General features: G+C 38.8%; 1 protein-coding gene across 7 annotated transcripts; it reads left to right on the top strand.

The window, feature by feature from the left end:
* The first annotated feature begins 2224 nt into the window (after positions 1 to 2224).
* On the top strand, positions 2225 to 39343 carry LOC106668883 (nose resistant to fluoxetine protein 6-like). Of its 7 annotated transcripts, none has more exons than XM_024229145.1 (13): positions 2225 to 3279; positions 19842 to 20036; positions 23615 to 23853; positions 24985 to 25202; positions 25271 to 25359; positions 25584 to 25765; positions 25920 to 26080; positions 29125 to 29293; positions 30543 to 30736; positions 30813 to 30954; positions 36239 to 36428; positions 36488 to 36630; positions 39081 to 39343. In XM_024229145.1, exons 2-13 carry the CDS (start codon positions 19847 to 19849, stop codon positions 39204 to 39206), a joined length of 2043 nt encoding a protein of 680 aa, XP_024084913.1. In that variant the 5' UTR covers positions 2225 to 3279; positions 19842 to 19846; the 3' UTR covers positions 39207 to 39343. The 7 variants fall into 7 exon arrangements, with proteins under 7 accessions (XP_024084913.1, XP_024084912.1, XP_024084909.1 ...); XM_024229144.1 differs by lacking the exon at positions 2225 to 3279 and adding an exon at positions 13508 to 14277; XM_024229141.1 differs by lacking the exon at positions 2225 to 3279 and adding an exon at positions 14322 to 15912.
* The last annotated feature ends 11211 nt before the right edge of the window (positions 39344 to 50554 follow it).

Genomic DNA, 50554 nt, shown 5'->3' with positions numbered 1-50554 from the left:
AAACAACGTATGTTTTGTAATTTACCCATGCCCAGATGATCGTCCTCACGACTTCAACAAATTAATAAAGATAAATTTAATACGTTTACATTTCATTTGATAGAAACGTTTAAACCAAAAGACGACAACCCCTACGAAAAAACAGAATAAGTTATTAAACATTTTACCCCGAAGTAAATACCCAAAGAAATAAAAACTAATATAAATTCTAAGAAAGCTCCAGGAATCGACCTGATAACCGGAGAAATTTTTGAAAAACTTATTAATTTTAAATGTGTGGTGATTAGTGACCGTTAATCGATAACTATTCAGAAATCGTGAGATGCCGTCTGGTGTGTTTTTATGTGTTGTCTGCATTTCAGCAAAAAAGTTCTCTGGTTGATAGCCGATGCGAGTTTCTTCTCATTGTTGGCGATGTCCTTCAGAATACTTTTAGCTGCGTGTCCATATGTAGTTGAAATTTGTTCATAGAATCCCACCCATGTCCTTCGTTCTTCTCGTGTAGAAATGTGTGGTGATTAGTAACCGTTAATCGATAACTATTCAGATATCGTGAGATGCGGCCGGGTGTGATGTAGGTTTCAGAAAAACATTTTCTTTATCGTGCCAACGTTTCGATCTTTATTGAGATTATCTTCAGGGCCTTGTGTTGTCTGCATTTCAGCAAAAAGGTTCTCTGGTTGATAGCCGATGCGAGTTTCTTCTCATTGTTGGCGATGTCCTTCAGAATACTTTTAGCTGCTGTCCATATGTAGTTGAAATTTGTTCATAGAATCCCACCCATGTTCTTCGTTCTTCTCGTGTAGAAATGCGTGGTGATTAGTGACCGTTAATCGATAATTATTCAGAAATTGTGAGATCACACCAGACCGCATCTCACGATTTCTGAATAATTATCGATTAACGGTCACTAATCACCACACATTTCTACACGAGAAGAACGAAGAACATGGGATTCTATGAACAAATTTCAACTACATATGGACCCGCTGCTAAAAGTATTCTGAAGGACATCGCCAACAATGAGAAGAAACTCGCATCGGCTATCAACCAGAGAACGTTTTTGCTGAAATGCAGACAACACATAAAAAAACCACACCAGACCGCATCTCACGATTTCTGAATAATTATTAATTTTAAAACTGAACTTTTTTTAGGGCCAACAAACTACATTGGTCAACGCCAGCCCTCGTACTTAGCAATTTATTTTTCAGATTTTCCAGCAGAGTTACGATATTTTATGGTACAACTCACTTTTCTTTTTCATATTACTAGCCTCTCTGTACCTCAGGGCCTCTTATGTGAATAAAATAAGACAAATATCAAACACAAACACACAGAAACAAGATAAAAACATGATCATCTGGTTAGCAATCACACTACCTAAAAGTGCTCGATATTGCTCGGAGTAATTGGGGATACACCCTCCACGCTAATTGTTACGGCCAATACCGTGGAAAGAAAAAAAAAATGAAAAAGGTAATGAAAAGTTAATCAAATAAATTTATGGAAAAATCCAAAATTTAAATAAATGACGGGAGAGATTTATAAGGGACTTACCACCTACCCTCAAATGACGGCTGCACGAAGATTAGGGGCTCGGGCCCGATTCCCCTGACCCCGCCGCAGAATATCAGATGATTTCAGGTGGAAGAGAAAGATGTTGAAGAACAGAGGGTTTTCGGAGAGTCGCGTGATTTTAGATCTTTTTAATTAATAAGGGACAGAAAAATACGAGATTAAACAGAGACGTAAGGGCACTTTCTGTCAAAGGAGCAGGACTGGGACTGTAAGGAACGTGGTAATTGGATTACAGATTGCAGAAATCCAAAACAAAGCATATTTCTACAATAAGATGGCTGGCGCCAATACTAATTAATTACTGATTATTTAAGTTGGGCGCACACTAGGTCGGTGAAGCGGCGCGGCACGGAACGGCGCGGCGCTGGTCGGAATTGTGAAGGTCCTCACACTATGTAGAAACAATTAATTAAGGTTTTTAGTTGAGATAAAAGAGTCAATGGCACGAGCGGGATTCGAACCCACGATCTTCGGCTAGATAAGCCGCTGCTCTACCACTTGAGCTATCGTGACCTCGATCCACTCGGACGCCAACTTCCCATCTCAACCCCACCTTTTGAATTTTCCCTCCTTTAGAACTATGTAGAAAGTAGGAACCGCTCTTGATCGCGTTGGTCGAATTTTCCCCCTCCCTCTGACTAGCGCTGCGGTTTAGTGTTGATTTTGCATTTGCAGCAGTCCCCACGTTACAATAATTGTATTCGTAATAAATAGTAGTAATGAGGAAATTATTTTTCTGGTCGCGGTCGCAGAGTTGGAAAAGGAGGAAGAAAGGCAGAAACGAAAACGAAAAGCTGGGTACATACATGAAATAAACATCAAAACGGTAGAGTTGCTGCCGGAGTTCTGATACTGTGCACTTCGTGTCTGCAAAACATTAATGAATTTATATATTTTAACTGTAAATTAAAAACTGAAATTTGGTATGGTGTACATTTGAAGTGATTGCGATATATCTGTGAAGTTTCGGTCATTTCTGTCGAACAGATTTGGAGTGATTTGAAAAATTGTTTCGGCGACGGAAAGAATTGATTAGGAAGATTTGGCAGGTGTCTTGCCGACCTGGAGTGTGAGAACTCATGCACACGCTAGGCATACTGTTTACTTGTTTTTGAATGGAATCGACGGAACAACACAGTTCTCTTCCTTTGGACATCTGTTTACGTTTTGTTCTTCTTTAAATAACAGATTACAGGTATTTCGCGTTTTTTGTTGTATAACCCATCTGTTTTTTTCGATTATATGAACAGTAAAGAAAGGAAACTGGAAGATTCTTTTACATCAAGGGTAAAGAGAGTGAGAAGCTAGTCGTCACCGGAAGGGCTAGAGGAAAATACTGTTAAAAAAAGAAGGACAATTGTGAAAATATGGGTGATAAATCAACAAACAAAGTCAAAATATGAGATTTGAAAGCAAGTTGAATTCACTCGCAACCAAGGAAGATATTGAAAGTATTAATAATAATTTTGGCGAAATCCGGAAAGAAATTATATCTGTTAAGGAAAAAGTAAAGTCCCTAAAAAAGGAGAAAAATGAGCTGAGAGAGAAGATCATTGAAATAGTAAAGAGAAGCAGATTTAAGAACTTAAAATTTAAAGGAATGCCTACGGGATTGTCAGGAGAAGACAGTGAAGGAGCTGTGTAACAAAGTTTTAGAGATAGGGGAACCTATTCTCATTAGCAAGGCCTTCAACATCGGTAAGCAGAATGGTCCACAAGCAGCACTATTAGTTGAGTTCGCACTGGCTAACAAACAAGAAGTTGTCAGTTCAGAATACAAAGACCTTTTTTTTTAAAATGTGTTTATTTCTTTTGAAACGTACAAGAGTAGATTAAAAAGTTTGAAAGTGTTGAGACTCGAGTAGTACGGCGGAAGATAGAGCGAGGTGGACGAAACACACGGATTTATATAGGGTGCTGATGCTGAGGCAGATAAAGGCAATTCTTTCAATTCTTAACTCCTCCACCCCAAGTTCAAGCTCACCTATGATGTTTCGGTAACGTTTAACGATATGTTGGAGCTGCTGATGTCGTTCGCTACTTCTTTATGAGATAAGATACTGAAATGAATAATATTGTACTTGCAGTACTCTAGACTTGTTAAGTCAACAACTTTATTTAAAAGCAAAATAAGCTCTTGAGATTGCTGATTAAGTTCTAACATTTTGACTCGTACGTAAGATGATAAATAAGTAAAAAATAAAATGATTGCTGACCTTTAAATTATTAAAACGAATGAGTTGGATATCTTTATTAAAGTTTTTTGTTAATTGGTTATTAACTGACAGTTGATTTTCTACACCATTCATTGGCTTGAACTTTTTCCAATTTTTTGTCATATTTTACCTTGTCATTTACGTCCATATTTCCAGTAAGACAAGAAATAGCAGTGCCTAGACCGTTAATAAGTTCTATGTTTTTTAACGAACAGATAGTCGAGTTTTGTTTCTGTCTGACTTTTTAACAGTTATAACATACTTACATGACATTACTTATCTCTTCTTGATGATTCTTCTCTTCTGATTTTTTGTAGTTAATTATTGAAACAAATTTTTGATATTAACCTGTTCGATTTGTGAAATTTTTGTATTAACGTTATGCATGTATCATTACAACAAATGAGTCTTTCGAGGATTGGAAAAAGCAGGAGAAACATTTTGTCCTGAAATCAATTTTAGTTTAGGTATTTTTTGGAGCCTTTTGGTACGGTTTGGGTGTATTTTCATATTTCGTTTCTAAAAAAAAGTGATTGATCGTTCCTAGTTTCTACACTTATATTACGTATTTCACTTTAAAATATTTGAGTTTGTGTTTTTTTATGATTGAAGTTGTTTTCAGATAGGATTCTTCAAGGATTTATATTTCTTTTTCACGAGTAACGTTTAACCTTTCTGTGCGTGATTGTTTTTCTGATTATATTTGAGTTTTTACTTTATGTATAACTTTAATTAAAATTGGTACACCAAAAATATTTGTGCAATGTCTAAATAACGATTTATGCTAATATCATTTTGACTAAAGCTAGATTTTTTAAAAAGCTTCATTAACCCGATTAAGCCGATTTATTAAAAATTTCAAGTTTATTTATAATGAACACGTTGTTATTGAAAAGGAGGGGGTATTTATGGAGCATAAATCGTTATTTAGGGATTTAAAATAGGTATTATTTTTAGTGGTTTAATTTCATTGTTGGCTAACATGAAAACAAAAATGTTCTACGATGCAGAGTATTTTAATTTGGTACGATTTAAAAAGATAAATCAACAAAATACTGCTTTATGCATATTTTAAAAAACGTTTTGTAAGCAAGATAGGTCAGAAAATTATCAAAACTTTGATGATTTGATGTCGTGTTTCTAGCCTTATTCAAAAAAAAAAAAAATCGGTTTAAATTAAATTTTTGACTGATAATTTCGACGACCTTTCTACCTGACATTCCTAGGGCAAACTACTAACCTCGAGAATGACTAACGAGAAACTCAGCTCAAAGCAAAATTAAAATATAAAAGGCCTAAGAAGGTAGATAAATATTTCGGTTTCAGGTCTTAAACCACCTTCCATGCTTTAACTCTCCGACACACCTCTCCGAGAAAAGCCCTTATATTACTTAAATCTAAGCCAATACTGCAGATCTTCACTCCAATCTATACCTACCGTCTGTGCCTTCGGTGCCGCTCCTAAGCCATATCTGGCTCCTTGCAGCTTAAAAATATTTGGCCGTAGGTTCAATTAGATCTCAGGTTCCACGGCTGGGAGTCAGCGACTCCATCCACACTGCCACCGAGGACTGATATAAAAAAAAATCTATACCTACCAACATGTCGGTGTTAGTCGGAAAGAAACGCATCAAATATGTGTTGCATAACCCAGTGTATAAAATAAAAAATAAAAAAGACCATCCCTAAGAAAGGGTAGTCACTTCAGTGTAGGACAGTCGTTTGTCTTGTTTGGTTGAGTATTAAGAAGCTCGTCTACACCCCAAGGTACCGATGTTGCAACATCCATTCCAAAATTAATGTTAATTGTGCTCAATCATTTTTGTATAACATTTTGTAAACACTATGTACTAAAGGATGTCATTGCGTATTTAGTTGTTTAATCTTAATCATTGTGATCTTGAATCTAGAACTACTTAATAAACAGACGTAATACCCGCTTTTTCAAACTCGCCGTTGGCAATGCACCCATTACTTTTGAGCGCTTGCAACCCACACCCACTGCCACTTGCCTAGAAGGAATTCATCTATTTCTTTCCAAATTCTATCTTTCCTTAGAACCCTCTACCTGATCTTTGTCGATTAACCTGAATTCCCTTCGAATTTCGTGACAAAGCTTAGCTTTCCAGATCCTCATATCTGCCAGTAGTACGCCCGCCATTACAAGCAGAACTACTGTCGATACAGTATTGTACGTCCCCAGTACGGACATCAGAATTTTCCGCTGACAAGCCAACAACCTGCGTCTACTTATCGCCTCCATGTTTTCTAAACGAACACTTGGCAATGCATCCCTCACGCGGCGTCCGTGCGGGCTTGTTTCCCAAACTCTTTGCCACCTATCTTGAAGGAATTGGTCGATTTCATTCCCAACTCCTCTAGTCCCTAAAATTTGTTTCGTCTTCGTCGTTTAACCTATCTCCTTTGCCCTCTCTTCTGACCTCGTGCCTAAGTTTGGCCTTCAAGATCCTCAGATCAACGGGCAAGACCACTGCTATCACTGGCAGGGCTACTGTGGACACCGTACTATATGCCCCCAGAATGGACATGAGGATTTTCCTCTGAAACGAGAGAAGGCGACGCTTGCTTATCGCCTCCATTTTTTCCAGATGAAGGGCGCCGCAAAACACCATACCGACTCGACGAGGGCCTTGTACAGCGTTATCAGCTCTTTAAAGCCGTAGCCCCCCCATCTGGTCCTAAGCCTTTTAACCTTCGACCAAACGGTTTCAACTTTCTTACAAACCGTATCAATGTGTTTCTTAACACACATTCTTTCACCTAACACAACACCTAAATATTTATATTCGCGAACGGATTTAATTTTTTCTCCGTGGACTATTACTAAAGGAAGTCTTTCCGCATTGAGCTTCCCTTTAAGGAGAAGCAAAGCTGATTTTTCCTTTGAGACTTCCAATTTGATTCTCTTACACCATTCACTAACTGCCATAACAACTTGTTTGGCCTTATCCTCTAATTGTTTTCTGGAAGAGCCTTTAACCAAGCAACAGAGGTCATCCATAAAGGCCCTTCCCCTAAAGCCTATCGATCTTAGGTGTCCTAGCAGCTGGTTGAAAACGAGACACCACAGATTGGGACCAAGAACAGAACCTTGAGGGCGCCCCTCGCCGCATTCCTGGCCATTTTCGCTTGACCTATTGTGATGTTCATTACTCTATTGGATAGATAACTATTCAGCACTTTGTACCATGTGCCTTTTATTCCTAAATCTAACATTCTACGTTTGACATAAGGCCACCAGAGACTGTCAAAAGCGCCCTTAATGTCGAAAAATACCGCTGAGGAGTATTTATCCCTAGTATCGTCTACTTCCTTATTCATACCCATCAGGGCGTCGTCTACCGAGCAGCCTTTCCTGCAGCCATGCCATACTGGTCGGGATCTTCGCTTAATTTTATCATTTCAGCGACCCTTCCAAGTATCACTTTTTCAAAGATTTTCCCTAACACCGGGAGAAGGCACACGGGTCTATAAGATCTGACCTCCTTAGGATCCTTATTGGCCTTCGGGATCATGACCACTTCCCCGATTTTCCATGAAGCAGGGAAAACGCCTTTACGGCTTGATTCATTGAATATCCAAAGGATATCCTCTTTGACCGTGTTCCAGCCTTCCCTTACCATTTCTATGGTAATCCTATCATGACCTGGGGCTTTCTTTTTATGAAAATTCATAAATACCGCTTCCCAGGCCTTCATCTTCTCCTATATCTGTGATGTATTCGGAGTCGAGCTCTGCTTCTTCGACCCTGACACCATCGCGTATCGACTTTTGAAAAGTAGATTCATTCTCAATTTCGTCCTTAAGAACGAATTCGCGCAACTATAACTCCATATTTTCTATTATGGAGCTGGTCCTATCATTATTATCCCTCAATTCGTTTACTACCGTATCGCGCCTAATTCTACCTGTCTCTACTTTATAACCTAATCCCCAGATATTTTTAGTTTTTTCAGTCTGGAGGAATTCACCCCAGCTCTTATTCTTTGCCGCAATGATTCCCTTTTTGAAAGCATTGACGGCATTCCTATACACCCTGGCATCGAAGGCGTCCCGGGTACGCTGACTAGTCTTCCTAAGCCGATGGACGAGCTTCTTTGTTTTTTCCAGCTCCTTTGTCCACCATTTTTGCTTCCTATTTTTCCTATTTGCCGGTTTAATTTCCGACCCTACTATAGCCTGCTTGAACCTATTTTCTAACTTAGCAACCTCTTCATCTAGTTGCTCTCTCGGGGAGTCCGACCTGGTATTTTCCAGGCAAGTTCGGAATTTCTCCCAGTCTACCCTAACTCTGCCTTTTTGTGACTTTCCTCCAGGGTTTGCAGAGTTCCCTCGGAGTTCAAACACAATGAGCCCGTGATCACTGGTTATGTCCGTATCCAGGACGTCCCAATTTGCGATCCAGTTAACAAGCTCCCTACCGGCTAATGTGACGTCAATGTTTGTCTCCCTCCGTGAGTTGGCGAAGGTAGCCAAACATCCTTCCCTATTGACGACATGAAGGTTATGGGAGGATATAAATTCCTCCACACACTCCCCCCTGGTGTCGTCTCGCCTACTTCTACTATGCCACCATTGGGAATGTGCATTGACATCTGCCCCAATAATGTCCCTACCTTCTCTATTTCCTATCCCTATAATAACTCTTTCTAGCCGTTCCACATACTCAGTGGTGGGCTGCCTATACTGGAAGTACGCGCTGACTAAAACGCACTGACGCACTCCCGGACCACTTATCTCTGCGCCCACACAATACTGATCGGACTAGTGGTCGAACTTCAATACGTCGATGTCTTTATTTAGAACTACAATGGCCGCCATGGGGTTACCGCGGTCGTCGTAGTCTCCTATAACGATTCTATCCTTTATCCCAAAACCCGGGATATTCTTAAAGTACGCGTATGGTTCCTGGACCAATAGAATATCTATCTACCTTTCTAAGGCCTCTCTTGTCAACAGGCCCGTTGTCATCCGGCAGCGCGCGAGGTTGATTTGTGCAATCCGGAGATCACACATAACCAAACCTATCCGCCCACCTACTAAGTTCCCTAACATAGACCCTACATACCTTACTACTGCTCATTTTTCCTTCTTGGCCACACTTGATACATCTAACTTGAGCACGGCACTCTCGTGCCTTATGCCCAAAGGCGAAACACCTATAACACTGCCTTAGGGTGACACATTTTGTCACCCAGCAAGCATTGTGCCCTATCTTGAATTTCCTCCTCTTAAGGAGGGCATTTTTCGCGTCGGAATGTACTTCAATAATTACATCCCTTTTTCCTTCGGTTGGCCTTTTCCAGGCTTTGATCACGCATCTATCTGGAACACCAATGTGTTCCACTATCCTTTCTATTACTGAATTCTTTCCTACCCTCTCTCATACCCCGTGGACGACTAGCCACTGTTTCTTGCAGGAGGGCACTTTTTTATTTTCCATACTTATCTTCTTCGAACTTTTATTCTTATTTTTTCTCCTTACAACCGTCCAGCCAATTTCGTCTTCAGCCGGCGGTGGATTGCCTACAGATTCAGCGGGCCCCGCAATTTCGCTCCGTCGGATGAATTACTTGGCGACCGCCTCTTCGATCGCCTTATCTAGAGATTCAGAGATTCCCGTCGACCCTACTTTTGTAAAAGGGTCGACTTCGTCATTATTCTTGATCCTAAAAACTACATCTTCTATTTCTTTGTCAAGATCGTCAGGGATTCCAGCGGACCCGATTAGAACGAACAGGTCCGCTTCCTCCGTCACTACATCGAACCTATCCACTTTGTTAGCCTCCAGGTTCTCTATTCTGTCTTCCAACTCCGACTTGATTTTTCTTACATACTTCTTCGGCTGTTTTCTAATCGAATCCATTTTCTTGTATATCCTACTCTCCCTTTTTTCCATTTTCTCTAACAATTTACTTATTTCCCTTTGGCATTCATTACTGCCAGATTCATTTCTAGCTACTTCCGCGAAGACTTTTCCTAAACCTTCTAACTCGGACATTATGAATGTCCTATAGGTTTGCCTGATATGTTTTTTATGCGAATCTAAATACCCCCCAATTTTGCTAATAGTTTTCCCTAATTCTATTTTATACATGTTTCGGGCCATTTTATAATTCAGAATAAATATATAATGTTAGTTAATTAATTAGTAAGGGAAACAAGAAGCTATTAACTGACCTGATTAAACAAGAGAAGCCAAGTCAAAGTGTTGCCGACAGCGATTTTAACAGCCATTTCATACCTGCGATGTAACCCCATTTTGGAGGGATTTGGGAGACAGGTATAAAATCTTGCAAATCACGTGTAAAAAGTTTTGGGAAATACACATTTAAATTTTACCGATTTGTATACACTAGTGATCGAAGTGGAAGGTGTTCTGAACTTCCGCCCACTTACACCTACTTCTTCAAATTCACCTGACCTTTCTGCACTCACTCCCTCGCATTTCCAGATCGGAAGATGAATTACAAGTTTACCAGAAGAAGACCTGCTGAAAACGTCCAGACCAACTCATTTCTATAGAATGGAAAAAAACAAACAGCACTTTTGGTTTCGTTGGTGCAAGGAGTTCAGAAAAAGTTAACATTTGCCTTAATTGACATTAAAACTTAATATCTCTTATCCTAATAAAATATCTTATTTAGGTGAGAAATTGAATAAATACATCTTTATTTTAGATGCTGTAGGGAACACATTCTCGGGATTAAAAAGGGTCCAGTGCCATGACCTTTGCCATTTTGTGTCTTATCAGTAAAATCTTTAAATTTGGTAATGGTAGGAGAGACTAAAGAGGGGTTTATAAAAAGTTTTGTGATCCGTTATCTACAAGCCATTTTCTATTTTTCCAGTCGACAAAATTTGGTAGTGATTTACTTATAGTTTTTAGTTCTAATTGGCTGGGAAATTGTATTAAATTTGGGGCTTGGCTCTAAGAAATGATCAGAAAAATTACTGACAGCTTTTTCTAATGTATCAATTTGTTTTTTTATCTTTTGTATTTGTTCTGACGGGATTTTTTCTAGTTTTTTAAATGAGTTCATTCATACCCGGAAAGACATTTTTTGAAAATTTTTAAAATTTGATCTTGATGAGACAGTACTCCTTATTTTGAACCGTAATTGGTATTTCAAACAGTATTTGGGAAATACATTTTGGAGTACGAAAATGCGGTTTAAACGGTTGCTGCTGGTATGGTTTACTGTAGTTTTGTTTGCCTGAATGTCCTGTTTTCATAATGAGGTATTTTATAAGGTATTTTTTAATATCAATTTTGATAATGGCATGTAATGTTATGTATATTTGAGCTGTTGGAAGACAATACTGCTATCACTTACTTGCGGTTGCAATGGCCAAGGGTTGTCTCCGCGTGCGATACCATGTGAAGATTCCATAAGCTGAGGCTATGATCAATAAACAGTAGACTGGCATGGTCCATATGCTCATGGACGTTGAAATGTAGGAAGTCCTGATGATTGGCGAGTGGTACAATTCTCTGTTCCTGTAGACCACTTTATTGCCGTTGATGTTCAGTAAAAATACTCCTTTTAGTCGTTTTGCTGTAGTACCATCCTGGCGGCTTATACTAATAGGTTCTTCAATAGGAAATACTGCCAAATACTGGTTGAGCTCAGGTATCCAAGTCAGATGATTGTCGGTTACTACGAGTTCTGTGTATGTACAGTTCCATGGATCACCAGAAAGAAGTATGGCCTTGTCGCACAGGTTGTCCTTATAGTTGATTTGTTCGTATAAACATAGTTACAATTTAGTTTGTTTACAATTATTATTTAAACTTATTATATCTATTTTATTAATATGGGTTTTGGGTTTAAGAAAATAGTTAACATCTTTAAAATAGATCTTACACCATTAAATAAACGTCTTTTTATTCTAGCATAATTCTTAATTTCTACAAAAACTATTTCTAGCTTTTCTGCAATTATATTTTTAGTATGATTAATTAATTTTAAAGTATTTACAATATGTCTTGTTTTACTACTATTATCAGTCACGCAATCTACATTTTTACTATTTAACAAAATTGATTAGAGTAGACATTAGAGTAGATACATGGTTATAAAATTCTTCTAAATAGTCTAATTGACTAAACAACTTTCTTAAACTAAAATAATGAATAAAAGAATGTTCTGAAATTTCCAACTTTGCCAAACCAAGGTTTACATGAATTATGCCAATGCCGTTTGTAATGCAAACTATGTTGATTCCTCTGGTTGTGGTCCAGAAGAGGAGTGGGAAGAACCTGGAATGTCGCGAGAATTTGTTAGTTTTCTTGGTCTTTTAATGTTTGATATGTGTATTTAATCTATTGTGTTGTGATGACTTGGGATGATTTCGGCAGTTTTTAGATTCTTATTTATGGATTTTATTTTCGCCTTTTTGTATTTATTCCTTGTTTTGCTTTGTTTTTGCTTGACTTTCACAAAAACTTCGTTCAGTATATTTACTTCTGGTATTTCTATTCTGTTTTCATTTCGTTTTTCGATAATATGTTCTTTATGCGCTAAAGAAGTTTCATTGATCGTTTTATATAACAAATCTATTTTCCTTTTATGATTACTGACATAGTTACTTAAAATTTGTTGTTCTAAATTGATTTTAAAAATAGATTCGTTCTGTAAATGCCCACTGATAATTTCAATGGTTTTAATTTTGTTACTGAATGAATCGAGTGATTATATGCCAAAATACTATAATTTACTTTGTTTTCGATATCTTCGTGCATGAATTCTTGTTGATTATTAAAAGGTCGGATATGCTCGATGAGGGTGGAATGAAATCTTTCTATAGAGCCGTTTGATTCTGGGTGTTGAGAAAATGTGAAATCAACTCGACTCTATGTAGCGATAGTAATTCCCTGACTAGACTATTGTTAAATTCCAGCCCGTTATCTGACACAATAGTCTTTGAAATATTGTAAGATGCAAAAATTTTTATTAATTTATTCACTATTTCGATTGCTTGATTCGACTCTATTTTGTAGGCTTGAGCAAATTTAGAAAAAGTGTCTATTATTGTTAAAAACTTTTTATTCTCTAGCGTAATTGTGTCAATGTGAACAATCTCAAAAGGTCTGCTTGGTGTCGGAGTCAAATTGTACTTTAAATTCGGGGGTTGTCTATCGTATTTCGTTAAAAGACATACTTCACATTTATTAATAAATTCCTGTACAGACTAGGCTGCTCGTCCATTGTAACCGAACTACGACGGCCGTTCAACAGCCGAACTATTTGACCAAACGGACGACTGGCAATATAGCCGAACGCCGTCGTCCACTGTAGCCGATTTTCGTCAGTTCACGACACAGCCCAAGTGGATGTAGAAGATTTGTTGCTGCTCGAAAATTCTTAGTTTACTTACAAATGGAATGAAAGAAATAAACAAAAATATTGGAAGTTCCATTTCTAAAGCTATCCTTGACCACAGCTTTCGCTGGACATCTCTCCGATGTCACTCAGTGGATCACGCATGTCCCAAGAGCCTGCTCCTCAATCGCACTTATCAATTTTTCGCAATCCATCGAAATGAAAACGAAACGAAAAGGTAAGCAAAAAGCAAAGAACGGCATTAAACAATGGTGAGCGTTTGATGTCACGTGGTTGACAGTTGAAGTCGAAGTACGCCTCATCCCCGATCTACCTTTTGGAAAGAAAAAAATATAGTCGAAGTAACCATTCAGCCGAATAGGACCGGAAAATCCAACTTTATTTGGATCGGAAAGTGATTCGGCCGTACACGGCCCAACACGACCAAACGAATTGGTTCTAATGGACGCGTGCTCATTCGTTTCTTCGCTTTTGGATCATCCGGTGCACGGCCGTGCAAGTTCGGCCAAAAACGGCTCCAGTGGACGGCCTACCTTAGGCCAATAATATAGACGTTTAATTCCACTTTCCGTTTCCGTGATGCCCCTATGATTTGTTTTTGAAATACGACACTTCTCTATAATTTCACTGATATCGGATTCCTCTAAAACATCGATACGTTCTTCTGTACATTTAAAAAATTTTAGTTCTGAATAAGTGAATACCTCCATTATTACTTTCACAAATTTTTCGTATAGTCTGACTCAAAATACAAGTGATATGCTGTTTTAGGCACGATGAATTCTTTTATAAATTTAATAACGTCATTAGTAAAATCGTTCTTTGAAAATTGGACGCTTACTAGACCCCTCTTTGTCAGATCCACTAGCGACTCCGAACTGTATAGACACTTTAAAATAGAATCCTTGTGTAAAGTTATAGTTTACGTTCAATAAACGTTTTTTTGACAAAGTTAGTTTCTTACATCGAAACCATAACTGCCGCAGTCGGTAGGACACCTGCGGAGAAAATTAGGGAATATAATTTTCTTCAATTTAATTGTTTACCGCAAGGACCAATCAATCAAAGAGGCTCTTCACAGGAATTAACATGGAAGCGTGTCACCTAGTACTGTGAGTTGATTAAAAAAACTTTTATAAATTTTGCGTGCCAACAAAATAGGTCTTATAAAAGATTTAAGAGAACAGTTTTCACATAAATTTGAAGTTAAAAAAGGGGTTGAAAAATCTTGTAAAATTAAACATAAGGCACAAACAATTAATACAGAATTTCATAAAATCATGACACCCCCGTTTCCAGAAACGGTTAAAAAGAAGAGGTTAAAAAGCGAGTATCTCAACCTGATACCAACTGTTAAGGGCGAGCCTGAAGTGTTAGCAAGGTTCATTGGTATTTGTCAAAAATCAAAAATTACATAGTGATGAATCTGGGCGATTTTCAAAATGAGTATTTATTAGCAAGTTTCAATTCGAAAATTGAGGGACCGGCGGCGGAAATAGACTTCAACTCAGGCGCAAGTAGTTGGCCTGAAATAAAAAATGCATTGTTAACCAGTTACTCAGACAAGAGGGACATTTACACCCTAGTCCTTGAACTTTCGGAATTAAAACAAACTAACGAGAGTCCTTTTCAATTTCTTGAAAAGATTCAAAAACTTTTAAATCTACAAATTAGTTAGGTGATGAGACACGCTGGACGAATGACGACGAACGTCCGCGGCCGGAAATTTTGGAGGCAGAAGAGAGCGCGAGGTGGACGAAACACACGTTTTGATATATGGCGCTGATACAGAGTCAGCTGGAGGCAGTTCTTTAAGTATTAACTCTTGACAGTCAACTCAATTCGAGTCCAAGACTTTGGCTAAATGACTGAGCCCGGTTGACTGAACCTTTTCGTTATTACCAATTATCCCTTTTGGTTTTCCAATAAGAGGAGCGGGAAGGAAGAGCAAAATCCGTTGGGCCTGCAAGGGTTGATCCTGATGACCTGGCCGCCCGCGCGACATCTCGTAATTCGAGGGAGCTGCCATTATGCATCCCCTGATTTTGTCGATGGCGTTCCGGGAAAGGTGTTCAAAGCCCATCCCATTTTAAAGGGACCCTCTACAAGATGAGCCCGGTCCGCGATGAACGGCTATCCTCAGTAATAAATCGTTGCCTTTTTTGTTATTTATTCGGGCTATTCGCTTCTCACGTTTCTACAAAATTGTTCCCTACTTGGTTGGCGAGCTGTTAGTTTTACATCCTCATAAAAAAAGAACAATATTGTCTATAATCCTTACATTAACAAGTATTGCTAACTTACTTGTTCTAACGGGGACCGACTTACAACACAGCAATAAAATACAAAATTGGAAATAAACCAATTTGGGATCTTGGATCTTTACGGGAGCCAGTAGTAGATTGGATTCTTTATTGAATACCACAGTATAACAAAATGTGAGTTATTTTCCTCTTCGGTTTATGCAAAAGAGATTTATTCCATTTACGTTGAGGGTTGTAACAAAATTGGGTGCATTATCGGTCTTCATGCAGTCAATCAATATTGGAAAAATGTTTTTATTAATATAAAAAATCGCGTTTTTCCGAGCTTCATTCGCTAAGGACCCCAAATCTTTGTAACGATGGAATAATATGTACAAGTAGGTCGAGTGGTGGGGACTTAGTTTATAAAATACGGTTCGCAAATCCCCTCGTAAGTACCAAACAAAATGTTCGGCGTTTTCGACGTTACATCCTTCACGACAAGTAGGTTGAATTTTGCAAAAAAAAAAAGCCCGAATTTCAGGCTTTCACCTATTTTAAAATATAACAAGCTTTATACTTTCAAAGCCTTTGAATTTTCGATATTGAACTAAAATAATAATTTTAGTTTGACTGTCAAGGTTCAATATTGCTTATCACGGTAATAAGTTATAATTACTACACTTTTACATTCGTCTTTATTTGTGAAAAGTCCAGTTCACACTTTATTTTTTGAGTTTTTAAGGTTGTATTTGTAAATATGGCACAAACCTAAACTCGTCAAGATTTAAAAATCACGCAAACAGCAGATTTATAAGTAGAGATTTGACAATATGAAAACTAAACCACGATTTTTTTTACACAAATAAAATAAAAACTTATTAAAAGCAATATTTGGTATTACTTGTTTGATTTTCTACACATATTTTTGTAAATCATTAATTTATAACATTTTGTCTTACAAAGGATGACAAGGTTCGTGGGTCACGGATTTTGATCAAGCTTTTTTTGGTGATTCTACACTCCAAAATATCAGACATCAGACACAGCCTTGTGAATAAAATTTGTAATTCGCCGTACTACTTGCTCAAATCAACTATATAAATATATCATTTTACAGCATTTTTTATGTACACTGCAATACAACTATATTATAAGCTATCAAATATCTTTAAAAGATAGTTCTTAATCACAGTTTGAACATCTTATTCACTCCACCTTTATCATTTCTATTAATTTGCCAGTCAAAGCATTTAACTTATAACAAACTGTGAGTAAGAACTATCTTTCAAAGATATTAGCAACATACTCACCCCACCTTTATCATTTCTAAAATACTATCAAAGTTGATCAATAACCAAAAAATGTCCAAAAATTAAATGTTTTTCAAGTAAACTAGGTCATAATTTTTATTCTCGTAAAACTACAAGAAATTATGTGCGTTTTATAAATATATCAAACATTAATATCGGACTGTTATTTCCATTTAAAAACACGAGGTCAATTGTTTATAAATAATTTTACGATTTTGTGTATTTTCTTACAGAAATATTTTATATATTTAAATGGTAAATATTTTCAAATGATGTGTTTTACGTTAAAATTATTTCAGCCGTTTTTGAATTATAGTCGTTTCAATAAGATATTCCGATAACGACTTTTCAAAAATCGGAAAACTTTTAGGGGCTAAAAAATCGATAAATTTAAATTCAAACAAAAATTTATGTTTAGGGGTCTCTAGAGGTGCTAAAACGAAATTTCATATTAGTTTAAAGGAACAAACTCTATGATTTAGTTTACTCGAAACATATTTGGTTTTTAGAATTTTTTTGGTTATTGATAAACTTTGATAGCTTTTACTATATTGGTATTGCAATCTACATAAACAATGCCTATAGTTGATTTGAGCAATTAGAACGGCGAAATAAAAATATTTAAAACGGAAAATTTCAACCATTTTTTTTGGTGGGGGGGGACGAAATCAGGGCCTATTCACAAGAAGTGGCGGATACGTGTTTTTGGAGTGTCGAATCACCAAAAAAAGTTTGGTAGAAAACCGGGACCCACCAATCTGGTCGTCCCCTTGTTAGTTTATATTGTTGTTCTCCGCCGTAACTATTGGTGTCTATTTTAAACTTTTGCTTTTTAAAAAATCTCAACGCAATTTCAATTAATTCCAGTTTAATTATCGGTTAATTTTTCGCCTATGTACATATCAGTGAGATTGTTATTTTCCTCTCAAGATGTATTCCAGTGCTTTTGAGTAAGTTTAGTCGACGGTTTGTTTTAAACTTTTTTCCTGCAGTATTTGTTGTTTCTACTGCGATTTAGACTCGATTGGCTATGTTTATTGATTAATTTGTGATCCATCTGAGGTTCCATCTTCTTATAAAAGGACACAGCTGAGAGAATGGACACAGTGCTGAATGAGGAAACGCATAAACGATTCTGACAGACTAAATAAACATGGGAAAGCTGCTCTTGATGGACGGAAAAGGCCAAACTGCAGATTAGAAATTTACCAATTTAACGGCACAATATCATATATTTGATGAGTAAAACTGGAAAAGGCCTTTATATAGATGTTTTTCAACCCTCAGGGTGCCGTTGTTTGCAAGTATGTCGGGTTCGAATGCAGGGCCACTGCATTCGAACCTGGGACCTTACCTTACAGTGATGAGCGCCGTCCCAACGCCTAAAGTGTTGCGGCTATCAAAGTTCTTTATAGACATAGATTGGAGAGATGGGAGGGTACTCGATATTCCGCCCCGACCTGGCTTAGCGGAGCTTTGAAATATGCTGCACCGCCGACCAGCATACTCCTATTCTAACATAAACTAAATCTAAACTTTAACCTATGAAATAAATACTCCACTATATACAACCCATTATCCCAATATCTCTTAAAAACCTAAAAAGTTTTTCCTTAAACTCGCTGCCATGCTCGAGCATTCTCGTATAATCCGACGGTATTCCATTTCGGTCCCTATACGGGGCCAAGCTGCGACACCCCTCCAACACGTGCGACACCTTGAGTCGGTCATCTTGGCGTGCTGGGCACCTAGGTCGACTCGCGCCAACCATTAGGTACCCATGAGTCGCACATGTGTGACCGATCCGCAGGCGGGTCAGGACAACGCTTTCCCTTCGAAATATCCCCTCCGGGCTCCACCGGTTGACCGTCGGCTTGACGGACACTAGCGCGTCGTCGACTCGGCCCAACGACGCTTCCACTTGTCTAATATCATATTTTTCACTATTCTCTTAGCGTCGTCAGGCCGAATCGGGGTGGTCTCAACATCATCACTGTGAGGAACGAGAGTACCCCTTTCGCAGCCAGGTCCGCTCTCTCGTTCCCCTCCAGTACGACGTGTCCTGGAATCCAGGCTAAAACCACCCTTTTCCCGGCGCGCCCAATGTCCGCATATTTTAATTGGTAAATGAATACAAAGTACATTTTTCCTAATTCAGTCTTGCCCTAGACTTTTTGCACCATCCTTTGATAAGTCCAAATCGTTCTTGGATGTTGGAATTGCTTGGACAGGATTAGGGTTACTGATTATTGATTTATATAAGCCCAACTTTGCACTCGGATAAACTTACACACACACACACGGATGAAGAGGTGCTGCCAAAACAAAGACTGAATTATTCCCAAGTAACGAAATGCTATTGAAGTAAACAAACATTTTTGTTTGGAAGAAGGTTAAAAAGTGTTGACATTCGTACAAAAGAATAATCCATCACTCGTAAACAGTTTACTATATAGAGGGGTAATTAAAAGAAAACATGAAAATCTGCATTACTTTCCAGACATCCCAATATTACGTACCTTGAGGAAAGTTTCGAAGTATGGACGTAATTAGATTTTGTCTTGGGGATTTGTGTATGTAGCTCTTCAGGAGGATGGAAAGGCTTGAGATTGAAGAGAAAATGGTATACTAAGGTCATTTATTACTTGTGCATGAGATCATCATCTGGGGAGAGTTGGGGTGGATTCTAAATAGGTTTGATTTATCTTTATCGCTTTTTTTGTCTTTCCCACAAGATAAGAATTGGATTAATTCCGAAGGACAATTCCTCAAATGCTTTACATTTCAAAACTGTTTTATGGCTTGCCCTTAAAAGGGGAACTACTTTGCGTTAACGCTATTATCCATTACGGCCTTGCGCTTCCTTTAAAGAAAGCAACACTTAACTTCCATTAGACCGAACCGATCATCTAATTTTAACACATCACTGCGATTAAAACAATAGTATCGCGTTAGTTTTAATAGGAAACACTAAAAGAAAACTCAATGGGAATCAACGGCACACAAAAGTCTCAACGGGAAACATTTAAGCCTTGCGACGGCTGGTTAAAAGAAGTTACAATTTTTTGCCCGCTGTCTGTTTCCCTCAAATCTATAGTAACCCTGCTCTATTTATTTCAGTTCTTATGTGTGTATCTACTATGTCGTCAGTAGAGCCAAGAGAAATGGCAAAGGGAGACATTAAATGGATAATGACTGTTATTCCAGATGCTCTCAAGAATTTAGCAGTCGTAACAAATAGCAATGCGGAGTGTAACAAACATGGAGAACTTTACAAAAATTGCCTCTCGAACAACTCATTCTGGGCAGTGAAAAGTGAGTAGTTTTGTAGTGAGTTGATTTTGAACTTTAAATGTAAATTAAACATGCATATGAAACACCATACTTTTTGTTTTTTAGACAGATATTTAATATTTGACCAACTCGTAAACATACACTGACGGCAACAAATTCCACCCGATAGATTTCTGTTTCATTTTCTCAATAAAAGAAAATTCTGCCATTAATTTATCTCATTGTTTTTACCAATAAATATTTGTTTTTGCTATGTTTTAAATTGGGAATATCGATTAGAGGTAAACACACAATCCTTAATCTAAACCAAGGATAACGAATTTTCAGTGTTTAATTTTTACAGAATTTAAAATGTTTATTCAGACTCATTTGAATTCTGAAGCAATAACTAACTAAGTTTTCAACGTTGTTTTCTTAATTTCAGTTTTTAAGCTTAAAAATGCCGCTTAAAGGTGAGGATGTTGCGCGTGGTGTGGCACTTATTGATGATGGAAGTTCCATCAGGTATGCGGCACGCCGGTCGACGTTTTCGAGAAACTGGGTCCTATCGTAGAAGGGTCGGTTCTGCACGCCTAGGGGAACAGAACCACAGGATGACCATTTTTTGACTTTGAGAATTTTGCGAAACCGGCCGTTACTGTTGTTCGAACGATTCATCAGCTCCAGGAAGTTCGAGGTGTTCAAATTTCTGAACGCACTGTTCGAAGAAGATTAAATCAGACTGATGCTTTTCGGCACGTAAGAGGGCCAGAATTTACCAGAACCACAGAGTTGCATGGCTCGTATTTGCTCGAGAGCACAGCCGTTGGTCTGCTGTACTATTTACAGATGAGTGTAGATTTGCTCTACGATCTCCAGATGGGCGTGAAAGAGTGTGGAGAAGGCGAAATAAAAGGTACGAAGCCCGTAATTTTCCCCCAGAGCCAACCTTTTCAACGCAGCCCAGTGATGGTGTGGGCGGGAATTTCAATGGAGAGTCGCGCAGAGTTGGTTGTGTTCGTGGATGGTCTTTGCCTATCCTCGATGAAATCAGCGACAATCCTATTCTAATGCACGATAAATCCCGTCCACATGTCGCTCGCATAGTACAAACGTACCTTCAACAGCATAACATCAAGGCCTGGCTAGCCCGTTCCCCCGACTCTAGGCATTTCCAGACTGGTAGAAAGTACGTGCCGAGGGTCTTCGAGATGTAATTAAGGGAAGAGGGAGAAATATGCGATATTGAAATGTTAATTAAAAATCTAAAACAAATTTTAGCTGTCCGTCTTTTTTTTTCATTTTCCTTAGCAATTTACATTTTTTCTAGACAAAGACTCAATTATTAAACCTTAAAAACGTGAAACTTTTATTAATATATAAAAATATATACAAATCAAGTTATATTACAAGGGGGTGGAATTTTTTGCCTAACAGTGTATATATTTATTTTCCTAGCAGTGCTTTCAAAGCTCTGACTGGATTCCTCTTCAGCATTCTGTTGTAATCTTAATTGCAGTTTGACATAGAGCTTCAGTTTATACTGCTAGTTGGTCTTCTAATTTTCTGACCGACGCCTAGACGCGACTCCATTGATGGCAATGATATGTACGCCGTCACTAAAAATATATGCACACATGATTGGGGGGAGAATTAGGGGCCGACAAACAGATGAGGTCATCGCTGGCGCTCTACGCGTATTTACTTCTTTTGGTGTCTTCACGCGTATTTTTCAAATGTAATTTCAAAGAGCATTTTGTTCTCGTTACTGATTCTCTGCTTTCATATGAAAAGTTAAGTCACCCTACCTTTCGTTTGTACCTTACGACAATTGCAAAATAGGCACAAAATATATTTATGTATACAAATAGTTGTGTGCATCCGAAGACCCAAGGAAGCACCGCGACCTACAGGAACCGAGTGGCCCACCACGGCAAGGCGACATCCAGCTGTCCACCGGACTTCTCTTACAGTCCAGACGCCACCCACACCCATCACCACCGATACAAACACATAAGTCTGGTTACTAACATTCACTCCTCCTAATAGAGCTAATAATTTGCATTTACTCCCCGGACGTCATACACTCGCCACAGAGTACTCGATTTCTTCGGGACGGGGTTAAACAACCCCCTTTCTTTTGCGCTAATAAATTTCGTTCATTCGAATAAATTAACATAAACACAACACAAACAGTGTACATATATTTTAAACTCCCTTTAGTACTAAGGTACCCGAACTGCAAATCGTGCCTGCAGCCGTGCTTCAAGACTACACGTAGGTACGACGATCTGCCAAAATATTGCCTATAAAGGGTGTCCTTTTTAGATGGCCTGGCTGAATTTCTTTGGAGCCAATGTCTCTACCAAAAAACATAAATATGTGTTTTTTATTTTAAATTTTTACCTTTTTTTAGAGAAAAATTATTCAGGATACCTCAGGCCCAGTTCAACTTCAAAATTTCAAATAAATTCAACGTATACCTCCTGACACATCATTTAAAAGTTTTTTTACTCTGAAAACGATGGTGAAATCGAATTTTAAATTTGTCAAAAAATGACAAAGTTATGACAAAAAGAAATCGGCACCGTAATTTCGACGAGGAGCTGAATATTTTATTGTATGTTCCCGAAAATCCGAATTGCTCTCTCCGCATTTTTGGAAGGGTTTTAGGTTTTTCAAAAACTAAAATTAGAGATGTACTCCGCACTTACAATTAATTTTAAGCCGTATCGTCCTCATTTTGTGCAGGGACTTCGGGTCTGATTTTGACAGGGATCTATTATCGTTCTTTGCATAAATGCGTTTTTTAAAACTTTTTGCCATAACTTAGTTATTTTTTTGACCAATTTAAAATCCAATTGCACTCTTGTTTTCAGCGTAAAGAATTCTTTAAAATATGTGTCAGGATGTATAGGGTCGTAGTTGAAATTTTGAAGTTGAACTGGGCCTGAGCTACCCTGTATAATTTTTCAAATCAATTTGCCAAAAAATGGTGAAAATTTGTAAGTAGTCTAAAAAATATTAAAGTCGTGTTTTTCTTTTTTTATAGCGTCATTGGTTGAAGAGAAATTAAGCCGGGACATATACAAATTACACCCTATATAATCAAGCATTCTACAATTAAAAATGTGCTGGACTGTTACTTTATGCTTGCAAGACGCGGTCGCTCGTGCGTTATTCTTGTATGAACTATGTGAAGTTTCGTCGGTATGGCCTTTTCCTTCTTCTCCGAGGGCCAGGAACCGACGTCGTTCTTAACCTGGCACAGTTTGGCAGTTCTATTTCTATTTTTTTGAGCTCGGCGTGTGAACTGTGGTGTATCATATGTATTTTTTATACATTTGTTACATATTGGAGATCCATTAAAGTCTCAGGTTATGGCTATGGACTACACGTTATCTTTCATAACCTTTAGATCTTAATGAAAAAAAATTAAACTATGTCACGATAATTTTATAATAATCGGACGCTGAGAATGAAGCCGGCGAGAGCTATGAAAGCGATACTACGAAAATTAAGTTACATATCGTATAATTTACAACCCTATGCTGAGGAAATAACCAACAGAGAAAATGCATAAATAAGAATAGTATATTTTTTATGACGTCCTGTTTTAGTGTACGATTCGACAGCATCTTCTCCAACAGGATTTCTTACAAGCAGCAGCTATAATTTTGGCGCGTACGATCAATGTCTAAGCATTGAAGTTCCTAGTTACAATTTGAATGGCCAATACTGCTTGGTGTCTTTGAGTTTTCAACCTGACGCTCTGGTCTACCCAGAATATCATAAAATCCGAAATGATGCCGTATACACGGATGTAGGAGCTTTTGAATCTGCCTGGCTTAAATTAAAGGTACATGTATTATACATTTTTCTTTGGTGCCTATAAATAATTTTTTAAGTTTTTGTTTTAATTTTAGCTTATACATATTATTAATGTAATCACAATATGATTTTTAACACCGTGTAAGTGATTAATAAGGGGTGAGAGGTCTTGAGGCCATCGTCGATTAAGGCGAAGTAGCGGGTTCTCGGCATGGGTAATGACGACTCGAGCAGTAGGGCTAGAATGGATCGAGAGGTTGGAGTGAAACATGACAGAATCACACAGTTCCATCAACACAAACGATCCGTAAACGTTTGTGAGAAGTTGGCCTCACATTGTATGCCCCTTTGAGTCGACTTGCAGCAACAACCCACCACCAGCAACTTAGGAGAATGTGGTGCAACGAGCGCCTAGAAGGCAACACTAATAGTAATGCTGTTATGTTTACTGTTGAGTCGCGTACCAAGAACAGGGGTTCCTGTTCGTGTTCCCTTCAGAGCAGTTTGGATGAGGCCGTGTAAAGGTCTGGATGGGATTTACACTGGAGAACGACCTGGACTCCATACTGTTGAAGGCAACCTCACTGCATTCCGTTATGTACAAGAAATTATCGAAGATTTCATCCCTCAAACCAGGGATCTCATTGGCAGGGATTTTCGATTTCTGAATGACAATGCCAGACCTATAGAGGAAGAGTTGTTCATCAATATTTAGAAAACCTGGGAATTTCCCATCTGCCCCTTCCCCAATTTTCTCCAGACCTCAATCTCATTGAGTACATGTGGGAAGCATTGCAGAGAAGGCTTTTTGAGCACCATCCGCAGCCTGTTGACTTGCAACAAATGAGTGCAGTGTTGCAACATCTATGGATGAAATTCCTTATAAAATTAGTGACAACCTTATTAGCAGTTTGCCTAGCATGTGCACAAAAGTTTTAGTTAACAAAGGACATCTTACAATCAAAATTCCTTAATTAAATTTTCCTTCAGTAAAAAATATAATAACTTCTAATAAATTTTAGTGCAATTTATAATAAAAATAAAATAAAAATCCTACGAAAAGTAAATTGTTATACCCAATTTATTAATGCTCGATCCTAATCTACTCTAAATGCTAAACTTCCACTGCTACTAAATTTGTAAATATTTCCAATTTAAGAGATCCAAGGACCCAAGGATAAAATACAGAGATACAATACATTTGGCTGTTTGCGTCCCTTCGTCTTGCTCGCCTCAAGATGTTCAGCTGGCCCTCCAAAAACTGCTCAATCCAATTTTAAAGCAAGGTGGAATTGCTGGCAACATAACTGTAGATCCGAAATACTGTCAGACCCTAGAAGAACGCTTGAAGCTGGACATACACGGATCAATTTTCCTGTGAGTTTCCAAGTGTCAATTGAAATACTTAAATTAAAAACATGAAAAAGATTGAGATTTTTTTAAAGACTGATCTTGGCCACCCTTACAACTTTGGTTGTAACAGCAACGCTTGTCCACATATTTGTTTTTAACGATGAACAGCTAAGCAAACTGAGTAAGCATAACACTTGTTATTTTTTAATGTTTTTCTCTAATTTAATATTGGTTTGATGATCCCAGTATTCTGTTAACATCAGCAGAGGAAGTGTCAGTGTTAAACAATAGACTTTCTTCCTTTGTAGATTATTGTCTGATAAAAACGACAGTCTAACTTACAGGACTTAAACCAATATTGTTTTTATAAAATGAGTTTATCTATGTTGTGTTTTATTTGCCTAGGCAATTGGTTTTTCAAGTTTTCACTAGTGACCAATCTCAAAAAGCTCACAAAATCAGAAGGTCCCAAAGAGCTACAGTTTCTCTCCGGAATGAAAGTTTGGTCAATGATAATAATTATTTATGGCCATCGACTACTGTCAAATTTGTACAAAAATGTACTTAATCCAGAGGATCAGGAAAAAGTAAGTGTTTAAATTCAAAATACCATTAGTTAGACTCAAAATTTGACTTGTCTCCACACAACTTGCTGTATTACTTATGTAGTTTGCTGAATTTCGAACTATTAAAATAATAATTGCTTAAAAAAGTATCAAAAAGCAAATAATTTTTTTCCAGAAATATGGACAGTTTCTGCAAACAGTTAACTTCAATGGTGCAATTGTTGTAAACACGTTTCTTCTCATCAGTGGATTTCTCTCTTACCATAAATACCTCTTACAAGTGGAAGATAAAAGAAGAATAAATCCTTTCTTGTTTATTCTCTTCAGGTGGTTGAGGTAATGTCAGTTCACCCAAGTAAGTACTATTAGATGGTTTGATTGACACTAGGCCTGGAACTGACCCCTGGCATTTCAATAGACATGTATGATTATTAGGGATAGGTCTTAGATCTTTTTTAGGTTGACGGGCAAGACTCTCTGTGGTGATTATTCGGAGATCGTGAGATGCGGTCTGGTGTGATGTAGGTTTTAGAAAAACATTTTCTTTATATCATGATCTCTGAATAATCATTGACTAATGGTCACTAAACATCTTTTATCCATACAAGGGACAGTAGTTGAACTGAGCTGACAGATTAGTTAGGCTGTGTTTGTTGTTTTATTTTTTTCAATTTGTTAGACATGTATCGATGCACTGCAGATTTAGGAGGTTTAGATCTGTACGCAATCTTGATAAAAGGATTACTCTTTGTAAGCACAAGTAAATGGGATTGTGTTAAGGAAGAGAGTAATGACAGCAAAATATTGGTGAAGGAGAGATCCAAATTTGCTCCCTTTTAATTGTTAAAAATACATTGTTTTTCTATGAACACACAATGTATATGTCGATAGGAAGAAAGGGGACCCTACTTACATGGAGATACTTAAATCTCTGAGCGATTACTTAGCAACCAAAGAACCGCAATGTGGAATTAGGTGGTGTCACTCAGACCGGTGTCTTCAGTAATGGCAAGTCGCCGCCACGTGGATATTAAGAGACCTGATGTGTTAGTTTCCAAGTCTTAAAGTCTCTCATTTGCATTATTACCATTGAGGTGCTCAATTTCAAGTGTTCAATGTACAATTTCTGTTTGAATTCGAAAAGGACATGACAGAGAGATGATGGCACGAAAGATACACCCACAACTTTCTTGCTTTTCTCTTTCTGCACTGGCGCTAATAAATACCATCTTCACTAGTAGAATCACTAGATATTGCATAGAGAGTTGATTACACAATGAAGTGCACTTTGCCAACAGCCATATGAAACTGATCAATTTTCAATTCAAGCCACAAGCAACTTGGTAATAGGGGCTACTCGAGTCTTTCATTCACCCAGTCTCCTGGTTATCAGGCAGCGGGTCACCAGATCTGCTTATCCTCATGTGAATAGGCCAAGAACGCCGAGGGGATGAGCCCGTGCATCACTGTATTACACTCATACTCTTTAGTCGTATAATTTTCATTTGATATCAAAATTTACATTGAAATTGTCTATATTATATTGGTGCAGACCAATACTTGGCTTGCACATCATTTCATCAGTACTTTCGGACCAAAGAGTAATTGATCATGTAATGAAATTTTATTGACATTGGAGTCGAAGTTAGAAAAAGAGGACTGATAGCTGTTCTGGCAGGTTAAGACACTTCTCCCTTTTATCTTCTACCTGACCCTAAAACCCTACCTAACCAACAGATATGTTCAAGTCATCATGCTGTCATAAAGGTACTGACAACCAGATAACTGCAAATCCATGTCACACTGTTGAGCAGTGGTTCACATGGTAGATGACAATAAATATAAAAAACTGTGAGCATGACACATTTGCCCTTCGGAGAATTGTTACATTCGTAAGATAGTATGGGTGTATTGTTGTTGTTTGGCCGGGGATGCCTCCTGAATTGTAATGCCACCTAAACTAAAATTGGCGATGAGTCAATCAAAATTAAGACGGCCTAGGATAGGCTTATGAGAGAGTGGAGAGGAGTGAGTCGGGGAGAGAAGAGTGCGTCGAGACGGCTACCCCTACGGCATGGCCGGATCATAGAAAATCATCAATTCCTTGATCAACGAAGGCAATCGCGGACGCACTCAACTTCAGAGAAGGTGCTCCACATTCCTAGAAGCGGGGATTTTCAATCGCCTGGAAAAAGAAGCATATCTGGACACTGGTTCCCAGGAATGTTTATTTATATTTTAAGATAATTTAGGTTCATTTAGTGTGTAAGTTTGTTAAAATGTTACCCGTAGAGAAATAAGATTAATCTATGTTTAATATTTTAGTTTCCGTTGGAATAAATGTGTTTTTTTGTTTCCTTATGTAAATATTGTGTTCTTTTTTTCTTAGTTAATTTTACTGTTATTGAATTTTCTTTGTTTTCTTTATTTTTTTTCTTTACGGTTTGCTGTTTCCGTGAATATAAACAGCGCGTGGTGCCCATTTTTTTAAAAATTTAATATTAAGTTCATTATTCTTAATTCATTAAGTAACCCCGCCCATCTCCACGGAGCAAAGCTGGCGAATTCTCGGCGTAATATTTTGGCGCCCAACGTCAGGCCCCACATTGGGCACCAACTGTTGTCGGCCGAAGTTTCGACCGTAACAGAATAACCACTGTTCCTATCTACTCTAGGAGTATCCCTCTCCCACCAGCTAATGTAGTCTTGGATTATACATTGACAAACAACTTACATCAAACCCACTCACACAACACAGAAGACAAGAACTAAACAGATGCTTCAGACTTCATAAAAGTTCCCTGGATAAACTAGCAAAAATCTACAAAACAAAAGAGTAATTTATATTACTATTTTGAGACCCACGTGGACATATGGCATTGGACTTTGAGGTTGCAACAAAATGTTCGAACCTCCAACATATGCACTCCCTACAATCCAACATTCTCTGAACTATCGTCCATTCTCCTTTCTGTGTATCCAATCTTACCATTCACTTTGACCTTAATATCCAATATGTCCTTGAAATAGCGACAAGAAGAAGATTCACAATTACCCAGTCACACAAACACTCATGTCAGAAAATATTCATCCCACACCCTCCCAAGTAATCCTTCCTGATGACTGAAGTATCACTAGCTTCACAACCTCCAAGTAACAGTGAAAGTGATTAACTTATTAATCCAAGAAGTGACTATTAATGGGTAGTTCCTCGTTTTTCTTATTAATGAATATTTGTTGTGTTCATTTTGTTTTGTTTTGGGTTCTAAAATCATAGGCATAAATTTATACTACATAGTTGGTAACTCGGGGGGTGGTTGTCATTTTTCCACTGGGCATTATTACACAATCATATAATAACATGGATATTTTTGTGTTAGAGTGACACCAGTATACATGGTAGTCATCGGCTTTTGTGCACTCATCTTGCCCATAAGTGAAGGAGGCCCATTTTGGAAGAGTGAAGGGCTTACACGCTACTCTAATTGCAGAAGAAACTGGTGGACATATATATTATTCATCAACAATTATTATAAAACTGAGGAAGAGGTATAACATTATTTTTTATTAAACCATAAGTAATAGTATTTAACATATCCTCAAAAATCATCTAGTTGTTACATTTATATGATTTTAGCATTGTTACCTTTAAAAATTAATCAAAGCTTGTAATATTTCTTGAATTTGAACTTTCGTCAACAGTCAGACATTGGGGAAAACAACAAAATTAACTTTGCCTGGGTTCCAGGGCACACAGGGCAAAGGGGCGAGGAAGAGGCTGATAAATTGGCCTAGGAAGTTTGATGAGACCTATTGGTCCTGAACCCTTTTGTAGCCAACCAAACTGCCAAAATTGTGGCTCAATCAGACAATTGATTAAAAATTAAATTAATTTTTAAAAAAGTCCTTCATTTAACAGGGGAAGAGAAGCCAAGGGGCAGAGGTTTGTGAAAAAGTTCACCAAAAGACCATTGCAGAAACTAACGGCAGAATTTCTAAATCTAGGACCTGTTAGGTCTAGAATGATTGTTGGACTGTGTGAAGTGTTAACTGGACACTTCAGAATAATAAGACATACATATAGACTCAGAGGACGGAAAGAAGGCTGTGCGGAAACAAGAAGAGAACAGAACATAACCTATACGCTGTAGGCTGAGATTCCTACTCTAGGGAGAGGAATAGCTTGGGCCTGAAGGATAGACATGGGTGTCCTTGAAAAGGTTTGGAATCTTGTAAAAAGCCTTAAGCTTAATAAGAAGCTCTGGACAGCAATAGAGATGCACAATATACTATTGCTGGTCGCAGTACGCAGGTCTGAGAGGCCGACTCGTTCTCTAATCTAATCTAATCCTTCAGCAGCTGTTTAGTGGCGATACTTTTTGAAATTATTGGGGGAGGGGTGGGATCAGAAATTCGATGGGCGATGGTGGGAATCGAACCCATGACCGTGATGTCTACAAACCAGAAATCTGTAGTTTTGTTGTTTCTGTCTAGCCTTGCATGCAAACTACAGGTTCACCACCCAACACATCCCATGGAGAAATTGAACAGTGTTGACACACAGCAATGGCATATCACCAAACTTAATACAGAGAATCTTGACTGATAAATAATTGCTCTTATATACATGCCATAGGTGATATTGTTCTGAAATATCATCCTCCTCCGTTTTACTCTTGGGCGATCCAATTGAGGTCTTCAATGATCACCAGTCTCCCTAAATCCAAGAAGGATGTCTTTCAGCCAACCTTAATTAATATTTAATATTTTGCACCTCACATTATGTTTTACTTTTTAGTGTTTGATTCCTAGCTGGTATCTAGCTGTGGACATGCAATTATTTGTGATTTGTACAGTTGTTGGTTACGTAACGCTAAAAAATAGAAAAATTGTATCAGCTATTATTTCCATTTTATTACTAGCATCAATTGCCCTGCCAGCCTATGTTTTTTACCAAGGAAAATACAACGCTGTCATTAAGTTTTATTTGAAGTAACGTAACCTTCTTTTGGAAATTTGCTGGACAATACTTTTCAGTCGTTTTACTCATTTTATGTATTATTTGCAGCTACTTACCAAACTATTTCCATGAAGAAGATTACATAAACACATACACAAGGACGCATATGAGAGCAAGCCCTTATTTTGCAGGAATGGCAACAGCACTTTTGTACATACATCTCCAAAAAAATAATTTCAAATTTAACAAGGTATGACTTACTGATTCTCAATTACAGAATTTACCGACGTAAATTTAGTAATGTAAAGAAAATTATAAATACAATTATTGTTTTTATGCATTAAGATTTCTGTTTTAAAAAATCAATGATAAAACAGGTCAACTGCTCAAGATTGTCTTTGATATAAATAAATAGAAAGACATTCCTGATTAAAGAGCCTAAAGAAAACATTAATTAAATATTATAATATAATAATATACCTTCTGGATGCCTGCCTGAAGGCTGCCCCCGGACCATCTTTAATTTGGTCTCGAGTTATTTCAATGAAAGACAAGCTGAAATGAACACAATTGTGACTGAAAATATTTCAAAGGGATGCCCTCAGGGATCTATGTTGGAACCACTTTTTTGAAATGTGGTCTTTAACACTCTTCCAGAGAAACGCAATGAGATGGGAGTCAACTTTGTAGCCTATGTAAATGACCTCGTCCAGGCCATTCCTGTTTTTAAAATTCTAGAAAAAAGAATATTTATCTTTTCTAAGGTCAAAGGATAGCGAAAGCAAACTGGAGATTGAGGACAAAGGATTTCTCTATCATGTACAAGGCATCTATTTCCAATTACCCTGTACGGAGGTACAGCTTGGTTGCAAAAGCTAAAACGTAATGGGAAATCCATTTTGGAACAAGACCCTTTTAAGAATATCAAAGGCATATAAAACGATCCCTACACACTCCCTACAGGTCCTCGCTTCCACTCCACCAATTGCTCCTGTCCTCCAGGAAAAATTGCCCTTTGACAACTGAAGGAAGGAAAGGAATAGTTTTTTGTTGAATCTGAGTGCATCTAACATAGAGTGGCTTCGAGGAGCATCAAGAAATCAGTTTCGGGACCTCATTGAATCATTGGATCAAAGACACATGGCAGGAGTGCAGGACTACTTTGAACAATAATACAAAAGGCAGAGTAACCCATGAATTCTTCCCCAGCATTAAGTTGTGAAGGAGAGTGACATAGTTCCAGCCAGACTTCTGGGTATCACAAAAAACGACAGGACATGAGAACTCCTACTTCCACCAATTCCTTATTAAAAACAGTTCAAGAATGTTCAAATGGGGGGATAAGGGCGATGGCACATAAAGGCTTCTGAATTGTCCTCTTTACAAATATGCGAGAGAACCTTTGAAGATCCTCATCCATCTCAACTGGCCACTGAATTTAAAAATTTTGGTTCAAGATAGGAGTTCTTTTAAGGTACTAAAGAATCTGAGCCCACTGGCAGCAATGTAGATGTAGATGTAATATTTCAGGGTATGGTATACTGCGCCCTTTAAGAGCTATTGTATCCCCTGTGCTCTGCCTAAAGCACATCGGTGAGTCCTATTTCATCAAGAAACTTGATTAATAGGCCCAGTTTCAGTGGTTGTAGTTCTTCTATGGTCACATTGTACATCCCAAAATACTTCCTCCTGCGGGCCAATGTAGCTCCGCAGTTTGTTAGTAAGTGTGTTGGTGTCTCTTCTGCTTCCTTGCAGAATCTACATGTGCCTTCTTGGATTATTCCAATTTTCTTTAGATGTCCATTTAATCTACAGTGTCCTGTCAGGAATCCTGTTAGGATTCGCAGTCTATTCCTGCTTCCTTTTACACATTCTGTGATTTCTTTCTTGCCAAAATTGGTTAGAAGATTCTTGGATTGTCTATGTCCAATAAGTGAATTCCAAAGTTCGCTCATTTTCTTTTTGTCCTTCTGTCTGAGATATTCGTTAATAGTGTGGATTCCTATGCCACAGAAGGGTTCGGGTCCTATCAGCGGTGTGGCAACCCCTTTCCTTGCAAGGGTGCATTGGCAGCAATTCAATTGTGAAATTTATTTTAGATAATAGAGAAAGAGGTAAAGGCGTAGGTCTGTGTGCGGCATAAAGATGGTGGATAGGTGCTGGGTGAAGAGGTAGGATTTTTCTTCGTCGGACTTGAAGAACTATTATCTTTGCAAAAGGGATGGTTCTTAAGTTATTTGACGAAGAAAAATCCTATCTCTTTGCCCAGCACCTATTCCCAACTTCATGCCACACAGTGATATTCATGATCCTGAACAGACAAATGAAATTGAACAAGGCTTAAATACTCACTCCTTTTCCTCTTTCTCTTCCTCCCAAAGCTTTTTCACCTTCCTACATTAAACACGCAATCACATAAAAATCCTTCAGTATCTACCGAGGAGCCCTTATTTTCTTTACTTACAACTTTATTCCCATCCTGCGAACAACATACATCCTGCTATTTGGCAATTTTCCAATATAATTCTTATCCATAAATCAACCAAGCCTATCGATCTTCCTTCATCCTACCACCCTATCAGTCTCCTTCCTGTAATGAGTAAAATTCTCGAGAAACTCCTACTTAAACGCTTATACTCTATGATTGAATCCCAAGAAACTATTCCGAGTCACCAATTTGGATTTAGGTCCCTACACTCTACAATCCATCAATGTCATCACCTTGTGGATGTTATTTCATTCTCCCTTGAGCAGAAGCAGTATGGTCCGGGTGTGTTCCTTGAAATTGCTTAAGCCTTTGGCAGGAACCCGGGCCTCCTGTGGAAGCTAAAGGGCATCCCACCCAATACCCACTACCCTTTCCTAAAGTCGTACCTTTCTGACCATTACTTCAGAGTTAGGGCACGTGATATCCTCTATCTATCCTATCCAAGCTGGCATCCCCACAAGGGAGCATTCTTGGACTTATTCTTTACACGATATATACTACTTACATTCCTGTCCTTCCACAAACAATTATTTACACTTTTGCAGACATACAGCAATCCTTTTCCAGCATAAAGATCCGGTCAACGCATACAGAAAACTTGAAAACCATTTGCAGTGCCTCGACGTTTGGTCCAAAAAATAGAGAAAATAAATACAACGAAGAGCCAATACATTAACTTCTCTCTCAGACATAGAACACTACCACCTGCTTACTTTAACAGGATTTAACTACCACCCTGCCGAACATATATGTTACTGGGACTTCATCTGGATAAACAACTTACTTGGAATCCGCACACAAGACTAAATCGAAACCAACTAAACAGATGTTACAAACGTCCACTTAATCATGGTTCTCAAACTTATGCAGACTTATGGTATCAAATTCTATGGGTCAATTAAGGATTAAAACTTGTTACCCTTATTATGAATCAAACCACACCCTACACCGAGACCTTAATATTCCCGAGTTTACTTCTTATTTATACACTAACTTTATATTGTAATAATAAAACTAATTGCATACATAGTATAAAAGAATAAACAACAACGAGAGCCCTATTGAATACACTAAATTTTAATTTAAAAAAATCCCTTTTCTGAACCTCTCTTTTTACCTTAAAGCCTAGTCCAGGGAAAGTATTAAGATCATCTAGATTCATCCATTTTGATAATTAATAAGTATAGTTAAATGGTAGTGGTCCGCTGGTATGAGGTCTTCTTATGCAGGGAGATTGATAGGCAAAAAAGCTAAAAAAAAACTTTAACTTCTGCCATGTGAGGGCAGTAAGCTCCATTTGGAATAAAATTCATAGGTGATCATCTAGAAAGCAACCTGCATAATCCTTGAAAATTGCTTGAGAAGCCAACAAATGGTTTCAGACATATAGCTGTGTACATTATTTTACGTTTGTACTTGCACATGCCCATATGTTAACTCAATGGGGATGAAATTCATAGAGAACCATCTTGAAACCAACCCGCACAATCTTGAAAATTTCAAAATTGGTCTCATTCCAGAAAGATCTGAAACGCAAATGCGAGTGGAAATTTTGATTTTGGAGGACAAAATTTTCTAGATTTCCCACATGAATACAAGGCTTCCCTGCCTTCGGTAGTTGGGAAGTAAAAGTACCTTCTGGGTGCATTTCCTGCAATATTGTATGTCAGGTTATTTTTACATTTTATCTTTTCAACCAACATTCAAATACGCTACTAATTGTAGCCTCCCATATTTAACTGCATGCCTGTAATTTTAACATAACAATTAAATTTGTACTGCTTTGAACTTGCTTGCTTTGTAACTAGTGATTTATTATAATTCATTGAGAGTACTTTGGGATTCGAACCTGGGACTCTTTCAATGATGATTTGCCCTGTCAATGGCTTAACATTTTCACCCATTTGTTAGCCCTTTAAAAACCCGGTTTTGAAATGTTTTCGCATTGATGAAAATAGTTGAGTGTTGTATGTTGTCTAATGTTTTTTCATGGTTCTTAATTTTTATTTTAATGATTTCTGATAACTTACTAATAAACGATCAAGCACACGGATGTACATGCATACTCACATGTGCAGAGTTAAGCCTTTCACTTCTCGCAGCCCACCGCCAATTCCAGCTTTTGAGTAATTTACAATAACTTGCCCACAGGCCTTGAGAATCACTCATCCCAGGTGTTGGCAGTCCGGGGTCGTACCTTGGTCTTATCTGACAGCCACTGTTGTTGGGCTCCAGAGGCTATCTAGGTTAATTTAGCACCCAATGTAATCAGTTCCTAAATCCAAACTGAATTCACTCTTATTCACTTTTAAATACTTTCCTCCTCACTCAGTAGGGTGGTGGAGTACTTGATATTCCTCCTTCACCCTCCACTTCATGGTAATAAATGCATTCAGTCTCAACACATGCTAAGGGCACAAAACTATCATTACTATATAAAGAAAAGAACCCTGTTTCCCCAATGAATCGATACAATGGATGCAAATACTCGCTGCCGTGCTCATGCACAATTCTCATATTAGGTGGCATTCCTATAGAAATTGCACCCTTCAATTACCTAAGAGGGACCATCGAGCAACCTGTCTACAATGTACATGCTGGACCCAGACCCAGGCTTTGGCCAAAATGTATGGCTCTATGAGTTAGATCCTCCAAAGGACCTATTATACCTATTTATACATACATTTTAGTGCCTTTTACATTATTATAAATTCTTAACTGTATTGTGTCTAATGTACTTTTAGCGGAATGTAATTGAATTATTGTCAGTATTTTTGGCACAATTATTATTTTTTTAGCATATTAAATATTATTATTTATTATGGCATATGGCATTTTATTTTTGTTTTAGTTGATTTATGGTTTTTTGTCAATGACTCTTTAAAATTATTATTTGTGTGCATTGTTCCTTTTTAGTGTTGTCCTTGTTACTGTGTATGATTATTTTATGTGTGTTAATTAAAAATTGTAAGTTAGACAAAAAATTTGAAATTTATATACTTTTTTGTGAAATTTGGATGTGGAAAATTTTTAAATTGTCCTCCAGTGGCAGATGGGTACTGGGACGGTTCTAGCAGTACTTTTTACCATCGGCACACTCCTATCTGCCTGGATTTTCTTCATTCCAGGACATGAAACAAGTCTGATACTAAACGTACTTTATGGAAGTTTAAACAGACTTTTATGGGCGCTGGCACTGGCATGGGTGATACTGGCAGAATCTACAACCGGATTTGGTAACATTAAAATAAAAATGCTATTTATCGCTAATTAATACATATAAATGATTATTCAGGTATGGTTTCCCATATACTGAACCAAAACGTATATGCACCATTGAGTAAATTAACACTTTCCGTACTCATCGTCCACACACCTTTGCAACAGTATTTACTTCTTCAACAGAGGCTTCCAAACCATTTAGATTTAACAATGACGGTAAGGAAAAAAATGATAAATTTAATACTGATATTTGTATTTTAAATTATGGTGTATTCTTTCAAGTGTCTATTCAAAACGGATTAAAGGTTTTTAAATAATTCATTCAACTCACATTGTCCTTCATCTGTGTTTTTATTTATCGATTTGTCTATGTGCATTAGAAAAGTAATTTAAGTAATGTTCTAGATTTCGTAATTCATTTCTCTAGTGTATTTATTAATTAAAAGCCTTCTCTAGGCTGATGAGGTCATTCTGACTACCCTCTGCACACCTTGAAGAGAAACATTGTCGCTTTAGAAAATTATTGCCATTATTGGAATCTGTCAGTAAATTTAAATAATTTCAAAAGTATATTTTTTCCTAGGGGGAATAATTGATGTCGATTGGTAAGAAATAAATTGTCTTTTCAACAATAGGAAAAACAAAAAAGAATTTATTTCTTACCAATCAACTTTTTATTATGTTCCACAAAATTAGGTTGGACACTATTAAAAAAATTGAAATAATTAATGGTAATTTGATCTGGTTTAAAGCGGTCAATTCAGTAGCCCATGATTTTGGTATTAACTCCCTCAACAACTATGAAGACCATCTAAATTCTCAGTTTTTGATTCGTCCAATCGTTCTAACGGCATGGAATTGGCCCTTAGATCCAACAGATTTCTGCTGTACAAGGAGCTTGATCATTCAAAGGTGTTTTTCGACTTGTTCAATAATAATCTTAAGTTGTCCTCTTTCAATTTATGTTAGATTCTTCAAACTTAGGTGTGATCTTATCTACCCTAATTACTACCTCTGAGAGAAGATTATGTTGCGCGCAGCTCACTGTGTAACTCTTGGGCAAGGGGAGGACCTCTTCCATTTTTTGGCTGATTCTTCCAGAATTTCAGTTTCCCTTTTTGAGAACTAGTTTTGAGAGTGTGTTTGATCGTGAAACTTAATTCCCTGGATTGTTCAGACCTGGTCGGTTTTGTAAAGAGTGCATTGAAGTACTGCAGAGTTCATGGAGCAGTTTAATTTTTAATTAATTTATTTGATTATTAACTGCCAGTGTGCAGTGAGAATTAGGCCTAAAATTTCATTTTCCAATAAGAATACCAAATGTAATTCATTTCTACTAGTTAACAAGATATTGAACAACTAATTTATTTAGAGTGGTTTACATTTTTCACTCTTGTTCTTTTCTTTCATATAAATTTTAAACTTTGTTTACTTTTGGGCTCACAGCTTTTTTTTATTATGATTTCTACAATTTTCTTGAACCATCTTCTGTCAGAGGTTCTGCTGTGCCCCAATTCCACTCTTTCCATTCCATTCCTTCGCACATTATTTCTCCTCTTTTTTTCTTCCTGCTTTGATATCCCAAACATTAAGATCTTAAACCGTTATTGTTTTGTTTATTATGCTCCATTTACTGTCAAATGATACCTCATTAGTGGAGACCGTTCGTTACGTAGAGAACAACAAGTTCAACAATTTGTTTCAGGTAGGTATTCTTCATTTTAACAATTATAAAGCCAGTCATCAATAATAATTGCGTGAAACGCGAAATTTTGATTTAATTAATTTTAAATATATATATTAAAACTCTAAGTTTAAAAATGTTTAAAATGCTGAAGGGATTAACATAGGATAAAATATGATCCCTTGGTTTAAGATCATAACAGTATGTAATGCAGGAATGATAAGCAATTTGAAAGCGATGAGTAGATTGAAGGAAAGTGAAAAAATAGGGCTACAGTAAGAGAATAAAATAATTATTAGGGATTTAATAAGGAGAGCTCTAGTTTTCTGTGGAGTGAAAATGCTAAGGGGACGAAGAGAATGTTAGCTTGAGTAGATCATTTTAATAATAGAGCTCACATGGTCATGCCATGTAAGCTTGGGGTTAAAAATAACACCGAGATTTTTAACTTTAGGACAAAAATTAATAGGGGAGCCGGTGATATGAGAAGAGGATAGGCAATCTGTACTAATGGATTTATTGGAAATTAATAAGGACTGGAATTTGTTAGCGTTTGAAAGAATGCTGTTATTTCTTGACCATTGGTTGAGAGAATGAAGAGCACGTTTGAGCAGATAGAGTTTAGTAGGTATGATCAAAAACAGATTGAAATATACCGTATTGGGATATTCCTATGAAAACAAGCATTTTTCGATGACCAGCCATTAAACTACGGTCAAAATGGACATTTTCATTTGCAGACAGACATCCCTCAATTAGAGAACAGTTATTATACTTAACAGCTTATTGCTATGTGTGCATCATGTGTTGTCGAGTTTGCTAATTCTATACCCAATTGTTGGAATTGGGGGATAGGAATGGAAATTTTCTATTTCTACATTCATTCCTGCCAACAAAATACGTGGAATTTAATGATAATGACAAATGATGATAAAACTAGTAATTCAAACAATTAATAGATGGTGTGTATTTTTGATTTCAGATATGGATGACTTGTGGCGATGTATTAATATCATATACGTTGGCTCTTATTCTCTATCTTATCGTGGAAGCGCCATTATCTAATCTGCAAGTGCTATTGCTGAAGAAACTATTATCTAACAAATAAATCTGTTTAAAAATGTATTATTTATAAACATTCCTATATTCCATTAAAAACATTTGCCTCTAAAAATAAGTTTTCCCTTCTTCGAAAAACCCCGTCTTCAGTATTAGAAGTACCGACCACTTTTTCAATCACGAACACTGGATCAAGATATGGTCTTGAAGAAGAAAGTAAATTCAGTGGTAGAAATTATGAATGGTGGAGGGAGTGCGGTGTTCAATCCCTTTAAAAAGATAGTTCCTACTCACAGTAAAGGTGGCCATTCACGATCACTCCAAACGGAACCGCGCCAAGCCGTACAGCTCCATTTGGAGTGCCTGAAATTTGAGGGGCATTCACGACCGCTCCACAGCCAGTCGCTCCGAACGTCAACCANTTGAGCATAGCCGGGCACGCCAGTTCAGTTTTGCCATTGACGTGGTTTTTGGAACGGCGTCGCTCCGTTTGGCCTGCTTGGAGCGATCGTGAATGGCCACCTTATGTTGTTTTCAACGTCCGGATTTCGAGCTTTCATCATAAACGTCCAAATAATTAAATTAATGTAATTTTTATTAATTTACTTATGTATTATTAAGGTATTATTCTAATTTAATTTTTATCTATTATCTTTAAACACTAATTCTAATTAATTTCTTACAGTATTTACAAATATAATATTTACTTGTGTTATAATTCCAGCTTTGCGCACGTTCAACATTGAGCGGCATTAAAAACCGGCTTCTCATTGGAACGTTGGCGGGTTCACTTTTACAGTTCATGTCGAGAGGCTTAGTTGTAGAACTTCTTCAATTGATGAAGAGCTAAAAGCTCGAAATCCGCATCATTGAAAACAGTACAACTGTAGGAAGTAACAACTGTAGGAACTATCTTTGTAAAAGGAGTAAATTCAGTTGTTACTGCAGAGTTTCCGACCTATTTTAAGGTCATCATCAGAACCAAACAATCTTAAATATATCTAAAGATTGACGTACTATCTATATTATACACTACACAGACCGACTAGCCCCAACATTGCCAAGGACTGTAACGGTATTACAGTTATACAGGGTGGATTCGGATTAGTTTGGTTTTTCTGTGCGTGAAACTTCATGGAAAATGGAGTAGAATGCCGCCAGAAACGGCGTCCTATCTCTGTTCATTATGAGTTATGAATGTTGTGTTTTTCGAAAAAAATCGGACTTTATGCGGTTAAACCGTATTTTCCCAACTTTCATCTAATTTTTTCGCAGTTTTGACTCGTTTTTCGGAACGAGCGATAAATTTCTTATACGACTACACCATTTACATTTCTTTGCGACACGCTTAAAATGTCGTTTGTAACAGACGAAACTTAAAATTTATCAGAAATCTGGAATTTTCAGAGGAATTAAAAAATTTGCCTCTCTTCTACAAATAATCTTAGAGACTGTCGAATCACAAAAATTACTTCAACCTTTTTTCACCATCGAAGCTTTTTTTCTCCTACCGAAGACATTACAAAGGTATTAAATGAAGACATTTTTGTGTGATTGTATCATCTATGCAATATGATACCTTGGTAGCAAACCAAACTTCAAAATCTTTTGATTCGAAAAAATATGTTACAAATTTAACTAAATACCGTAATACCGATTGATGTTTGAGGGCCGCCTTCTTAAAATTTACCGCATCCAAAAGGTGGTTTCCCGACCAAGGATCAGGATCTCATGACTGGTGTAGAAATAACGGCATAAGGACCGATTTTTGTTTCGAACTCAACAATCATAACTCTATCTGCTGGATAGGTCCTGTATAGGAAACCTACTCTGGCGGCATACCCAATTTTCGATTAAGTTTCCCAAAAAAACACACTGATTCGAATCCACCCTGTATACAATTTTTTTTCTTTTTTTCTGCTTGTTCTCTCTGACCCCCAAGTTCAGCCGCTTCCGTCTATAATAAAAAAGCAACACAAAGATGAAAGTTAAAAAAAACTGTCAAGAGCCGGCAACGGCTTAGGAACAATAGAAAGAATGTCAAGACGGAACCGACCCCAACAAAAATACATTGAAATGAATGTAACCCCGCACGCTAGGTCGGTGGAGCGGCACTGCTTGGAACCGGTTCGGGGAAGGTTATAGTTTTGACTTTTCAGTTTTCAGTTCACTTCGAGTCGTTGCACGAGTAAGGTCGCACTCTGTTTAAGTTAATTTTTGACCGAGCAGTTGAAGGAGTAGAATCTTGAAAATTGGTAGAGATATCGCAGTGAGTACCATTTTTATTTTTGATAAAAACTTTTTAATCAAAATAATTAATTAGGTAAAAAAAGTTAAATAACTTTTGCTAGAAGTTTCTTATGGGTTTGAAAATTTAATAGCTTCTAGGGTTTATTGGTCCCTACGAGTGTACAAAATTTCGAGAAAAATCTGTTGAGCACTTCTCGAGATATAAATGATTTAACTGTTTAATCGTCAGCACGTGGCCGGTGACTTACCGAAAGCGGCAAGCCCTTTGTTGAAATTGCCGCCACTCTTAAAAATTAACGTTTGCCGGGATAGGGGGGTCTACCCCACTAAGTCGCACTCGCTGAATAACTTTTTCCGCCCCGCCCCCTTCTCTAGATTTCGCTAATGCCGCGGGGATTGTAAGTTAAAACTTGGAAACTAATTTATAATAATAATAATGTTTATTTAACAACAAAAAGAAATATATACAAAACAAATTAAATTAACATTATACACCATGGTAAATACCGTCTGGCGAACATTGCCGTCCGGCAGCGTGCAAGGTTGATCTGTGCGATCCTAAAATCACACATATCTAATCCTACTCACCCACCTACTATACTCTTCCCGGTATATCCTACAATCCATATTAGTGTAGTGCTCATGTGTCCGCTTTGACCACATTTGGCACACCCTATCTTGTTCCTACATTCTGTAGAAAAATGGCCTTCCTGACCACACCGTATGCTCCTAACTGGCACACTACATTCTCGTGCCTTGTGCCCGAAACTAAAGCATCTGAAACACTGCTTAAGGGTAACACAATTTGTTACTCAGCAAACAGTGTTCCCTATTTTAATTTTCCTCCTTTTCAGGAGGGCGTTTCTTTGTTGTTGAGTGTACTTCTATTACAACTTCCCTCTTGTTAGAGGGCCGTTTCCAGCCCTTAATAGAGGACACGTTGGGACCACACTGTGTTCCACTATTATATTTATTAGGGTACTTCTTTCAACCCTCTCCGGCACCCCATGGACAACTAACCACGGTTTCTTACCGGGGGAGAGCCATTTCATTCGCAATAGGGGTCTTCTTCGTATTGCTGTTCTTTGTCTTTCTTTTTACTACCGTCCAGTCATTTCCAATCACCGCTGTCGGTAGATTTTCATTGACTTCAGCAGGCCCTACCACTTTAACCGGGTCCGCCTCCGTCGCATTGTTCACCCTCGCGACCGCCTCCTCGATCGCCCTATCTAGACTAGCAGTGATGCCAGTAGAAGACCCTACTTTTGCAAACGGGTCTACTTCACCAGAATTTCTTACTTTTGCTATTACTTCCTCGATCGCTCTATCGAGGTCTTCGGGGATTCCGGCAGACCCGACGATTGTGAACAAGTCTGCCTCTTTAAATATGTGGTTGAATATATTTAAAAATGTTTTTTAAGACTAGGTCGGTGCCGGTTTACGAAGGCTTTCCTATTTCAAATAGAAAAAGGGAGGAAGGATGTGCTCGGTCTTTTGACTGTAAAGACCGTGGCAATTGGCCGGAAGAGCGAGGCGGCTTGTTATCTTTGAGCTTCGGGGGGCTGTATCTCTTGATAGGGATTAGATACAGATCCAATTCCTTCATCGTTAGATTCTAAATAATTTTCTGAATCTAACAACACCTCACACGCCTATACTAAACTTATTTTAATTACCCGATTTTCAAATCGGCGTGTCAAAATAGAAGGAATTCACACGGATGGCCTAGAAGGGTCTGCGGCTACTTCCTTTCCAACTTCAAGGTCTGCGGCTACTTCCTTTCCAACTTCAAAGGGCTATAACTCCTACGCAGATCGAGATTTCAATCTGAAACTTGCACCGTTAGAATCAAATGAATTTTCTGATTCCAACGACACCTCATATGCCTATCCAAACCCTATGATTTTAATTACGATTTCTTTGAGGATCGCGTGTTTAATTTCCTCGATTTCAGCACGTCACCGGAAGGGGTGGACGGCTCTATTTTTTTGTGCTTTAATGGGCTATATCTTAAATCCGGATTAAGATATGGACTTAACAGTTTCACCGTTGGAATCTACTGAATTTTACGATTCCAATGTCACCTCAATTGGCTATAGAAACTCTATATTTAGTTTCGCGATTTCAAAAATCGCGTATTCTAAAATCGCAATTAACTTAATTATTACGCGTCGCGCGTGACTTTCGACTTCAGGAAATTGGCTAAGGTCCCTTATAACCGGAGTATGGGTGAATTAGTTTTTATTAACCCTACGGGGAAAACCCTCCACAGACTGCCGCTCGATGCTCAAAGCCAAATCATTTTAGACACTGTTTAAGAATTACACAGTCCGTAACTCTGCACCCAGCCCACCCCAAATTAATATATTTTGTTTTAGAATTTCTTCGAACTTCACCATATACTTCGACTATGACACCCCGCCTACTTTTACTAACTTCTACGCCCTGATTTCGCAAATTCCTTCTGATTTACTCTCCCTTTTACCAACATTTACTGTGCCCGTACTATATTCCTCCGGTACCCTGAATTAGAATCCGCACTTTTAAGCGCAGTGAGCTCATCTTTCTGGCCTTTTCCGGCCTCTATATCCAAGAAGATCTTCGAATCTATGATCTTGTTAATTTTCTGAATTCTCCTATGCAGCCATTTCCCAGGTTTTTCGCTACATTGCTTTCTATCTTCGGTATATTCCACCATTTCTCTCAGCACATTCCTAACCTCTTGGAACCATTCTTCCAGGACAGTCGCACGCACTGCTGTCCGTGGTAGGCGTACACCGTCCTAACAACCTTTTTGTGTTGTTTCTCCGAGGTTTTCGGAGTTCCCTCGGTGTTCAAACACAATAAGCCTGTGATCGCTGGGTATGTCCGTATCCAGGATGTTCCAGTTCACAAGCCAGTTTACAACTTCCCTACCAGCTAAAGTGACATCTATATTTGGCTCCCTTCGTGAATTTGCGAAAGTAATCGAACACCCTACTCTACTGACGACGTGGAAGTTGCGGGAGGATATAAATTCCTCCACACACTCCCCCTGGTGTCATCGCGCGTACTTCTGTGCCACCATGGGGAATGTGCATTAACATCTGCCCCAATGATGACCCTACCTTCTCTATTTCCTATTCCTATTAAAGCTTTCTCCAGCCTTTCCACGTGTTCTGTGGTAGGCTGCCTATATTGGAAGTACGCACTGACTACAACGCACTGGCGTACTCCCGGTCCACTTATCTCTGCTACCACGCAGTACTGACCGGATAAGTGGTCGAACCTTGTGCCCGAACCTAAAATACCTAAAATATTGCTTAAGGGTAACACAATTTGTCACCCAGCAAGCACTGTTTCCTATTTTAAATTTCCTTCTTTTCAGAAGGGCGTCTTTCGTTGTTGAGAGAACTTCTATTACAACATCTCTCTTATTGTTAAAGGGCCGTTTCCAGGCCTTAATTGAGCACGCTTTAGGAACTCGACTGTGTTCCACTATTCTATTTATTAAGGTACTTTTTTCGACCCTCTCCGGTACCCCGTGGACTACCAACCACGGTTTCTTACAGGAGAGAGAGCCTTTTCGTTCTCAGAACGTGTCTTCTTCGTACTGCGCTTCTTATTTTTCCTCTTCACTACCGTCCAGCCACTTTCGTCCTCGGCTGACGGCAGATTTTCGTTCTATTCGGCGGACCTTACAATTTCACCCAGGTCCGCCTCCTCGATCGCCTTGTCTAGCCTATCGGTGATTCCAGTAGACCCTACTTTTGTGAACGGGTCTACTTCATCTCTGTTTTCTACCGTAAGAACTGCTTCCCCGATCGTCCTGTCAGGGTCTTCTGGGATTCCAGCGAACCCGATGACCATAAATAGGTCCGCCTCCTCTGTTACTTCTTCTACCCTATTAGTTATATTTTTTTTCTAATTTTTCTAACCGATCTACCATTTCGGTTCTAACTCCATTTAAATTTTTTTCGATTGTTTTTTTTATTTGAATTTATTTTTTTGTAAATTTTGTTCTGACTCTTACGTATCTTTTACATTACTCTCTTAATTTCATTCTGGCAATCGGTATTGCCAGATTCGTTTCCAGAAGTTTTTTCAAACACGGAATCGATACAAGTAATACCGTTGAATTTAACAATCCTGAAACCAACTATATTACACACGACTACTCACCTAATGGAATTCAAACGTCTGTAACGGAGACGGTTGTTACAATTTATTATTGATTCGGGGCCTGTAAATATTCCCCCGAAAAAATCAGACCTACTCAAGAGTTATATCGTTGGATTCTGCAGAAAATCTTGAATCCAACGATACCTCACTCGACTGTGTAGGTAACGAGCTTAAGAGGTCTTAATCTCCAGCTCGCGTCATTAAATACGCGACTGCATATTTTGACGATGTTTAAAACTCGGTCTAGGCCGGGTTATAAAAGAACAAGGGAGATGTCCAGCCTTTTCACATTGACAAAAGGTCCGGAAATGCCGAGGCGGCTCGTTACCTTTGAATTTAGGGGGCTCTAACTCTAATTAGGAATTAGATAATCTAATTTTCACCGTTGGATTCTGATAAATTTTCTGAATCCAACGACACCTTACACGCCTATACAGCTTCTAAAATTAAGAAACTTCTTTTAAGAAATCACGTAATTAAATATGTTGATGCCTATTCGGGTTCGGAAGGGCCAGCGGCGTTTGTTCCTTTCAACTTTGAAAGGATATAACTTAAATACGGGGCGAGATAGCGAGCTGAAATTTTTCTAATTGGTAATTTTCTACCAATCAGACACAAGGACAGGGTCGCAGACTTTAAAATGATTGATCTCCAAACCAATCTTGCCCAAGTCGGTTGCAGCCGAATCCAGCAACCTTTGGAGCCCAATCTTGGATCATCCAATCAGAACCAGTCATCGGCATAGACGTAATCCTCATTCCCTGGTACCAATAACCGATATTGGACGAGAGTCGTTCCAGCACCAAATCCATCGTTAAGTTGAATACCAACGGTGAAAGTGGATAACCCTGCCTAACTCCTCTTCCTGCTATGTGGAGTCGCTTAGGCTCATTTAATCCATCCACAAAAACCATAGAGTGGCCAATATAAGAATTCAATGTACTTGACAAAGTTTTCAGGGAAACCCCGGGCTCGTAAGTTAGCAAATAACTCAAATGGCTAACCGAATCGAATGCCTTGGTAACATCCAAGATCGCAACTCGCAATTCCCGCTTCTTCTTGAGAGAGTCCTTTAAGATGCCATCCAGCAACACAACCGATTGTGCAATTCCGTCCGTGCCCGCGATAAATCCCCTTTGGGACCGATGGAATCGAACCACTGAGCTCTTCCTATAGGCCAACATTCTTTGATAATGCCTTAATATTACTGAGGCCACTGTAATAGGTCGATAATCAGATGCGCTGGACGGAGATTCCTTTTTGGGTATTAACGTCAATCGCGCAGTACAAAGACCCTTAGGTACCCTATCCAAAAGCATAAAACAATTGAAGAGCGCCGCTTTAATCAATCTCATAGGGAACGCATCTCCATTCACGAACCGATAAATGATCGGGTCCCGCCGCAGAACGTAGTTCAGACTCATAATTTTTAATTTCATCGACAGAAAATTTTCCACTAGTTCCGACAATAGTGGGTTGGCTGCCCCTGGCAAGGACTCGCTCCATTCCTTAGACTGAGTGCAAATAATTCTCCCCCAGTAGTCATCGAGTTCCTGCAAACTAACCGAGCCATGATCATAGGTACCATCCAGAATTTTGTCCACCACTGCTTTCTTATCCCTGGTCCATAGTCTTTGGATGTACGCATATTCGGATCTCCGACGCAAGGTTCCACCATAGCGATTCCTAGCAGAAGGTATCCTTGAGCTATAACCAACTCCATCCCACAAATCCAAGTCCGGTGGAAATGTCAGCTCAAGCCAAAACCAAAACCCATCCTCGTCAAGGACGCCATTCAAGGCCGATTTGTAAAATTCGGCAACAAGTCGAGGGTTCCATTTCTCAGGTAGGTTACCAGAATGAGCCAAAAAGTCATGCAGAGCCCTCCTAAGCAGCAATACGCTGTCATCATCTGACATTGTTGGTGTAGCTGTCATTTGTGGGTGAGACTCCATTAAGGCGCGCTGAGGCTCATATTGGTGGTGCCGAGTAACCCCAGAAATTTCCCTCAGGACTAAGATGTAGGCAGGTTTCTTCCTTGCACCCTTAATCGAGTTGATAGTTCTACCAGGAAAACTGAGTAGAATTCTCTGATTGATATTCTTGACATTACCCTGTGTGAGCTCGAATTTCAGATTTGCCATTAGCCTAAGTTCCTCCTCACTCCAATGAACCCTACCATCAGACACCACCATGGCCTGGTTGAACCCACTAGGATGAGCACGGAGAGTGTGAAGCCCTCTACCCGTCTTGGTACCAACGTGACGCCCACAATACGAACACACAAAATTAGAGTCCATAATCGGTATTCATAATCGTCCACCTCTTAAGCCTTGTGTATTCAGGACATCTAGAAGATCCTTCTTCGTGGACCGCGTTCTTACCAAAGTGGCGAAACGTACCACATACCCCTGGTGACAATTTGTTAGGACACCCAGAGCGTAGGTGTCCCTCGTTTCCAATATGCCCACATACGTTGTTCCTTTGTTTGCATCCAACCGACGTGTGTCCAAATCCCTGACACACCTTAGCGGTTGGAAGAAGTCCTCAATCCTGCACGATATCCATCCAATACCAACGGATCCTCTTTTCGTAAGTTTGCTGTACAACTCAGGAGCGACCTCAGCCACCCAAGGTCGAGTCCTTTGTTCAGGTCTACCCATCTTGTACAAGAGCCGAAAACAACTCAAAAACTCATTTTGGCCTTACCAACTCTAGCCATCAGATCTGCCACTACCTCCTCATCTGAACGCTCAGACGGAACTCCTCTAATGACTACCCTGGGTTTAGCCTTCTTCATGTCCGTAACCGCAAAACCGAGGTCTTTAACCTTATCGCTAGCCCTAATCTTCTCACAGTCCTCAAAAGTAGCAACATGCACTAGCCTACGGTGGGGCGTGCAATACCGTAGATTTTCACGTAGATCCTTGAAAAAGGCTCTTCCCCGCTTGTCCCTTCTGCAGGGCTGGGTCGGCAGACCGCCCGACCAGCGTCGCAACCGAAGCTACTCCCCATCGATAGAGAAGGCCCTATCGAAACCCGAGTGGAGGCTCACCCCTAGCGTAGGCACTTCCGACAGACGGGCCGGCACCGGTTTTTATTTAAGTGGAATGCTAACCTGTACTGTTAGCGCAATCTCGCCATCACTGGGTATCTCAGATGGTCTGCGAGCACGCATTGAAACACTCTGTGCTCAAGCGTGTCCACAGCCCCACATTCACACCTATCACTCCTTACAAACTTAAATCTCTTCAAATAACTATTGCACGGACCATGTCCCGTGACCAGTTGGGCCGTCCCCGGGCTCCAATCAGGGCGTCGTTTGACCGAGACCCATCTCAGAACCTCCCAGACCCTCCTGCCCAAGGAACACGAATTCCATTTTCTCTGCCAAATGGCTACCACATATTCATCGATTGCCATTCTCGCACCATCCATTCCTAGGACTTCGACCTCGTCTTCATCGACAGTCCTATTTCCTAGTACGACTCTTCCCTCTCGGCGCAACTCGTGCCTTAATTTTGCCTTGTATATCCTCAGGTCTGCCGGCAGAACGGCCGCCATCACTGGCAGCGCGGCTGCCGGGACCGTACGGTAGGCCTCTAACAATGACATGAGCACCTAACTCTGGCAAGACATTAACTGACGCCGACCAATGACGTCTATCTTACTCCAGATGAAGGCAGCTCCAAAACACCACACAGACTCAGCCAACGCTTTATACAAAATCACAAACTCTCTGCAGCCGTAGTAGCCGCCATACCTTGTTCTCAATCTCTTCGCTTTCGCCCACGTACATTCCACTTTCACACATATATACTTAATATGTCCTCTTACATTCAGTTTCTCTCCAAGAATCACACCAAGATACTTGTACTCTCGTACCACTTTCACTCTCTCCCCGTCCACTTTAATAATCGGCGGACGGTCGCATTCAGTCTTCCTCCTTTTAGTAAAAGTGCCGCAGATTTTTCTTTTGACACTTCCAGCTTCACTCACTATCTTTTCTGTCTGGCTTGCCCAGAGGCTCAATCTGGAGCCTGGAGCGTCCTTCCAGACACTTCCAGCTTCACTCACTATCTTTACTGTCTGGCTTGCCCAGAGGCTCAATCTGGAGCCTGGAGCGTCCTTCCACCAGACAGTTCAGATCATCCATGTATGCACGTCCTTTTATACCATTCGCTCTCAGTACATCAAGAAGTGGATTAAACACCATACACCACAGGTACGGCCCTAATACCGAGCTCTGTGGACATCCTCTCTCAGCATCCTTACTCACGAATTCCCGTCCCAGGGTCATCGTCATCTTTCTCTGTGACAGGTAACAACTGACCACAAGTCGGTACCATGTCCCATTCACTCCCAGACTCAGTAACCGCCTGGCATACGGCCACCACAGTCTGTCGAACGCACTCTTAATATCAAAAAACAAGCCATACACATACTTTTCAGTCGACCCATCCACTTCTTTCGACAGACTCAACAAAACATCATCCACAGATCGTCCTTTCCTACATCCATACTGGTCATCATGGTGGCCAGCTTTAATTTGTTCATCAATCCCGTTCAGGATAAATCTTTCGAGTACCTTTCTCAACACGGGCAACAAGCAAACTGGCCTCCATGAACGGACCTCGTTGGGGTCCTTATCGCCTCCTTTTGGAAGCATGTTAAGTTCCCCTACCTTCCATTTGTTCGGAAAATATCCTGATCGTATGGAATCGTTGAATATCCAGTGGATATCTTCCCGAATCCAGGACCATCCTTCTTTTACCATTCTCACAGTCATTCTGTCACATCCGGGCGCTTTCCTCATACTAAAATGATCCAGCTCGTACCGGATGTCGACCTCTTCAATCTCATTCTCAGTAGAGAAGTCGAGCGACGACTCCATTCGCTCGACTTCTTTTCTCACATTCACCTGCCATTCAGTCTCGTTCGAACTCTCATCGAGGACGACGTACTCACTCATCCATAGGTTCAGCG

Source organism: Cimex lectularius, unplaced genomic scaffold, assembly GCF_000648675.2.
Source record: "Cimex lectularius strain Harlan isolate CLEC.00 unplaced genomic scaffold, Clec_2.1 scaffold376, whole genome shotgun sequence".
In the NCBI taxonomy this organism is placed as follows: Eukaryota; Metazoa; Arthropoda; class Insecta; order Hemiptera; family Cimicidae; genus Cimex; species Cimex lectularius.
The sequence above is the reverse complement of the archived record's forward strand: the minus strand, read 5'-3'. Positions and strand labels throughout refer to the sequence as shown.

Bases quoted from the DNA above. Each gene is read 5' to 3' on its own strand.
- LOC106668883 (XM_024229141.1), top strand. From the start codon at position 15,876: ATGTTCGGCGTTTTCGACGTTACATCCTTCACGACAA. The intron at 25,203-25,270 runs GTGAGTTTCCAA...ATTTTTTTAAAG, and splicing joins ATACACGGATCAATTTTCCT to ACTGATCTTGGCCACCCTTA. The intron at 25,766-25,919 runs GTAAGTGTTTAA...ATTTTTTTCCAG, and splicing joins ATCCAGAGGATCAGGAAAAA to AAATATGGACAGTTTCTGCA.